General features: G+C 45.0%; 1 long non-coding RNA gene across 3 annotated transcripts; it reads left to right on the forward strand.

Moving 5' to 3' along the window:
- Positions 1-21,778: 21,778 nt before the first annotated feature.
- LOC311598735 lies at positions 21,779-60,424 on the forward strand. 3 transcript variants are annotated; one of them, XR_014779653.1, is made up of 6 exons: positions 21,779-21,885; positions 24,904-25,039; positions 31,369-31,511; positions 45,942-46,051; positions 52,038-52,100; positions 60,355-60,424. It is a non-coding gene; the product is annotated as an uncharacterized lncRNA (long non-coding RNA). The 3 variants fall into 3 exon arrangements; XR_014779654.1 differs by lacking the exons at positions 52,038-52,100; positions 60,355-60,424 and adding exons at positions 49,377-49,441; positions 49,652-50,494; XR_014779655.1 differs by lacking the exons at positions 52,038-52,100; positions 60,355-60,424 and adding an exon at positions 49,652-50,494.
- Positions 60,425-69,359: the final 8,935 nt, after the last annotated feature.

Raw genomic sequence — 69,359 nt, forward strand, 5'->3', positions numbered from 1 at the left:
AATCTGTCTTTTGCTACCTAAGAAATACAGTTCTAAAACAATCATTCCTTTGGAGTAAAACATGGGCAAAAGGGCTGTGACTAAATGAGACCAGGAAGTAAGCAGGCGTCACTAACCTAATGCATGACAAAATAGGCTGTAAACTACAACCAATCAGAAGACACAAAGAGAAACACGTCATCCTAAAAAAGGGAACAGTTAATCAAGAGGCATCACTACCTTTAACATATATGCACCAAACTCTGGAACACCATTTTTATAAAAAGACAAAAAACAAAAACAAAAAACCCTTAAAAACTGGATTTAAAGACAGATTAACATTAACCCATCAACACTAGGTGATTTCAATACCTCACATTCTCCAACTGACAGGTCATTTGCAAACAAACAAACAAACAAACAGAGGAACACCAGAATCAATTGACATTGTACATTAAATGGATTTATTATACATGTGTAGACTATTACATTAAAACACCAAGGGATACACATTTCACTCAGTAGTGTACAGAAGTTTTTCTAAAATACACCACACTCTGGGACACAAAACAAATCTTTACAAATTCAAAAGATTGAAATCACACCTTGTATTCTATCTAAACACTGTGCCATAAAACTTAAAATTGACAGAAAAAGAATTCTAGTAAATACAGAAACTCATAGAGATTAGGCAATTCATTGCTGAATGATGAATGAGTCAAAGAAGAACTCAAGAAGGAAATAAAACATTTACTGAAACTAAAGGAAAATGGATACACAACGCAAAAATACTAAAGATGCCCAAAATATAAGCTGGAGAAAAAAATGCACCTTCAACACATGGTGCTGGGAAAACAGACGTCCACAGACACAGGAAGAGAGTCAGAGCATTTCCATCACCTTGCACTTAAACTAACTCCAAATGGATCAAAGTCCTAAATGTAAAACCTGAAACACTGAAACTGCTACTAAAAGAAATGGCCAGTATCGTATGTGACACAGGCACAGGGAAGCACTGCCTAAATAGGACTCTAACAACTGGCAACTGGAGCCTCACAAAACTAAAAAGCTTCCGCACAGCTTTAAAAAAAAAAAAAAAAAGCTATCAACTGAGAGAAGAAGAAGCCTGCAGAATGGGAAAGAATCCTTCTCAGCTGTACATGTGACAGAAGATTAATACAGAATTATATAAAGAACTCAAAGAACCAAGACAACAAAAGCAAAACAAACGATCTATTCAATAAATGGTCCTGGGACCTGAACAGTAAGTTCTCAAAAGTAGAAAATAAAACAGTTAAGAAATGTCTCAAAAGATGTCCATTATCCCTGGCAATTAGGGATATGCAGCCAGAACAATTCTGAGTTTTCAACCTTTGCCAGTCAGAGTGGTAAAGGTCAACAGAACAAACAACGACACATTCTGCAAGGAGGGTAAGGAAAAAGAACCCCTCACCACTGTGGGTGGTATTAAAAACTGGTGCAGCTATCAAGGAGATAGATGTGTACAATTTTCAAGAAGCTGACACAAATCTAGCATATGAGCTAGCTATTCCACTCCTTGGCATAGAGGTGTAGGTCCTGAGGAGTTTACTTGGGGGAGAGTGGAGTTGGACCTGAAACAGTTTTTTTTCCCCTCTGAGGGTCATCTTCCTGGGACTTGCCCTGTAGACTTGGGGTTTGTTTTGGCTACTCCCGCAATTGTAAAATATAAATTATTACTAACTTAAAAAGAAATTGTGATACATTTAAAATTATCTTTAGTAAAATCCTTACGTATCCATATATCCAACAGTGGACTTACCAAATGATGAAGTGGTTGCTCACCTTCTAAGAAACGGTTTCATCTTCTAAAAGGTTTCTTTCTTTTATTTTTGAGAATACAATATAAATTACATTATTTCTTTCGCATCCTCTTTTTCATTAACTGATATTACAAACATATATGTATATAAATACTTATTCCTAAATGTAACCTGCTCACTCCATAGAACGTTACTCAGACGGATGGTTTCAGGGCTGAGCGTTTGATAGTGGATAACTAGTCGATGTACTCTTCTGTGGAATAGACCGTTTCTGTAGCTCCGAGCACTCCTCAGTTGCCTCTACTTCTTTGTGTACGGCTGAGGCCTCATGGGTGTTCCCTGCCTTCTTTGGCATGTCTGTTGGTGTGGTCCTCGTTCTGTTCATGCTTTGGTGGCCTTGTTGGTTAGACTTTACAGCGGGATGCTAAATCCTGTGCTCTTGATGCTGCAATAACAGAAGTACTCTCAATGCATGGGCTTTTGAGACTGTCTGGACGCAGCCAAAGGAGAAGCTTCGTAATAGGTATGAAATGAGTGGTGGGAAGGAATGTGAAGAGCTGGCAGCCAAGTCCCTGTTGCCTGTGGGGAGACAGGGAGGGAGACCTGTAAAGTTCCTCCCTTTGCCGCAGATTCTGTGGTCCCACCAGTTAGGGATGCTGATACTGCTACAGATGCATCACAAGAGCCTCCCCTGGATAGTCAACTTTTGCTGTGCCCCCTCCCTGGTGCGCCAGGGCAGTTCTTGCCACTGTGAGACCACATAATGACTCACTTCTGTTTTAATTAGTAATAAGCCTGTAGGAATTTTAAAGGCCCACCCGCTCTCTCAAAAGGAGACCTTTGCAAAACTAGGACAGTGAAAACCACACATGCCAATTTGAGATGTTGCTGATTAGTGGGTCACATGACCCAGGAAAAGAGATTGGATCTCACTTCCTGGGCAAAGACGCAGGCAAGTGGTTTGCATGTGCCGGTCTGCAGGGGACGCCAATCAAGGGAGCTCTGCATGAGGACACAGAGTCTCTTCAAACTTCCCAATAGTATATATACCTTTTGCATTGGTCCAGCCCTTTGCTTCCATCAACTACTAGCTGTTCCAATGCCATGTAGGAAATACCTCCAAAGTAGTGATCTGAATGCACCAAAACAGGAACTGGAGAGACAACACAATGCTGTGAAAACATAAGAGCCTAGATGCAAATGGCCAGAGCCTGTTATCATGACGACGTGGGGTTCCTTAAAGGCACCAGAAACAGTCAAGCAAAAGCCACGTGACCTATTAGTAACACAGCCTCCTAAGAAACACTCATCGTTTTTTCCACACCCTCTGGGTGGAATTAGCCAAATACCCCGATCTATGTTCAGGGAGAGAAAAGACACGGGATAGGAGATATATCTTTAAAAGTCTATATTGAGAAATGTGTGCCTCATCTGTTCTTTTCTAACCAAACAACATTTCCTATGCCTTCTGTCAAGACCCAGCTCAAACCTCAACTACTTTGATCAAGTTATGTCCTCTGTGGAGCTCTAACTCAGCCAGTTTCCTTCCCTTGCAGGACTTAGCATCATATGACCATGTTTTCTGTCCCCTGGAGATGGAACGATGAGTTCTGCAAGGTCTATGGTGGTATCTCCCGAGCTGTCACTACCAGGTTCCTGTGCTCCCTTAGATAAAGGTAGACCGAGGCTTCTCCACGCCCCGCACTACTTATGTCAGGATGCCTGGTACTTGTCCAAACACAGACTCTTAGGACTTAAACCTCTTGAGATTGGCTCCCAGGGCATGGGCTTGATAATATGTATTTTAATAAATTATCTAGGTGATCCTAAAGTTCAACAGTTTGAACATGAACCATCTTACCCCTCATCCCTTCATTGGCCTCTTCGCCCTCACTGCAGCTCATGTGCTGGTCCCAACCTGGCAGTGATATTTTGGGTAATTCTAAAACCTCTAGGAGGTGGAACCAGCTTAAACAAAGTCTGTCACCATAGGCATATTGTACTGGTTATTTTTCTGTCGTTGTGACAGAACACCCTGACAGAAAGCAATTGAGAGGAAAAAGATTTATTTTAGCTTACAGTTCCACAGCAATAGTATACATCATAATGGAGAAGGCCAGCCACAATTAGTGGAAACATGGAGATAGAAGCAGAACACTTCTACATACAAGAAGGAAGGAGGGAAGGACACATGCAGGAAGTGGGGTGAGGCTATAAGACCTCAAAGTCTGTTCCCCATAAAATACTTCCTCCAGCAAGGCTCTACCTTATAAAAGTTCCATAATCTTTCCAGTAGCACCACCAAATGGGGCCAAGTATTCAAATCCATGACTGCATGAGGAGAATTTCTCATTCAAACCACTACATGTCACCCCTGGACCCCACGGACTCAAGGCTACCTTATAATGCAAAATGCATTTAGTCCAACTTCAAAAGTCCTACTGTCTTTAACAGTCCTAACACCATTAAAAAATCCAAAGTTTCTTTTGAGTTGAAAGGCAATTTTTTAACTGCATATAACCCCCTGTTAAAAAATAAGTTACATTCTTCCAATATACAATGGTGGAGATCATATATCTCCATTCCAAAGGGAAGAGATGGAGGCATAGCAAGGAAAGACTGGACCAAAACTCAGCAGCTAGATGAATCCTGTCTCTCTACATCAAGCACCTGGGGCTTCAACTTCAAGGAGCTTAGGTAGCCCGGCCCCTCCAGCAGTGCTGTCTGCAACAGACGTTTCTCCCCTTGGCTGACCTTGGTCCCCGTATGCAGCATTCCTCGGCCAATTGTTTCATGCCCAGCGTTGGCATCTTCAACATCTTGAGGTCTGTATCACATCCTGGCTTCACCTTCACAGCTTCCCATGATGGCCTCTGCAGGCCTCATCACTGCGACTCCAACCCTGCCACACGGTGCTCAATTTCAGCAGCTCTCTGAAAACCTTGAAGAAAGAATCCATGACACCTCCCCTTCAATCTTGGATCTTTCCTGTCTCTAAAACCAGTAGCCTGAGGACAACACTGCCCAGTGTGGCCGACAGTTTGAGATGGAGCCCCATATGCCTCTTGTACCACAGTTACAACCATTCCATGTCCACGGAAGCTGATGAAAAACTTCACTAGACCAATGCTTTAGGCAGTAGTTCTCAGCCTGTGGGTTGCAACGCATTTGACAAACATCTATCTCCCAAAAAAAAGATGTATTATGACTCATAATAGTAGCAAAATTACAACTATGAAATAGCAAAAAGAATTATGGTCAGGAGTCACTATAACATGAGGAGCAGTATTAAAGGGTCGCAGCATTAGGAAGGTTGAGGACCAATGATCTAGAGGGACAAACAGTCCCTCAGGCTCTCTCTCACAGGATGGAGACTTAGCTGAGTGGGTCTTCTCAAGGCAGGTTTCCTATTGTTTCAGAGGAGGGCAGGGAGTTTCTCCAAAACAGCACCAATCTTTGTAACAATTACAGCCAGTCTCTCAGCATATGATTTGACTTCAATATTATACTTCTGAGTGTTCTTTCCTCTCTAATCTGCACATTTTTTTCATTTCTTTCCGGCCCATTTAGTGCTCTTATTTTTATAGACCTGTATAGGACTAATCATATGCCATTGACCCAGTGCTATGCTCTCTTAAAATTTCCTCTGCCTCCAAATTAGTCCATTATTTTAAAGTTCAACTTCATGCAAGTTCTCAGGAAACAGACAGAATGAAGCCTGATTCTTTACCAAAGCATTATACAAATACCCTACTAATAGAATCTTAGCTCTCCTCTGAAATCTCATAAGCTGGGCTCTACTATCACGATCTGCACTTCTCTCAGTGTTGTTGTAATTGAAGCTTCCACAAGAACAGGTTGCTAAGCATTGTTTACAGCATTCAAAGGATTTTCCAACCCAAAGATCCAAAGTCTTCCACATAATAGTCCAAAGGCAAAAAAAAGTCAAACGGTCAAGTTTATCATGGCACTACCCCAATCCTGATATCACCTTCTGTAATAGTTAGTTTTCTGTTGTTCTGATAAAATAGCACAGCCAAAAATCAACCTAGGGAAGAAAGGATTTATTTCAGCTCATTGTTTCAGAGAGATGGAGGTCCTCATAGCAGGGAAGACATGGCAGATATCAGGAAAGGCATGGTAGCAGGCACTGGAAGCTGGCTGATCATGTTTTCATCCATATATAAGAAGAGAGGGAGAAAGGGAAGGAGGGAGTGAAAAAGAGAAGTAGAGGGAAGGAGGAAGATAGAAAGAAAGAGAGGGAAAGAGAGACAGAAAGAAAGAGACGAGGCAGAGACAGAGCAGAACATGCAGAGGAAGTAGGCAAAGCTATACCCTCCAAAGCCCATCTCCAATGACCTACTTTCTCCAGCATTTCTCCACCTCCTAAAGGTTCAATAACCTTCTAAACAGCACCAGCAAATGAGGACCACATAGGCAAGTACACTGGCCTGTGGGGGACATTTCTTGTTCAAACCCTGACATAAGCTTTTAAAGGCTTTATTTTGTCCAAAGCCCTTTCTGCACTCTCTCTGCTTCCCTTCTTTCACGAGGTCAACAGTCTACCCTCCCAAATGTGACCATAGCCATGATGCCTAGCCTCACAGTGAGCCCATAATCTTAAAGTCAAAGTTCATGGGATGCAAGTTCTAAACCCATGAGCTAAATGAACGTTCTCTCCACTTAGGTTGTTTTTCCTCATGAAAAGCTAATGCACAGGCGCCTTTGTAAGCTACTGCATCCTCAGTGCCTCCTGCAACACCACTAATATGCTGTGTACCAGTTGAACGAATGGGGATTTTCCCTTTAGCCCCATGTGATGTTCATCTCTGGCCCCAGAGTCACATAAACGTATATCCTTTTAGGTTGCTTAGGTGAGGCTCACTGACCACTTGACTTCCTGGATTGATCCAGGACATGGAAGAGGAGGATGGGATGGTAGAAGAGAAATAATCTGGGCAGCTGAAAAGCTGGTGCATTGCCTCACCCTTCATCAGAAGGCTCCGTTATCACCACCCCAGCCCCAACTCCCTACCCCCAAGCATCCTGTTGCATCCCATATCAGAGCCATTCTGGAAGCAGTGTTTGCTCATCTGACATTTCAAAATAGCGTCAATGAGGCTAAAGATAGCTGAGTGACTAGGGAGGTTAAACATCTTGCGAGGTTGTCCTAAGAAGTCACTATGTGCTTTTTTGATGCTGTAGACTTGTGGCCAAGCACTTTGCTGAGCATTTGATATACACTTCCTCATTTGATCACACAGCAAGCTTAGAGGCAGGTAGCATTGTTTCCTTGGGAGAAGACAAACTGCAGGCCACAGAGGCTCACCTGTCTGCCCCCAACACCTGCTCTCTTCATAGCCACAATCCATCTTCCTTTCTATGGATGGACAGGGCACAGTGTCACGTGCCCAGCTCAGACAGAATGCGTTCTGAGAATCAATGGTTTCAGAGAGGAAGGAGGCATTTCTAGAGAGGGCAGGTCCCAATGGATGGCCTCCAAGCCTAGGAGACTGACCGTGTCGAGCCCTGACTCAGCAGACCAGCCTGCATCTGACCCCTCACTGCCCCATCCCAGACATCTGATGAAAGGGCTATTCCTGCTTGCACCCAGCAGGGTGACTAACAACCAAAGTCTCCAAGGAGAGACTAAATGTCAGAGTTCAAGGGAGTCCCTTTACCTCACTTTCTGCAAATGTGATTATAGCTGCCCACATGGTGATGGCCATGACGTCATAGCCAGGACTCCCTGATGGGGAGGTAGTGAGGGAGCTGTGGCATCAGGATCGTCGTTGCTCTGATAAGATGCAGTAGGCTGGATAAGGTGGTCTAATTCCCACAGCTTTACTTCCGTGTCATTTTCAGCTAAGCGTGGAGGAAGACACCCTTAAAGCTTCCACATTTGGAGTCTTCTGCACTGAAGCCTTCTAAGTTCGCAAGCAGAGTTTCTGTGATGTAGGGTACAAGTGAGTTCACTGGGAGACCTTCCGGATGGGAAGATCTCGGGTCTCCTGGGTACGGCCTAGAGTCTGTGAAGACAGACAATCAAAGATGTAGCCTGCCCACAGCTTGCAGCCCTTGGAAGAGTAAAGACTTCCTGAGGCCTTACAGTAGAGCGAAGAGGACTGTGGGCAGGACAGAAGCCTGGGTATCGTGCAGTGCATCTGCGCTTGGAGACCAAGGGACTCAGTCTAAGACGGTGCTCACTGGAGAAGGTAGAGGGGTGGGAAACAGAGAACACAGCACATGCCAAGGCCAGGGAAGGAGGTAGTGCTCACAGGGGTGGGGCAGAGCAAGGTTAAGGACAAAGGGGCAGATTGTAAAGAAAGAACAGGAGAGCTGAGCAGGTGGCAGGAATGCCAGGTCTGAAATCTAGCCTGAAAGCAACCCTCTTAGAAGTACCAGTCTGTGAGCAGAGGCTACGGGTCTAGGTATCCTTAGAAGCCCAATGGAGAGGAGGCACAGGTTAGGCCAGGAAAGGGGTTAAAACAACAATTTATATAGTCTCTAATGCTGAAAAACATTTTCACTGAAAAATAAATTAACTTATCCCAGACCTCTGTGACTGAGAGATTGCCTTGTAGCTACGTCACTGTTTCTTTGACGGTCTCAGGGCTTACCAGGGGTCTGAGTTCATTCATGCAGGGAAGGAGTAATAGTATGCTAGGCAATGTTAGGATGTGCCTGGGTGAGTAGCTAAACTGGACCCAAGCTTTCTTGGATTCCAGAAATTTCCAAATGTGGAGAGTCTGTTCAGTCAGCAAAGTCTGTTGTTCCCGGCAATTTCAGGGTGAGTTGTCCCCTCACAGTTCTATTGGGACAAGAATCTACCCTCATCAGGCAGAATTGTAGCTGAGAAGGCCTTGGTATTGGGGCAGGGGTGGAGGTGTGATGGGGCATCTTTTACCAACAGATTGAGCTACAAGAACTTGGGAGTGACTGCTCGAGGCCAGCATGCTCCTGAGGCCTGCTATGATGACACAGAGGACGAGGTCCAGCACTTGCTGACCTTCCTAGCTACTTGCTCCCCCCACAGGGGGGTTGCTGGAAATTTAATATTATCAGTTCTTCAGACTTGTAGCATCCTTTCAGAATTCTCCAAGCAAAAAAGCTACGTCTTCCTGTTTAGTGTATGGCATTTTGCAGGGATGCAGAGACCATGGGCCCCAGTGATCTGTGTTCAAATCCTTACCTTTCCCCACCCTGTGGCTGTGGGCTGGTCTGCCTTGCCTTCCCTCTCTAGAAAATAGAAGTAGGTGTTTTGAACGGTTGTTGTAAACATTAGACAGGACTCAAAAACGGTTAATTTCTCTGCTGTGCTTCTTGCCCCTTCCCGTATTGCAAACAAGGAGCTATCCACAGGTGGGAAACAGGAAGTGGTGTCCAGTGTATAAAGGATCTGAAATAAACATTAACTTCTCTTTTCTCTTCTTAAGGCCAGAGAGTCCCAGGCTTCTCCTTACCCAGCCTCAAGAGCCTCCTGGGGAACCGTTTTGATAATGTCATGAGAGCCATAGAGCGCTTCCTATGAAAGCTGCAGATGTGCGGGAGGGGTGTCTATGAATTTTTTCTTACACTATTCCACTTCTAATTTTGAGGAGTTCTGCTCCCAGATTCCATGAAGCTCATCCACGGACTTTAATTTCAGAAGGCGTGATAATACCATAGGACAGGCTGCTTTCTGCAACAAACTGTATTTCTTCAGTTAACTCATTTCCCCTGCTAGATGGAGAGCTATGTGAAGTTGAAAACTTGTTTTCCTGCAAGTCTGTGTTCCATTACTAGAAAGTTAAGATAATCGGTGAATATTAATTGGATTCCTGGGTGGGTATGTATATAAATAGGTGAGTAAGGATAGGGGATGGATGAATGTGTGGTGGAGAAGATAAAAAGGTGATAGATGATAGATAGATAGATAGATAGATAGATAGATAGATAAAAAGGTAGATAAAGAGGTGAGTGAGGAAGCGAGTGATTTGTGCGGGCCGGCGGATAGGTTAATGGGCAAATGGATGGAAGGAGTGATGGAGGGCTTGCCAATAGAAGGATGAAGACAAGCCCGCTGTTGTTCTCATGGGTTGGCGAGTAGTGAAATGACAACCGTGTGACTCTGGAGCTGAAATTCTGAAGGACCTTAATACCTTGCTGGAATACCGATGACTTAGTTCAGCAGGAAATTTGGGATCTGGAGAGATCACGTCAAACATTGCTGGGGAAAACAACATCAAAGCAGGCTGGGTGTAGAGAAGGCCACCCGTAAAGTGGGGCAGTGAGAACATGACTCAGGAAGAAAGCTAGGAAACAGGAATACAGCAGGGGATGATGGGAAACTCCTCATGGGGAACATCCCCGCTACCCAATGGAAAGCGGAAGCTACTAGGCCAATTTTGAAGGAAAAATGAAGACGAACCAATGGGAAGAGATGCGGATCCTGGGGTCAGGGAAGAGCCTAAGTAGTCCTGAGATCCATGGAGTGTGTGAGCTGCTGAGTCACTCATTCGACAACACTTTGCTGGGACTCTCCTGTGTGACAAGGCTGTTTAGGGACAAAATATAAGACTTAGCTTTTGTCCAGAACTAATAAAGATAGAAAGTTAATAAAAAGTAAAGGTAAGGAGTGCTTCAGTATACCAGATACTATTTAAAACATTCAATGTATATTGAACAACAGCCATATGAAAATGATCCATTTTTATTACAATTAAAATGGATGAAGAAACTAAGACAGAGAGGGTGCAACTAGCATCAAGGCCAAAATTTGAACCCAGAGACCGCAGAGCGGTCTAGGAGCTTAGAAGTTGGTCTGGGCAGACTCTTTTTGCAAAGCTAGGATCCTGGAGATGAGTTGCATTTGCATATTTGTATGAAGATTTAGGAAGGCCAGGAAGATGGCCCAGGATGGGGGCGGGGTGCTTGTCATCAAGCCTGAATCTGAGTTTGGTCCTTGGTACCAACACAGTGGAAGAAGAGAATTGACTCCTGATAACGTTGCCTGGCCTCAGTACAAACAGACACACACACACACACACACACACACACACACACACACACACACACACAGAGAGAGAGAGAGAGAGAGAGAGAGAGAGAGAGACAGACAGACAGACAGACAGACAGACAGACAGAGACAGAGACAGAGAGACAGAAACAGAGAGAGACAGAGAGAGAAATGTAATGCAAAATTAAAAAATATTTGTGGTTTTTAATAAATTTGAATAAACCCAACAGGTAAGGAAATCAACTATTAAGACTATTCTTATATGAAGGATAAGAAAACAGATTGGTAATGCTGAAGTCGCTGAAGTCACCACAAGCTTTGGTCACAGGGCATGGAAAAATCGAGTTGTTACTGACCAAGAAGATTCTCAGAAGGTGCCATGCCTACTGAGGGGACAGGGAGAGCGTCGTCAGCAGTCTCACCTAGCTGTGAACCCTGCGAACTGCAGCGATGAGCACCATGGCAAACTATGTTCACAGAGGCAGCAGTGGCACCAGTGTTATGAGGATAACCATCTGCTTTCTCATTGTTTTAAAGGTCCACTCCACAGGAGGATGCACACATGGACTGCACTCTTGCCAATGCCCTAGAGACTTGAGGCACTCACAGCCCAGGGGCACACCTACTGTTTCTATTTGGCTAAATGTCAAACTGACTTGTAAATACCCAAATGACCTAAATGTCAAAACGAACAATCTAAATGTCAAAATGAACTGTAGTTGAGGTAGAAATGTCAGGCAACAGCTAACCTGTGGGCACCGGGTAGGATTTGCATTTTAAATGTGTCTCTCTATAAATCAGACAAAAGAAAGCATCCTTCTCCATATTTTACATATTGATCTTTTTCATTTAATTGGCATTTCATTATGGCATTTCCATATATAATTTGTTTTTGTTGATGCTCTCCTTCTCCACTTTCCTGCTTTTGTACCTTTCTCGCCCAGCATTTCTCTTCCCACTTGCTTTTCCTGCTTTCCATGGCTTCCCCATCTCTGTTTTCTCATGGTCCTTGTTCTAATTTTGTGACATGTACCTGCATTCAAGTTCACACATATAAGAGTTAAAAGCTAGTGTCTGTATACCAGACAGCACATGCAGTATTTGTCTCTCCGAATGTAGGTGCCTTGCCTTAATAGTTTCCAGATCCTGCAAAGCTCACAATTTCATTTTTCTTTAGTACTGAATAAAATTCTATTGTGTATATGTATCACATTTTCATGATCCCATCAACTTTTGATGGACATTTATGCTCTTCCTATTTCCTCTCTACTATGAACAGAGTGGCAGTAAACATAGATCCGCAAGCATCTCTTTGGTACAATATAGAGGCTTTTAATAATGCAGCAGAGCCTTCCCTTAGCTATTAAAAAGGAAAAAATTTAAATTTAAAGAGGAGAAAGGAAACGCTGAGAGAGAAGGGACAAGAAAAGGACTTTCCCCAGAAGGCAGGGCCTATTGTTTCTCTGCCAAGTGTCCTCAAGAACTCAACATAGGCACATGGTCAGTCCTCCTGAACTCAACATAGGCACATGGTCAGTCCTCCTGAACTCAACATAGGCACATGGTCAGTCCTCCTGAACTCAACATAGGCACATGGTCAGTCCTCAAGAACTCAACATAGGCACATGGTCAGTCCTCCTGGACAAAACTAAGAACAAAGGACAAGGGGGACAGGGATGCAGAGAATGAAATGAGAAACATTCCAAGGTTAGAGCTGAGACAAAGTGCAATGGAGAGGCCAGGCCAGGCAGAGAAAGGGCCCACAGACCTGCTGTTCTGGCTTCTGCAAGGGTGTGGCACTGAAAGGGTTGGACCTAGTCATTTGCCCTAGCCACAGCCCATGGAAGTCAGGGTCCCCCTTCTGCCTGTGCCCCCCCCCCCATTGCTGGCACATTCCCTGGGCTCCTGGGACATAGGGAAGAAGCCCCCTAGGCTTCACATAGACATTGCTCTGCCAAGTACTCACTCGTAGGGTGACTTGCAAGGCTCTAACCGCTCCCTGGTGCAAACAGGTCTCCGGAATCTCCCCGAGATCCATGAAGCCCAGCTGCCCAGCCCCTTCCTCACGTCTGATCCAGTTGGATTGGAGTGAGGCCTGAGAACAGATGATGATGACGTGTCCACCATGAAGACCATTCGTTGTGATTCCTGCCTTCCTGGTAGCGATTCACTCCATCACTTTCTTCCGCAATTCCCCAAGTATTTATTCAGCTTCCCCTGGAACCGTTGCCCCTTAGAGTCTGGAAGCTGCATGTGAGCAGAGCTCAGCACCCAGCTGCCACTCTGGGGTGTTTTTCTCACAGAAGCTGCCCCCTCACCTCTCTGAGGAGGCCTTGGTGTGGGTTTCAGAAGGAAGATGAGCCAGCGCTGTAGAAGCTAAGTGGTCTCCCACATGAGACACTCGAGCCTTGCCATGGAAAGGGGACAGAACAGTCATTTGAGAATTCCTGTCAGCTAAACCTGTCCTGGGGTTGGAAATAATGCAGGGAACAACACTGAGACCCTTGTCTTTGGAGGGCACAGATGGGAAAATCAAGAGTAAGGTAATAAAATATTTACAGGGTGAGTTTAAAGGTAATAAAAGCCATGTGGGAAGACAGGGACAAAAGCGTGGAGGAGAAGCTCTCGGTAGGAGTTGTACTTCTAAATGTAGCCAGGTTGGCCACTTGATAAAGGGGCGCAGAACCCAGTTAAGGTAGTTGGCTACCTGAAGCTGCAGCAGGAAGCATTCCAGAAAGCATGAACAGTCGCTGCAAAGGTCCCCAGAGAAGAATGTCACCCTGTTGAGGGTCCCAGAAAAGGTGGTGAGTGTGACTGAGCGAAGGGCGGGGGTAGAGGAAGGAGAGGAGCGAGAGGTAAGGTAAGTGAAGGAAGGGGACAACGGGACTAACTTAGAGACTGGAGGAGACTTTCCAGAAAGGCTTGGATTTTACCCTAACGTCTCTCCATATGTCTTTTTCTCCCTGTTGGATCTTGCTTTATCCATCTTTAAACCATGACTTGATAGGTCTGTTGGGGGCCCCTGATCACAGCTGCAGCTGCGGTTGACTAGACACAAGTCAGTAGGCCTAGACGGCTGAGATTTGGGCATAGTTGCAGATATCCTTTCTGGCCACAGGGAAGACTGAGAGCCCAGTGCGCCCCTAGTGCCTTCCTTCCGTCCCCATCTTCTTCTCACCACCTCCTCACACAAGGCACCCCACCTTCCCGACGAGCATCAGCTTGTACACATGAGCCACGTGTCTGATTTAAAATTGTCTCATACCATAAAGTAATGGGTAAAATTAACTTCAGCAACGTGTTGGATTGATCCTAATATATTCTAACTCTCATTTCACCATGCAACCAATGTAAAAACAATGAGGGATTTTACATTACTTTTTCGGTGCTAATTCTTTAGAGTCCAGTATGAAACTTGGAGCATATGCTAATTTGGTTACAATTCAATTGAGTACTACCCTGTGTGGCTAAGGTCCACTCAGACAGTTCAGACATGGTGCTCCTTCCTCTTGCTTTCAGATGGGTATCTGCATTGATTTATGATTCTCTTATGAGATTTCAGTGAGTTAATTTACCAAGAGTGACTAGTATGGTTTTTAGTATACAGCAAATTACAGAGAAGCATCAGTGCCCATGATAACAGCACTTAACTGTGATTATAGTAAATGGGTTGACTGTCACCCCAAAGCACTGTGAAGAGATAGGACATTCCTGACTCCCCTCTCCCACTGCTCTGCACGTGGGAACCTGTACTGACTATTATACAACATTTAACATGAAATAATGGATGAGTAAATGCATAAGGAAGCCTGTTAAGGCTGATAGTAAACATTTTAATTGAAGTTGCAAGGGGGTTAAAATAATAATCCTTTACGGCAGTGGTGTTACACTAAGGAGGAAGAAATTTGTTTTCAGAATAGAGTAAAACCAGAGTGGTGTGTTGAAAGGGTCTAGGTTTTGAATTCAGATAGATCTTGGTCTGAAGTCCTGTTTTCCTCACTTACTACACAGATGAGGTTTGGAAAAGCTGCTTAACTTTTCCAGTCTTCCATTAGTCCATCTGTAAACTGGGACGTGGACATCTGTTTACAATGTCTATCTAAACTAAACGCAGTCAGTTTCTAAGGTCAAAAAACATTGCCCCTCTGTGGCCTACCCACACCCACCCTAGGCCTACTGTCACTCCTGTGCACTGCGTCCTAGCCACACCCACCCTAGGCCTACTGTCACTCCTGTGCACTGCGTCCTAGCCACACCCACCCTAGGCCTACTGTCACTACTGTGCACTGTGTCCTAGCCACACCCACCCTAGGCCTACTGTCACTCCTGTGCACTGCGTCCTAGCCACACCCACCCTAGGCCTACTGTCACTACTGTGCACTGCATCCTAGCCACACCCACCCTAGGCCTACTGTCACTCCTGTGCACTGCGTCCTAGCCACACCCACCCTAGGTCTACTGTCACTCCTGTGCACTGTGTCCTAGCCACACCCACCCTAGGCCTACTGTCACTACTGTGCACTGCGACCTAGCCACACCCACCCTAGGCCTACTGTCACTACTGTGCACTGTGTCCTAGCCACACCCACCCTAGGCCTACTGTCACTCGTGCACCTGCGTCCTAGCCACACCCACCCTAGGCCTACTGTCACTACTGTGTACCTGCGTCCTAGCCACACCCACCCTAGGCCTACTGTCACTCCTGTGCACTGCGTCCTAGCCACACCCACCCTAGGCCTACTGTCACTCCTGTGCACTGCGTCCTAGCCACACCCACCCTAGGCCTACTGTCACTACTGTGTACCTGCGTCCTAGCCACACCCACCCTAGGCCTACTGTCACTCCTGTGCACTGCGTCCTAGCCACACCCACCCTAGGCCTACTGTCACTACTGTGCACTGCGTCCTAGCCACACCCACCCTAGGCCTACTGTCACTCCTGTGCACTGCATCCTAGCCACACCCACCCTAGGCCTACTGTCACTACTGTGCACTGCAACCTAGCCACACCCACCCTAGGCCTACTGTCACTCCTGTGCACTGTGTCCTAGCCACACCCACCCTAGGCCTACTATCACTAATGTGCACTGCGTCCTAGCCACACCCACCCTAGGCCTACTGTCACTCCTGTGCACTGCGACCTAGCCACACCCACCCTAGGCCTACTGTCACTCCTGTGCACTGCGACCTAGCCACACCCACCCTAGGCCTACTGTCACTACTGTGTACCTGCGTCCTAGCCACACCCACCCTAGGCCTACTGTCACTCCTGTGCACTGCGTCCTAGCCACACCCACCCTAGGCCTACTGTCACTACTGTGCACTGTGTCGTAGCCACACCCACCCTAGGCCTACTGTCACTCCTGTGCACTGCGTCCTAGCCACACCCACCCTAGGCCTACTGTCACTCCTGTGTACTGCGTCCTAGCCACACCCACCCTAGGCCTACTGTCACTCCTGTGCACTGCGTCCTAGCCACACCCACCCTAGGCCTACTGTCACTCCTGTGCACTGCGTCCTAGCCACACCCACCCTAGGCCTACTGTCACTCCTGTGCACTGCGTCCTAGCCACACCCACCCTAGGCCTACTGTCACTCCTGTGCACTGCGTCCTAGCCACACCCACCCTAGGCCTACTGTCACTCCTGTGCACTGCGTCCTAGCCACACCCACCCTAGGCCTACTGTCACTCCTGTGCACTGCGACCTAGCCACACCCACCCTAGGCCTACTGTCACTCCTGTGCACTGTGTCCTAGCCACACCCACCCTAGGCCTACTGTCACTACTGTGCACTGTGTCCTAGCCACACCCACCCTAGGCCTACTGTCACTCCTGTGCACTGTGTCCTAGCCACACCCACCCTAGGCCTACTGTCACTCCTGTGCACTGCGTCCTAGCCACACCCACCCTAGGCCTACTGTCACTCCTGTGCACTGTGTCCTAGCCACACCCACCCTAGGCCTACTGTCACTCCTGTGCACTGCGTCCTAGCCACACCCACCCTAGGCCTACTGTCACTCCTGTGCACTGCGTCCTAGCCACACCCACCCTAGGCCTACTGTCACTCCTGTGCACTGTGTCCTAGCAACACCCACCCTAGGCCTACTGTCACTCCTGTGCACTGCGTCCTAGCCACACCCATCCTAGGCCTACTGTCACTCCTGTGCACTGTGTCCTAGCAACACCCACCCTAGGCCTACTGTCACTCCTGTGCACTGCGTCCTAGCCACACCCACCCTAGGCCTACTGTCACTACTGTGCACTGTGTCCTAGCCACACCCACCCTAGGCCTACTGTCACTCCTGTGCACTGCGTCCTAGCCACACCCACCCTAGGCCTACTGTCACTCCTGTGCACTGCGTCCTAGCCACACCCACCCTAGGCCTACTGTCACTACTGTGCACTGTGTCCTAGCAACACCCACCCTAGGCCTACTGTCACTCCTGTGCACTGTGTCCTAGCCACACCCACCCTAGGTCTACTGTCACTACTGTGCACCTGCACGCACATATGTTCTTCTAGGTTCCATCAAGATAAAATGAAGGCTGGGCACGATAGAAGGGAGGTGTCCATGTTAGCTTTTGTCTTGAATTTTTACCTTTCTTTTCTCCCCTTTCCTTTTCCTGCTGAAATGAAGGAGGAAGCTCAGGGAATTTACTATTCAGGACACAGTATTACCAGAATGATGGTGCATAGCAGGCTCAAGCTTTAAAACAAAAGCCTCAGTGAGCCTTGTTACTTATGACACTTAATATTGCCAACTTGACAGCATCCAGAACAGCGGTTCCTCAGGGGTTGCATGTCAGACATTTATATTATTGTTTCATAACAAAAGCAAAATGACATAAAGTAGCAATAAAATAAGTTTATGATGGGGGGAGGTCACCATAACACAAAGAACCGTATTAAAGGGTCGCAGCGTTAGGAAGGTTGTCCACATCTGTGAGGGAATGTCTAGAACAGGGTCTGTGATGCGGAAAGACATATGGGGCAGCAGCACTTCATGGGCCACAGCTTTGAATAGCATAAGCAGGGGAAAGCTAGCTGAGCAGAGGACGCACCCATGTCCCTCTTCTTCCTGACTGCAGATGCAATGTGACAAGAGCCCCGTTTCCGCCACCTTCCCTTTCCTGTCTGCTGCCATGTCTTCCCTGTCATGACAGACTGTATCTCTTCAAACTGCAAGCCAACCAAACCCTTCCTCCCTGAAATTGTTTCTGGTCAAGGCTTTGGTCACAGCAAAGAGAAAAACCTTTTTGCCTCTTTTGGCCTGCTCTGTCCCTCTGAGAAAGCCTCTCTGTGCCATGCAGGCTGCTGGCATTTCCTTTCTCCTCCGAGCCCTCCTAGCTCAGTGTCCACGCATTCTCTGCAACTAGCTGCTCGATTCAGGGCACTGCCAAGCACACAGGTCGACACCAGCGCTGGCCGTTCTCAGAGGTCCCTGGTATTCTGTTCCCGTGCATTTTCCATAGCTTTCTAAGTGTCTGTTCATCTGCAGGGTGTGGTGCCTCACACCTTTAATCCCATCACTCATCACTCGGGGGAGGCAGAGACAGGCAGATCTTCCTGAGGTCAGCCTGATTTACAGAGTGAGTACAGGCAACCAGGGCTATTACACAGAGAAACTTATCTCAAAATCAAAAAAAAAAAAAAAAAAAAGAAAGAAAGAAAGAAAAGTAGAAAAGAAAGAAAGAAAAAGAAGAACAATGTATTTCCCCCCACCAAGTCCATGAATACTATGGGCAGATCTAGCCTATACCTTTCCAGATCCAAACCCTTAGCAACCATCAGACACACTATAGGTGCTGGATAAAGACAGTGAGTGCATAGTGTCCTAGTGACTGTATCTGCTTGCTTTGTCTTTAGAGTGTACCAGAGACTGACAGGTGTGTTTAGCCCAGCCAGAAGCGGTAATGGCCGGAGGAGGAGGAGGGGCATGGGGGAGGAGGAGGGTGAGGAAAAGGAGGGGGATGGGGGAGGAGGAAGAGGACGAGGAGGGTGGGGGAGGAGGAGGGTGGCAGTTTGTTGAGAAATGAAACTGAATGCTGAGAGCGCCCTCCGGGATCCCTGCAGACTCCTCTGGGGAGGCAGAGGCAGTGGAGAGGAGAGCCAGGAGCCCAGGAGGGCTGACAAGGTGCCCTCTTGAGCAGTGAGTCAGCACCGGCCGACAGTGGACAGGAGAAAGCCCTGCCTGCAGGGGCTGAGTCACACAAATAACTGGAATAGTTGTTTAGATCATAATGAATGCCCAGAAGCCTTCTGATCTGACCAGCAGGCTCAGACACTTTCCCTACCTCAGTGTGTGCCAGCTTTTTATGAGGTAGCCGAAGGGAGGAAACCAGACCTGGGCTGCGGGGGAGGGAGGGCCAGGGTACGAGAATCCTCATCGTCCTGTATCCATCACCAGACTCTGAGGGCTGTTTGTTTCTTGTCCTATCTGTGTTCTCAAGAAGGTGTAGAAAACAAACAAACAGACAGACAGACAACATCAGCAACAAAACAAAACCAAAACACTGGGATCACAGGCACAGACTGCACAGTGGCCATGTCAGCTAGGTGAGGTATGAGCCAGGGTTTCACCTCAGAGAAGAGAGGGTGCTTAGGGAGAGAGTGGCTACTGACTGGCCTGGGAACCCAGCCAACTTATTAGCTCCTGAAAAGTCCTAAGCAATCTGCACATAACAAGATATCTAACATCTTGCACTGAAGGAGACTCTACGGACAAGAAAGAGCTGGCCTATAAAGCATTACAGGCTTGGTAGACGCATTGCATGTTGTATCCACTAAGCCACAAATACAGAGTCCAGTGTCTCTCCATAACGCTGGGTCCTAGCCCCAGTGGATCCTTCAGTGACTTTCTTATCTAAAACATCAGGTCAACTCAGAGCTGCCTCCCAGTGTTTCTTTTCCAAAGATCTAAACCTTACGAGACTTTGTCTCTCTTCTTGACATGACATCCACTGCGGACGCCTCACCATGGCCTGTGACTAGACATTAGCCCTTGTTTATTTTTGCTTCTGTTCTAAGCAGTGGTTAGAAGCCTGAGCGCACAGGAACCACTGGAACTCTTAGGACAGATCTCTGGGCACCAGCCCCAGAGTTTCCGTGGTGAGGCCTAGAAATTGAGATCCTTAGGGACCGCAGAGGTTCTGATGTTGCTGCCTCAGGCAATGCTGTGGGAACTGCTGTTCTTTTTTTTTTTTTTTTTAGATTTATTTATTATCATGTATACAGTATTCTGCCTACATGTAGCCACAGGAGGCCATCAGGTCACATTACAGATGGTTGTGAACCACCATGTGGTTGCTGGGAATTGAACTCAGGACCTTTGGAAGAGCAAGTGGGTGCTCTTAACCACTGAGCCATCTCTCCAGCCCCGGGAACTGCTGTTCTAAGGCAAGGTTCTGAGATCTATTCTTGGAGCAGGGATCTGGTAGAGACTCTGTTGGAAGGCCTTGCCACTGCCTCCCTGCGAAACAGCAATCGTATGCCAGGAAGGCACAGAAACTTGCTATGGTTTCAGGGTTCATTAGACCTGAGTAAACTCATCAATGAACTTCTTGGCTAAAAAACTTCCTGACTCTGCTTCAAACCAGAATTTCAAAGTGGAGAGAGATTTACAAGGTTAAAAAGAATGCAGATTTCATAGCAAACTAGCTGAGCAGCTGCTTCATAAAGCCAGACCTACTTGTTTCAAATCCTGTCAGTACTCCTCAGCACATGAAGAGTAGGTAGGATTAGTAACACAGCACACGGTGGGGCTGAGTTCATGAGCGCAGAACACAGGGTAGAGAAGGGTGCGTGGCATCCACACAGAAGGGCACGTGGCATCCACACAGAAGGGCACATGGCATCCACACAGAAGGGCACGTGGCATCCACACAGAAGGGCACGTGGCATCCACACAGAAGGGCACGTGGCATCCACACAGAAGGGCACGTGGCATCCACACAGAAGGGCACGTGGCATCCATACAGAAGGGCACGTGGCATCCATACAGAAGGGCACGTGGCATCCACACAGAAGGGCATGTGGCATCCACACAGAAGGGCACGTGGCATCCACACAGAAGGGCACGTGGCATCCATACAGAAGGGCACGTGGCAGCCACACAGAAGGGCATGTGGCATCCACACAGAAGGGCACGTGGCATCCATACAGAAGGGCACGTGGCAGCCACACAGAAGGGCATGTGGCAGCCACACAGAAGGGCACGTGGCATCCACACAGAAGGGCACGTGGCATCCATACAGAAGGGCACGTGGCATCCACACAGAAGGGCACGTGGCATCCACACAGAAGGGCACGTGGCAGCCACACAGAAGGGCACGTGGCATCCACACAGAAGGGCACGTGGCATCCACACAGAAGGGCGTGTGGCATCCACACAGAAGGGCGTGTGGCATCCACACAGAAGGGCACGTGGCATCCATACAGAAGGGCACGTGGCAGCCACACAGAAGGGCATGTGGCATCCACACAGAAGGGCATGTGGCATCCATACAGAAGGGCACGTGGCAGCCACACAGAAGGGCACGTGGCATCCACACAGAAGGGCACGTGGCATCCACACAGCAGTAGCTTCCGGTTGCCCTAGGCCAGCTGACCCATTCACCTTCCTGTTGTATTTCAAGCCTCTGCTTTGCATCCCAACACCCATAGTCATTGTGTGGTCCTAGTTATGTCTAGTTTATTATACTGACATTTCCCCCCGACTGCTCTTTATGCCAATCTCTCCTCATTCCAACAGATAGCCTGAAAGTGTTCAGAGTGATTTTTTTTTTCTGGATCAGTCCACTATGTTTTGCTAGAACAAAATATCCAAGGCTGGGAACTTTATAAGGAAAACAAAAAACAAACAAACAAAACAAAACAAAAAAAAAAGAAAGAAAGAAATTCACAGTTCTCCAGATTCAGAACCTGGTTGTAGCATTTGTTTACCTCTGGTGAGTGCCTGATGCCTGCATCACAATAGGATAGATGACATCATAACAGAAGAATATATGAGAGGAACAGAGTACACAGCTAGGCCGGAGACCAGAGAAAAGCAGGAGCCAGACTGGTTCTTTTTATACCAAACTACAAGCCAGGATTCCAAGAGAACAGGTTAATCATCCCTAAGGGTGTCATGCCCAGTATCTTAGTCACTTTTAGTAGCCTTTACTTCTCAAAGTTTCTGCTATCAGCTCATGAACCTTTAGATACACAAACCATATCAAAGCACAGAACTCCCCGAGGCAGCTCCTCCTGATCCCTGTCCCCCACACTTTCCACCCTCTGAAGAGTCCTTCTACCACCGCAGAGAAAGTCAGAACTCTTACACAGGTTCTTATAACAAAGTCTGTTTCATTCTGGGCCCTTCTTTCTCCTAGACTTCCTTGCTCACTCCTTTTTTCATTCTCTGTGTTCCCCAGGAGGAAAGAAAAGCTGAATCTGCCTTATTGTGCTTGCTTGCCTTTGCTACAAATTGCACTCTGTAGTACGCCCTCCAGGCGTTTTTAAGGAAGGCTTACATAGGTAGCCTTCAGACCTTGCAGGAGCATCTTCTCCACACTGTGTCCTGGGGGGGGGGTTCCCATTTTTTGCACCTTACTTGCTCTCATGCTTCTTGGAGCACCTCAGTGGACATCTGTGGTCACCGGTCTGTGTCCAGCAAGGGGGGGGTCCAGTTCAGCCTTAGCATCCGATGCATACCAGCTATAGGCATTGACAGTGCATGAGAGATGGGTTGCTAGGGTGAGGGAATGGTCCTTGTTTAAAAAAAAAAAAGTGGGTATAGTGAGGGACTCATACATTTTAGAAATTATATGAATTCATGCAAATTTTAGGTTTGTCTGCTAATCACTATGAGACCTGAAATAATTCCTTCAGATTCTGTGCTCTTTCTGTTCCCATTTGTAATCTTTGTTAATGCCACACATGTGAGAAAAAAGATCCCTAACCCAAATCATGGGTAAATTAATCAAAGCAAGCAACTTTCCATTTGTTCATACGGGTTTCCACCCACTAATGTGATCATTGGACATGAGAAATACAAGATTTTTATAGCTCAGGGGTGGGAAGTTTCCAAATGGAACAGGTAGTGCAGAGCCATCTGTAGGTAAGGTTACAGGTAGGGCACAGCCCAATCCCTGAGAAACAGATATAATCACAACAGGATTGAATCTAGTTTTTCTTTACTATAAGACGGCTTTTAAGCAAAGATGGAGGCAGGCTGGCTCATTAAAGTTATTACTTATTCCACAGGACTGCTATGGACTGTAAGGGGAAGACAGGAACAATAGAGACCCTGGGCCTGTGTGAGCTGCTGTCTTTCCATAGATCCTTTTCTGCCCCGGCTCTGTGAATGTGCTCTAAACTACCCACTGTTCCTTCTGCTATGGATGCCGTCACTCTAAAGGACTAATTGTTCACTCATTTTCCTCTGAAAGTGAAACACTGAGGTGTCCATGAAGTCTGACTTCTCAAACCATTTGACTGGGCAGCCTTGAGGCAGGAAGGAAGGTTCCCCGAGGTTGTTAAGGCAGAGAGAACAGGAGGTAGGAAGGAGCCATTGTGGGGTGGTTGCTCCTGCCAGCTAAGGAGAGAATGGATACCTTGCCTTTGCTTCTCTGTGTAATCGTGCTGTTTGTCCTCAGCAGTCAGGCTGTTAGCGCTTGAGTCTAAGCCAGTCTTTCTGCAGAACTCCCAGCCTAATGCAACCTGCCCCTCCACATGCCCTTGTTAGGAATTTCTCCGTAAAAAGGAGTAGAGCTTTCCCCTTGCCAGCTGTCCTGGATATATTACAGGTTTTTCCCATAAGATATTGCTATCTTTCATCAGAGGCGAGAAGGGCAAAGGTGTTCGATCTGAAAGGTCTACGCAATGATAGGAAAGCACATACTTAAATTTTTATTTTGAAATTTAAAAAATGATACAGCCCAGGATGGCCTTGAATTTGTGATCTCCCTGCCTCAATATCTTCTGCACTACCTACCACAGCTGGCCATGAATACTTCTAGAAAGTTTATCTGTAAATGGCCCTTAGCAGTTTCCCCTAAGCCAGCTATTGGATTCACCCAGATCAGAGGACTGAGGGATACAGGAGCTAAAAGGCCAGAAGAACTAGCTCCTGGGAGGTTAGTGATGACAACTCATTGACAGGAGCCTCAGTGTCATCAGTCATAGGAACACTTGCAGAGATGTCCCCCAGCACTTGGAGTGAAAGTCAGGGCAAAAATGTAAAAACTGCTCTGGCTGGGCCATGTGCACTGTCTACTGCCATGCGGGCTGGGCATGAAACAGTTAAAGTATTCCATCTGAACTCCTGCAGCCAGTGGGAGCATTTGATGTTCTGCCCAGGAAGCTTATCCCAGAGTGAATAATTCCCTCACAGCAGGGGAGCCTTTTCTCAGGTTGAACTCTGTCTGGAAGCTGCTCATTTCTTGTCAGGGAGCCAGAAGTAGCCTCAACCGCCCCATCCTTACCCAGGCTAAGAGCAGAGAAAGGGCAGCCTGACTCTCAGCCTGCCTCTCAGATCGCAGCAGAGGTGCTGAGAGACAGCCTTTGCTTTCTGCACAAGGCAGGAAAACCAACCGCCTTATCAGCTGCTGAGGATCACCTAGACCTTTACCCCACTGCACAGGGTTCAGGGTGCTCCACTCAAGAGACTCTAAGAATTCTTACAATGCAAGTTCTCTCAAGAATCCCTCTTAGCGTACCGGCTCAGCAACAGTCCTTGGGATGGCTCATTTCTCACGGAAACACTAGGGAAGCCGTTTACCTGGTCCAGCTACAAAGTGAGGTAGGGGGATGTTTACTGAGTTGCTCAGAATGATGCTAGTTACCATGTACAGAGCCATGCGGCATTCCCACCCCCAGCCCCCACCCTCATGAACCTTTGCTCCAACCTCTAAAATGCATGCAGCCACACCCTTTCTTGAGCTCTAGTTTTCAGACTTTCCACACACAGCACAGAAGCCATTCCTGAGGGGAAGGGCTAAGACCTACAACAACAGTAATACAATCAAACAACCCAATAAAAATCAAAAGGACAAAAATCTTTGAACCATCACTTCAACAACCACAAAAATGCAGATAGCAAATTAGCACATGAAAAGATGGCCAATGTTATTTTTGCTTTAGGAAAATACCAGTTAAAACTACAACAACGGTAAAAGGCTCAGCGGTCAAGTGCTCAGTGCACCAGCTTGAGGACCTGATTTTGATGCCCAGGCCTGACACCATGTTTTGCATCCCAACACTGAGAAGCCAGAGACAGGTGGGTCCCATGGCTGCCGCGGCCTGCCTGACTAGCCTAGTTGAAAACTAATAAACAACTTCTCAAGAGGAGCATCAACAAGGTGGCCCTCTGGCTTCTGTGTGCACTTGCACTCTTGTGAGTAAGTGTGCCCCCTTCCCCAATAGCTCCACATGCCCACTTGATGACTAACACCACTGCAGACAAGGAACGACTGAGGCTTCCAAACACAGCCAGTGAGAATGTGCTAGAACACCCACTTTGGAAAGGGATGCGGCAGTTGCTTGTAGATACTATTGCCCCGGCATCACACCTCTAGCTATTGGTCCAAGTTAACATACAGAGCCGAAACCCACATGCATGTGAGTACTCTTGCTACCTTGTTTGAACCTCTATGTGCACTGCGTGTTACGGTTTGACCATGAGATGTTTCTCTCGGCGTGCATGCTGCATGTTTGGACATAGTACTTGGAAAGTCTGTGAAACTTTTAGGAGTGGGGTCTAATTTGTACAGGCAGGTCGTCAAGGGTTCATATCTGTGAGATAGATAAAGCCACTGGTTCCTGTCCCACCCCTCTTGTTTACCACAGCAGTGTGAACAGCCTCTACCATCCAATGCCTTCTGCCATGAACGAGTTGCTCCCTAATGCTTGCCCCACCATGGTGGACCAAAACCCTCTGAATCTGGAGCCAAATAACTCTTTCCTCCCTTAAGTTATTTCTAAAGGCCGGTGGCCCCAGGGACACCAAAATGGCTGGGTACATTGCCACACAAATTCACACATATTCACATAATATGACAACAGACCTAAATAAAAGGAATGAATTGTTGACGCACTCAACACCCTGGACGGCTCTCAGAGTGACGGTGCTGAGTGAGAGGGAAGATGGCAAGGAGCACATGTCACACACACGGCTGTAAATTCCCAAGAGCGCAAAGTGCAGGAGAGAGGGAATCAGAGATCTAAAGAATGGAGGAAGGTCAGGAGAAGGCCTAGATGCCAAAGACAACGTGAAGAAAGCCGCAGGAGAAGATGATGTGCTGCTGTGACCAAATGCTTGAGAAAATAAACCTAAGGAGGACAAGAATGTGTTTTCATCGCATTTTTAGGTTTGGTCTGTGGCTGCTGAACACACGGGCTTGGCAGCGGCAGATGGCAATGGAAGCCATTCTTAACGGTGGACAACAAGCCAGACCAGGGATGACTGGGGATACCTCAAAAAGACATATCTTTCTCCAGTGATCCCTGCTTCCTAACAACATTCCACATTCCCCCAAAATAGTGTGATGGTCAACACCAAGCACAGCCGGTGAGCCTGCCGTATGCACCTCACAGCCAGGGTGGATAAGCTCCTTATCTGAATGTTGGTGATGCTCTCATGACTATAGATGGATTTTAAAACTTGTATTTTTATTGTTGGTTGCTTGTCACCTGCACCCCCAAACAAAAACCACAGCTAGAGTAGATAGAAGAACCAAAACAAACTCCAACCAGGTAAGTGACCAAAAATTAGTACTGTAGGGTGGTTAATAGCCCAGACCAGGGATGCTCACTGCATAGTCATTAAGGTGATTGCAAAGGGCTTGCTGTGTAAGCATGACAATCTCAGTGTGAACCCCCAGCATCAGCATCTTGTAAAGTAGAGGGCAACACAGCATGTGTGTCTAAAACCCTAGTGCTGGGCATGCGAGGAGGGTAGACAGGAGCAGATCCCTGGAGCTCAGCAGGCAGCCTAGCAAGTCAGCGAGCTCCAATTTCAGCAAAAGAACCTGCATCAAAAATATAGCGGAGCTATTGAGGAAGACCCCTGATGTCGACCTCTGACCTCCACATGGACATATAGCCTTATGCACAGGTGTATCATGCACATGTGCATGCACACACATAGACAGATACACACACACACACACACACACACACACACACACACACACACACACACACCATAGTTTCAAATCTTAGTTAAATTTAGGCAGGGCCCTTTATTTCCTTTGTAAAATGTAAATAATACTTCCCACTAATAAATATATGAATACAGAGAATTTAGGAAGTAAATAGATATGTCTGTTGTCTTTTTGCCTTTGTTTACAATCCTTTCTTTTACTTTTGATATTATAATTTTGTCAGAACATCCTTCTCTTCCCTTTGGTCTCTCAAAGACCAACTCTACTTCCTCACGGCCTCTTTTTTCAGTAATCATTATTGCACTCATGCATGCGTGTGTGTGTGTGTGTGTGTGTGTGTGTGTGTGTGTGTGTGTGTGTGTGTGTGTATGTGTATGTGTGTGTGTATGTGTGTGTGTGTGTGTGTATGTGTGTGTGTGTGTGTGTGTGTGTGTGTGTGTACATCTCTCTAAATATAGCCTGTTATGTATAATGTTGACTGTATGTATGTTTTCAGTACCTTTTGGCACAGGACAACCAATTAGTGTGTTCTTCCTGGGGAAGGCCACCTATCCCACTGCCAGTTTTCCTCCACTGTTTACAGTTTTTATGTGTGGGCTTGAGGCATACTGTGAGCTTTTCTCTGTCTACATTGGCATGCCTGTTGGTGTTGTGTTTGTTACTGCCTATTATCTCAATCTATCCTGGCAGCTGTAACAAAACACTTTAGACAGTGTAATTTATAAGCCATAGACATTCAATGTTTGCCATCTTAGAGACTAGGAAATCCAAAGTCAAGGCAGATTTGCTGTGAAACCAACCAGTGAGGCTGGTTTCCTGGTGGGACTGTCTTCCAAGTCACTCATCCTTTCATCGGGGCAGAGCCACGTGACTTAATCTGCTCCATCAAACCCCACCTCTTCATTCCTTGGCTTTGGGAGAAGGTTTCAGCAGATGTGTTAAGGGCAGCACAGGCTCTTGGAGCACAGCATCTGTCCAGATAGAAAGGGAAGTGCCTTTCTGCCCAGAAATTTTATTACATTATGTTTTATTAAAATCCATTAGATTCCTTCAGCGGCCCAAGGAAGAAGAAAAAGAGGTGTTTCACTCTAAGCTAAGTGAGTTGAATCAGATATAAAAATAATATAATGTCTTTCATTTTCACTAACAATAGACACTGCCTATTAGGCCTGGCAAGTGACAGAAGTGGCTAACCAATCATAGGAATTGTTGACAGTTCAGAGGCTCTTTAAGCACCACAGTTTTCACTGCCTCTCCACCCCTGACAAGTATGGCATGTTAGACAGAAATGGTTCTTGCTGCAAATGGCTGATAAAAGCCCAAAACATGGAGAAATTTACTTTCCTGGTCTACTTGGGTGGGAGGCAGGTAGCTCTCAGGTTTAACCCAAATCCCAACATAATCACCAAGCTCCTTGGCATGATGGTTTTCCATGTGGTACCTTTGCTGGTTTTCCATGTGGATGCCTTTGGTCCTAGAAGTTGACTCTAACTCATGGCATCCTCAACAGCAGCAGCAGCAGCAGCAGCAGCATTCACAGTTGGCCTGAGGGGCTCTGCTTGATTCCTGTTCATGGTAGCTTTGAGCTTTCCTGCCTAGTGTCCTTCTGGATCGCGTCTTCAAGGAGCTATGACATAATGGGAAGGGGCCAGCATGCAGGGAGAAGGCAGGAGTAGAATCAGAGGCCTGGTCTTTATGACTCACTGTCTAACCTTGGATTAGACACTGATGCTTCCTGTGTATCAGCGTCCTGGCTTGGAAATGAAAGCAGCTGCCGCTGGTAGTTGTAAAAGTAAATGATATACTATATATAAACACAGTTTGAACCTCCATGTTCTTTAAAGAGGAGGGAATAGCTTTCTACTGCTTCTATCCTACAGCCTAGCACCCCTAGTAGAGAAAGTGAAAGGCCTACACCAAATACAAAACAAAACTCTGAAAAATCATAGGCTTTAGAATTAGGTTCTGTTTCATTACCAGACTCGTTCATTAAGAATCTGACTAAGGCATTTTCCCACCTTAGTCATTCACAGGTATTTACTGTGTTCCTACTGTGGACCAGGCAATGTGCTTCCTGTTAAGGACACAGAAATAAAGTAAGAAAGACCATGTGTTTTCTTATGTTCTATCTCAGTGGCTCTCAACCTTCCTAGCGCTGCGACCCTTTAATACAGCTCCTCATGGTGTGGTGACCCCCAACCATGAAATTATTTTTGTTGCTACTTCATAACTGTAATTCTGCTATTGTTATGAATCATAATGTAAACCCCTGTGTTTTCTGATGGTCTTAGGTGACCCCTATGGTAGGGTTGTTTGAACCCTCTCGAAGGGGGTCATGACCCGCATGTTGAGAGTCACTGCTCTAATTCATCCATTTGTAAATTAAGAATAGTAATAACTTACAGTCTATGTCTACAATAACTTAATAAAACAATTCATGAAAAATGCCTATGAATAAGGAAAGCTAAGTAAATGTTCTTTCCTTTCTTTCCCTTTCTCAGCATTGTGGGTGTTGGAAAAACTTTGGTATGGGTTTCAGGGACACATCCTCAGCCCTGCTGTTAGCTGGCTGTGTGATCTCAGGCAAATGTCATGGCATCTCTGATCTCAGTTTTCCCCTTCAGTAAAACAGTGATCTACTTATATGGATGACATTTTGTATTTCTCAAAATGAGTAATCAATTAATTGATAATTAGTTAATTTGTGGAAAAGTGCGTCTATTAGACTCTGCTTTGATTTTTAAAATAAATGTAAAACAAAGATTTATCAATGCATTACTTGATTCAAGCCCTATACTAAATCACTATATACACAGTAATAACTTAATCCTTCCACTCTATTCAGTGGTCCACACTTCATGTGAAGAAGCTAAAACACAGATGAGTGAACTTGGCCAAAGTCATCAACCCAGACATTGAGAAATACGGTGCTGACACCCAGGTCTGATTATAAAAGCCATTTTCTAGTCCTCTTCTGCTAGGTGGCTGTTCAGAGCTTGTAAGGCCAAATGGTTGCAGGTAGATTTTCTGTCCATTAAACAGTACCTCATACAAAGTGTCGTTCATCCAGGCTTTACAAAGGGAAGCTGCAGATGGTAAGTAAGCCTTGCCTCTGCTGCCTCTCCTGCCTCCACCTCTGAGAATATCTCCTTGTGATTGATGGAAAACTAAACATTATTGTTCATGAGTGATTTTTTTTCCAAATTAGACATCTGCTGCTTGTTTTTCTGGGAGTTTGGCAACTTTTCCAGTTCACTGTGGTGGTCAGATCTAGAGGAAATAATTAGGTGGCCATGGCAACTAGCAGCATCCCAGGCATACCACCATGATGCTTAGGGGCAAGCCTCATGCAGAGAGTCCAAATATCCCCTCTGCCCTCAAAGCTCTGGCCTCAGGCTCCTCAGCAGAGTCTCCATTAGGTCTAAAGTTGCCTGAAAATGATAGAAAAGATACCCGGAAAGGCGTAATGGAGATGAAAACTCATACATAGTAACCAAAGAAAGGCTAAAGAGAGGAAAGGGAAGACAGAAATGAAGCATACTGTGTGGCCTGAAGCTATGTGCTCGGAGAGGCAAAGTGGTCGGCTTATGATGATCACACAAGTGGTCTGCTGATGATCACACAGGTAAAGAATCAGGTGGGTGAGGTTCCACTCTATACCTGCACTGAGCGTTCTTCAAGACCCTCCCCAAGAAGACTGTTGGTGGAGAGGCTGGGAGGGAGGCACTAGTCCTGAACCCAGTGCCCGGTGCCTCTCCCCAGTTGCCCACCTTGGTAGGAATTGTCCTTTCTGGTAGTTCCTAAGCCGTTCTAGCCCACACTACCCCACTGGTCCTCGCCTTTGTCGTACCAAGCCCCTTTTTTCTCAGAAACGTTTCTGCTGTGTCCCAATGTCTTGTTGCATCTGAAACCAACACTCTTTTTATTTATTTTTATTTTTATTTTTATTTTTATTTTTATTTTTGCTGTATTGAAAAGATGGTCACATTTGCATGTATTCTCCAATCCCTGGAGTATGTTTTTCTGGGCTCTGATGCAGATGTTGAACTTGCTGTTACCTTATAGATACCTGGAAATTATTGTTCTTTATAGGCAGGTTCGGAAAAGTCTCAGTCTTAGTGATTTCCTTTTTCTCTCCCACCCCGTATTCCTGCAAAGTGTCTGAAGCCTCATGAGATTATTATTTTTCTTCGGTGACAGAAAGATGCTCAGCATTTTGTGCCTACTATATTCACACCTTCCTTCTAAAAACCAAAATTCAAATTATATTTAAAAGTTTGCGTTGTCCAATCTGCTCCTCATTTCGGAATGGGTGCCGTCGCCTTTCACCTTGATACAAACTTGGCAGGTGTCGTCCCACCCCACAACTTCTCTGGTTTCTGAGCAGGTGCTTGGAGAGTTTGAAGAACACACATGTTTTTTTCTCTTATCTCCTGGTGAGCAGAATTCTGGTTGAAGGTCAAGCAGAGATGTCGATGACGCCCTTGAAGAAAGCAAACATGTGAAAGACGCTGTGAGCACTGCCTGAGTCATGCTGCCTCTGCTATTACAAGATCACATTATGCTTTGGCCACCGTGGATGATGAGGTAAGAGGAAGGGCACACAGCTTGCCTTTGCTCTGTCACTTAAGTAGCTGCATGATCTTGGGCCAGTCACTCATCCTCCACAAGATTCAGGGTCACTTTCTCTTGAACACTAGAACCTTGGCTGTTCTGAGGATCAAAGATGAGGGAGACTAAACAAGGGGGCAATCAAGTCTAGAGATATAAATCTATATAGAAACAGGCAAATTCATATAATTTCTAAGATCTACTCGAAGTTGATGGTGGTCAACTGGTTTTTAATAAGGGAGTCCAAACAATTAAAAATTTTTTAGTATTTAAAAAATTGATGATGTTTAAGCAAGTGGATATTCACCTGTGACAGAGTGAGGTGGCAAGGGTTGGAGAACACTTTGGAAGAGGGGATGGAAAAACTGTATGAGCCAGAGGACCAGGGAATTTGCTTTGATATTGTGTCTCTTGGTAACATCAGAAGCTATATCAGTAAAGTCTCACCAACTGCCTAACTAGGAGCTGGTCAAGAACACCACAAATAGACATGCAAAAGTGATGGGGAAAACCCTCCTGTCCCCAAGATACACAAAGAACTGTAGTCAGCGAAGGGATGCTGAGGGAAAGCTATGGTGGGAGTTAGAAGGAGGGAAGAAAGGAGACAAGGAGAGAGAGAGAGAAAGAGAGGGAGGGAGGGAGGGAGAGAGAGAGAGAGAGAGAGAGAGAGAGAGAGAGAGAGAGAGAGGGAGTGTCATCCCCAGGGAAGAGCACACCAATTGGTTGTCCTATACCAAATGGTCAGCCTTGAAAATATACATATAGGTAACATTATAGACTGAGCCGGCTCTGTGTGTGTGTGTGTGTGTGTGTGTGTGTGTGTGTGTGTGTGTGTGTGTTTGCACATACATGCATGTGTAAACATATACTAACAATTAGTGAAAAAAGAGGCCCTGAATTTGAAAGAGAGCAGGGAGGGGTGGGTATGGAAAGGCATGGAGGGAGGAAAGGGAAAGGAGAAATGTCATTATTCCCAAAAATTAAAATAAAAAGGAATGAGTTGGGACTCCCAACTTTATATTAGGTTAATCAAGAATAGATTAAAACCTAAATGTAAAAACCAAGATTATAAAAGTATATAACAAATCCATAAGCATACATCTTTATGACAAATCAGCACCTATTGCTTAAATATGACACCATGAATATTAGTAACAAAATAAAAAATAGATAACTTAGATTTTTTCTGAGTGAAAATCAGTTTTGATTTAAAGTACATTATGCAAGAAAGAGAAAAGACTTATGCATGGTAGTAACGCTTGTAACCTGAGCATCTGAGAGGCTGGGGTACGGGGCTGGGAGTTGGAGACCAGCCTGAGATACATAGTGAGAACTTGTGAAGGGGGTGAGAGAAGAGACAGAGAAAGACTCATAACTTAGAAGAAACAGTCATTCATGTATATCCATAATAATATATTATATGTGCAATATACAAACAATTGTTATATCTTGAAACAAAGCACAAACAACTCAGTTTTAAAATGGAAAAATGATCTGAAAAGATATTTCTGCAAAAATTATAAGAAAATGAACGACAAAAATCTGGAAATATTCTCTAGATCATTAGTCATCATAGAAAAATAAGTAAAAACCACAAGGAGATGACTCTCCCATCATTCTGAGAGCCATAATGTAAAGGACAGTAATAAGTGTTGAAGGCAGTATAGAGACGTTGGAACAATCACACTTAGGTAGTAGAACATGGCACAGTCTCTATGGAAACTGGTCTAACAGTTCCTCAGACAGCTCAAATAGAGTTACTAGATGACTCAACAAATCTTTTCTGGGACACTTATCCAAGAGCAATGAAAACATATCCACTCTCATATGTGAATACTCTTGTGCACAAATGTTCATAGAAGCCTTATTCATAAAACCTCCAAAGTAGAACTAATGCAAATCTGCCAGCTGGTGCTTGGATAAAGCCAGCGTGATTCAGGAGGCAGGGGGATGATGCTCACAGTCCCACACACAGGGAGCTGGAGATTCTCAAGCCTGAGACAAGCCTGGCTATATGATGACCTTGGCTTAAGCAAACACAACGGAACAGGCAGTTTCTCCACACAGTGCAATACAACAACGGAACAGGCAGTTTCTCGATACAGTGCAATAAAACAAAATGAAGTGCTGATGTATGCTACAGCACGGATAAGCCTCAAAAATACTGAGTCGGGGAAAGCCAGGTATAAAAGATTACATATTTCTTGATTCTATCTCCATGAGGTGTTCATGGAGATAGCATTTGAGCACAGGAAGCAGAGGAGTGATTGCCTGGGGCTGAAAGCTGAAGTTATCACATGTGACAGGTGTAAGGTGCAGGTTTTCTCTTCTTGTTGAGACTAAAATATAATAATGATGTTTCTCCTAACCCTTTCTTCCCTCCAAGCCCTCTCATTGCCTCATGTGTGTGTATGTATGTGTGTGTGTGTGTGTGTGTGTGTGTACATGTTTGTGCATATGTATATGCATATATTCCTAAAGATAACCAGTACACGATTTATTTGGGGGTGATGGTATATCCTAAAATTGTGGTGATGGTCACACAACTCTGAATATTCTAAAAAAAAAAAAAAAACTCTGCCCTAAAAAATAGCTCTGTTTGTCTTTAATTGTAAAATCTTAATTTTTCCATTTCGATTCCTGTCATCTAGTACAGCCTCTGAATCTTTGTTTGTTACTACATCATATCCTGTGCTCATTGCTCTGACCTCAGCATCCCATCCACCATGTCCTTCCATATAATCCAAGGTTGGGAGCTCTTGATTAGTCTTACCCAATAACGTTATTTCATTTTTCTTCCTAGCGGTAGATTTGAAATGAGCATACACTGAAACTCTTGGCATAATGCCTAAGAGGAGATCTCTTGGGTGAATCCCCCAATGTGAACATTGCTAGAAAAAGCCAATATGGAGGCTTCGTGAATTGAGCACACTTTAAGCCCTGAGTTTCTTGAACTTGAGCATATGTCAGAATAAAATAGAGGGCTTGTTAAGCAAGGGATTACCAAACTCCACCTAAGTGTTCTGGCTTCCTTCTATGGTAGTGTAAGCTGAATAAATCCTTTCCTCCCCGGTTTGCTTTGTCATCGTGTGCTTCCTCATGCCAGTGGAAACCCCAACTTAGACAGCGTACATTGTCACTGTGTACACCATTATTCCCCCTTTTGTATATATTTGAAATTTCCTAACATAATGTAAAGAGAAATAAACAGTCAGGGAGCAGTAGATTTATCATAAAGATCACTACCGATGGAGATGCATCACAGAGCCAAGATTTAGAAACCAATACAAGCACTTCTGAGTCTCGTTTCCTTTCAGTTCTGCTAAACTCTCTCCATAGATGTTGGTGAGTTTTTTCCATCCCAATCCCAGAGGGGAACAGGGACAACTGCACACACGCCTGAGGAGAAGTAGCCACTGACTGGTGCTCTCTTTATCTCTTCATGACATTTCAGTGACTTACTCTGAACAGCTTTCCACATAAAAGATTTATCTTCATCCGTTCTTCTTACCTAGTGATACTTGTCAAGACCCAGATTTTGGAAAACTCTACTAAGCTGGCCATGACCCACATCGTCCCTTTCTCCTGCACCCAGTGGCCATCTCTCCAACCAGGAAATGTTGTTGCCCAGAGAGTCAGACAGAGGGTGGGTAGGTGGCAGCGGTTTGGAAGACGAGCGACAATGTCCCGTTCCTTAATATCTGTCTTACTTAGGATTTTACTGCTGTGAAGAGACACCATGACCAAGGCAACACTTATAAAGGCAAACGTTTCACTGGGGCTGGCTTACAGTTCAGACATTAGGTCCATTATCATTGTGCGAAGCACGGCAGGCTGCTGAGTGACGTGGCACTGGATGAGCCAAGAGTTCTACATCTTGGTCCAAAGGCAGCCAGGATGGGGCTTGTTCCACATTGGTTGGAGCTGGAGCACTAGGAGCCATCCAGCCCACCCCCACAGTGACACACTTCCTCCAACAAGGCAACACCCACCTCAATAAGGCCACACCTAATAGTGCCACCAGCCATGAGCCAAGTATTTTAATAGGTGAGTCAATGGGGTCCAAATCTATTCAAACCCCCACAGATTATTTGACTATAAAATGGACAAGAGTACACTCAGGGATTGCGAAGAATAAGCACATTGCTGGAGGTTCAGTCTTCCCTGGTGCTTGGCACAGATGTCTGGCTCAGGGACTTTAGCTGTTCTAAAGTTCAGGGCTTAGTTTGCCCAAGTTGTCTGTGTGCAGGCGCATTCTTGCTACCTTCTGAGTCCTAGCGGGACAGCATCTCCCAGACAAAAAAAACCAGAGGTACTGCCTATTGGGAGTAATTACCAAGTGTCTGTGGAAGAATGGCAGGGGTGCTTTGCTGGGATTTTTGAGAGGCCTCTGAAATGTTGCAAGGCTGGGAAGGAGAGGGACAGGGCTGTTGCCTGTCAGCCCTCGGTTAAAGTGGATTGCAGTGTGTCTCCCAGTTATCTGAGTGATTTAAGGAGGTGAGACCTTGAGCAAAGATGGAGGCAGGAAGAACCCTGGCTGGCTGTAAAAGAAGAGAGGCAATGAAAAATTAGTTATTAAGTAAATGAAGTCCAGGAAGTGATCCAACATCATGGGAGTGGTTAATCACAGATGGGGAATGGGAGGGGGAGGGGTGCTTCTAACCTTGTGGAAACAGAAAGTCAGAGCCATTCGGACAGCACTGTTTTATGGCTAGGTAGAGGCATGGCAGGGGATTATCAGAAGGCTAAAAACAAAGAGCTTTTTATGTTCTCCTGGAGTTCCTCTTTCTTACAATGCCCCAGTCTTACTGTTTGCCTATTTTTATTTGTTTGTTTGTTTTTGTTTCTAATTCTCGACTACTTAGTAGGGTTTCCTTTGCTGACATTGTCTGTTATAAACATAGACCTTTGTCAATTCCTATACATGCGGTAAACACCTCATTTTATTTAGTCCTTAATTGAGTCTATAGTGCAGTGTTGATTTTATCCCTATCATAGATCATGAGGCAGGATCAGCATTGAAAATTAGGTAGGCCCAAAAGTAAGTAGAAGTGATGTCAGCCTGAATTTAAGTGGTGTGTTTACTTTCTAAATGACTTGTATCTGTAGTGTTTTCGTGTTGTTGTCCTCTGAGCTTCAGGTGAGTGTTAGCATCCAAGTTTCACAGCTACAGAATTATAGACAGACACACAGCATGGGTGACAATGGCCAGAGGAACTTGGCTGAGGGTCAGCCTTAGGACTTGCTTTCTCTCCACCACTACTTACAGCTGCTGGAAATCACCGAGGACTGTGCTTGGAGGTAATTTGTATTATAAACATGCTTCTTTGTCACGTCCTCCCGCCGGCAGGAACGATGCAGACACCAGGATCCTTCTCAATCACGCTTTATTGGGAGCATCCTTTGAAGCTGAAGCGAAAGACCCCGAATGCCTGTGAGCACGCCGCTTAAATACTGTCTGGATGTGGCGTGTCAATGTCTCATTGGTTACATTCGGATGCCTCATTAGCATGTCTCATTAGCATGTCCCATTAGCATGCCCGCATTAGCATGCCCGCAGATGAGAGGCTGTGTTGGAGTACTTCATTTGCATACCCCTGTCGGGAGGGGTGCATTGAGAGGGCTTATGTCTGCACATGTGCGGGAGCTGTAGCAACTGTAACAGTTGCCACCAAGTGGTAACGGTCGCCGCCATTATCGGGTGTGGCCGCGCCTTACACTTCTTGTCATCCAACAAGAAGCAGATGAGTTTCTGATGTCCTTCTTACCTGTTTCCCTCTCTCTGTTTCTACTTCTCCATTTCCGGTCCCTTCCATTTCCAAGGTAAGTTTGACCTCTTGCCAGCTGGTCCCTCCTGAGACTCCTCTGCCCAGCGCTGCTCCAGAGAACATGAGAGTCTAGGGATAAAACACTCTTCCTCCTTCTGTGACAGGCTTATTTCATCTAGCATAACGCCCTCAAGATTCACCTATCAGCCTGTGTCTTAGAGAAACCATGATGCCAGTAACTTTTATAAAGGACAATATTTAATTGAGGCTGGCTTACAGGTTCAGAGGTTTATCACGATGGCGGCATGAAGGCAGACATGGTGCTGCAGATAGCTGAGAGTTCTACATCTAGATCAGCAGGCAGTAGCAAGGGAAAGAGAGACTCTAGGCTTGGGCATTGGAAACCCCACAACCCACCCCCAGTGACACACTTCCTCCATCAAGGCCACACCCACTCCAACAAGGCCACACCTCCTAATGCCACTCATGACAGTCTCTTAACTGTAATCACCTGTACAATCAAAATTTTTAAAATGCAGATTGCATGCTTCCAACATGCAATGGCACAGGATATAAATCGCCATTCCAAAAGGGAGGAAATGGAGCTGAGTGAGGAAATACTGGACCAAAGCAAGACCAAAAACTAGCTGGGCAAAGTCCAAACTCTGCATCTCCATGTTGATGTCACAGCACTCTACGGATCTCCAACTCCTTCCATCTTTGTTGACTGCAACACCTTCTTCCTCTTGGACTGCTTCCACTCCCTGTTAGCAACTTTCCTCAGCAGGTATCACTTCTCCAATATCTTTGGGCTTCCAAGGCAAGCCAGGCTTCACCCCCACATCGTCACTCTGTGGCCTGTCTGTGCCTCTATTCAGGGACACCCCTGACACATGCCTGGCCTCAGAGGCTTTCCTTCATTTTGGAGGGAGATTCCACAACTTCCTTCTTGTAGTGTGGACTCTAAAGCCAGACCACATGGCCTGGGCTGCCACATTCTCTTGCTTGCTTGAGATGGAGCTTAGTGCCTGGTTCCATTACACTTGGGTTGACTTTCTGCTTTCGGTGGTTTCCTTTACCATCCAAGCTTGGCTGTTCTGGAACTTGCTCTGTAGAATGTAGAGTGGCTCAAAGATTCACCTGCCTCTGAATCTCAAGCGCTAGGATTAAAGGCGTGTGCCATCAACCTTTTCTTTAATTCCTTTTCACAAGTTGGAAGTTTCCCTGAGTAGGGTCTTGCCCTGAGATCATCACTCCCTTTATTCCACTTAGGAGCAGGCTTTTCCTTAAACTTTTTTTTTCCTGGTGCCCCTTTTCTCCTCAGACTGTACGCTTTATATTTTCCCTTGCTCATCTTGCTCCTTTTTCTTTAGAGATCTGCATAATCCTGGCCACCAAATAACCACAAGCCACAATGAATAAATACTATGCTGTCTGGAAATTTCCTCTGCCAGTGCCATTATTTGAAAACTCTTCAATTTAGCCTCTGCAGACTTTTCAGACAAGGGCTAAAGGCAGCCATATTCTTCACCAAAATGTCACAAGAATGATCTCTAGGCCACATACTAATATTTTTTTCCCTTTGAAACCTCTTGAGTCAGGGCCCCACAGTTCAAAAAACCCCTCATCACCGGTGTCTTCATTGTTCCTTTAGGATGGCTCATTAACCCCTGCTTAAAGCGTTCACTGCTTTCCTAATCCAAAGCCCTAAAGTCCACATTCCTGCAAACAAAGGCACAGTCAGGCCTAGCACAGCAATACGGGAGTCCCTGTTATCAACTTCTGTCTTAGTTAGGGTTTCTATTACTGTGAACAAACACCATGACCCCAGCAACACTCATAAAGGAAAACATTGAATTGGGCCTGGCTTAGAGTTCAGAGGTTTAATCCATTGTCATTAGGGCAAGAAACATGGCTGCATGAGGCAGACAGAAAAGAGAGGGAAACAGTGAGTCTGATTCAGGTATTTGAACCCCAAAGTGACACGCCCCCTCCACAAGGACACACCTCTGAATGCCACTCTCCGGACATTCAAATATTAGTCTATGGGCACCATTCTTACTCGAAACACCACAGCATGTGTCAGAATTTCTTTCCTTTGAAGGCTGAATAATATTCCATTTTATAAAACCACGTTTTGCATATGTAACACACACACATATTATGTACTATGGATGTCAGAGTATAAGTATCTATTGGAGGCCTACTTTCAATTCTTTCACATATGTGGTTTGATGTGAGATTATTGCTAATTCTGTTTATTATTTTAAAAATTATCCATCAGACTGTTGTGACAGCAGCTCCATCATTTCCTTTCTTACCAGGGCTCTAATGTCTCCAAATTGTCACCAAAGGTTTTTCTACTCGTTTATTTGATCAGTTGGGTAGTTGTTTAAAGCTTTGATGTTTTTTTGACTGTCCCAGCTTTTACACTGGTATCAGTAGTCCATTCTGAGTTAACTCTGTGCATGCTGGAAAGGGGGGCCCCACTAAATTTTTCTGCATGTATACAGCCAGTTTCCTCAGTGCTACTTATTGAACATACTGTGCCTTCTCCCACTGAGTCACCTTAGTAGCTGTGGAGGTTTGAATGGGGTGCCTCCCACAGTGTGAGCCATGTGAACACGTGGCTCCATGTTGAGTGGGGTGCCTCCCACAGTGTGAGCCATGTGAACACGTGGCTCCATGTTGAATGGGGTGCCTCCCACAGTGCGAGCCATGTGAACATGTGGCTCCATGTTGAATGGGATGTCTCCCACAGTGTGAGCCATGTGAACACGTGGCTCCATGTTGAATGATGTCTCCCACAGTGCGAGCCATGTGAACACGTGGGTCCATGTTGAATGGGATGCCTCCCACAGTGTGAGCCATGTGAACACGTGGCTCCATGTTGAATGGGATGTCTCCCACAGTGCCAGCCATGTGAACCCGTGGCTCCATGTTGAATGGGGTGCCTCCCACAGTGCGAGCCATGTGAACATGTGGCTCCATGTTGAATGGGGTGCCTCCCACAGTGTGAGCCATGTGAACACGTGGCTCCATGTTGAATGGGATGCCTCCCACAGTGTGAGCCATGTGAACACGTGGGTCCATGTTGAATGGGATGCCTCCCACAGTGCCAGCCATGTGAACCCGTGGCTCCATGTTGAATGGGATGCCTCCCACAGTGTGAGACTTTTGAACACTTGGCTCCATGTTGAATGGGATGCCTCCCACAGTGCCAGCCATGTGAACCCGTGGCTCCATGTTGAATGGGATGCCTCCCACAGTGTGAGACTTTTGAACACTTGGCTCCATGTGGGAAGCACAGAGATTCTGGTGTTAGAGAATCCAGCTATGTTATAGACACAGTGTTGTCTCTTCAGGGAGAGAAATGTATAACCTGTTTTTCACCCAGAAGGCTAAGAGTGGATGTGGTTAACACAGCCTGGTGACCTTTGCCCTATCTGTATAGCTGAGACAACACCAGATCCTCCATAATTGTGTGCCTCCCCCCTCAATCTATAGAACATATCTGTATGAAAGATGTCACATGTATTTACAAAGAGTTTTTTTTTAATGTTGTCACGTCTTAAGCTTTGTTCTGCACACAGGATTGAATTAATTGTCAATTGGAAAAATTTCACCAAATTGTGTTGTGTTTAAGTATGCCCAAAATAAACCACTCAGGGTTAGACTTCCAAAGTTTGAACTTACAAGGGCTTCTAAGATGTGTTGAACCAAACTGCCTTCTTGCTTCCCAGAGACTATGGCAGTCTCCAGATAGTGGTGTTGTCTGGGAAGGCTTAGGAGACAGGGCTTGGTGGAAGAAAAATGTCACTAGAGTCAGACTTTAAGGAAAAAAGCCTCACCTACTGCTAGTGTGCTTTCCCGGCTTTGATGTTAGCCCTCAGCTTCTGATCCAGCCACCAGGATTCTCCCAACTGCCTCCACTCCACCATGATGGATGCTAACACTCTGGAGTCATAAGCCCAAACAGACCCTTCATTTCTAAGGTGCCTCGGTCATAGTGTCTTTTCACAGCAACAGAAGAGGCACTAGTACAGAACCCTTCTCAAAAATCCTTTGAATATATATATATATATATATATATATATATATATATATATATATAGTGTGTGTGTGTGTGTGTGTGTGTGTGTGTGTGTGTGTGTGTATACACAAGTGTAATATGAGGTTCTCTCTTCTACCCGACTCCTCTGTGTTTGTCTTTACACCCCATCTCAGTGTTCTTGTTTATGCTGGTGGTTGAGTCCAGGGCCTTATGTAAACCAGGGAAGTGCTTTGTTACTGAAGCTGTATCATTATTTTTTTCAGTCTTTCATTGACTCACCCACATATATGAATTTGATCACCACTCTATACAAACACTGTCAAGACTTCCTGACTTTATTGTTAGAGTTGCTATCGCATTACTCCAAGTTCTAAGTCAGGTAGGTGAGATATTAAATTCTGTTCTTTGCAAGTTTTTGTTATCAAGTTGGGTTCCTTGAGATGCCATAGGAATCGTTTAAATTATTTTATTTTTGTACATATACATTTGTATTATTACACATATATACAATAGATTACCTATGGCAAGAAGAAACATGACACAATCAGAAATTATATAAATGTTACATTCTTAGTATTTTGGCTATTTGTATTTGACAGCCTTGAAGAAGACATCTTTCCTAACTTGCTGCATCTAAATTTCTGAATGTAAATCAATCTCCTCCACATATTGTCACTATAAATCTAGAACACCTATCTAGACCTAAAAACATCTTAACCTCTAAACAATTAAGTTTCATTTTAAAATTAAGCTTTTATCATAAAAATATACATCTTAGGTAGAGCAGATAGATATGACTCTATAGAAAGACAAGGTCTTCAAAAACCCCAGAGACATACAGAATATGGCATTTTAAAATGTTTTTTTTTATTACTTTAAAGATTCATTGACAAAGAGACAGGTTAACTCCTGGCAACACCCAGCCTACCAAAGAAGATGATGAGCACCAAAGAGCCTCCTTATGGAGATGGCTTCAAATGTGGCAAACAAGCCACTGGGCAAGAAGTCCTCAAGCCACTGGACAGAATTCTGCCTAAAAAAGGGCAAGCTTGGATGCAGGCAGAGTTGACTACAAAACTCTGCCAAGACAGGGTAAACAAGTCCTCAATAGTTTCTGCCTCATAAATATGTCTGTCAGATATATTGGGCCAGAAGGCTAAAGAAGATGCTCCAATATTATAAAGAATTTTGGATGACTATTCAGGTAGAAAACTGTCTCTGTTATCTTTTCACTTGGAAAGCTACTAACCTGCACTCCTGGCATACTCAGATAATCAAGTTTACTCCTTCTCAAGTCTCTGAGGGAGTTGAAGGCCATAGGAATTTTAAGATGGAATTCTAAAGAAAACATTTTTAATTCTGAAAAAAAACTTATTAATCTTTTTAATAGAAATTATATGGGAGCCGGGCATGGTGGTGGGGAGAAACTTTAATCCGAGCAGGTAGATTGCTGTGAGTTTGAGGTGTACCTGGTCTACAAAGGGAGTCCAGGACAGCTAAGCCTACACAGAGAAACCCTGCCCCCAAAAAAACCAGAAAGAAATTATTTAGGTTCTTTAGGTTGCTTAAGGTAATATCCATTCTTGCCCAGTATTAAGTCTTCTCATTCAGCAAAACAGGACGGCAGTCCACTGATTTGTGTCTTCTTTATAACCATTTGTATTGTATTACTTGGTGTTTGTTTGTTTGTTTGTTTGCTGTATGTGTGCGTGCATGAGTGAGTGAGTAAGGTGTGTGTGTATATGTGTGTGAGTGTGTGTGTGAGTGTGTGTGTGAGTGTGTGTGTGAGTATGTGTGTGAGTGAGTATGTTGTGTGTGAGTGGATGTGTGTTTGAGTCGATGTGTATGTGAGTATGTGAGTGTTTGTGTGAGTGTATGTGTGTGTGTGTGCATGTGTGTGTGTCCATGAGTCAGGGGACAATATACAAAGGTCAGTTGTCTCCTGCCCTCTTGATTCTAGTGATTGAATTTAGGTGCTTAGGCGTGGTGACAATCTCCTTTGCCTTCTGGGCCATCCTGCCCACCCTATTTGTTTCTTCTTTAACTTCTTTCAAGAACATTTTATAGTTTTAATTGCACAAGTACAACTTATCTTATTTATTAAAATAGCGAATTAATTTTGGATATGGGGTCTTATTATGTATCCCTGGCTGTCCTGGAATGTGCTATGTAGACCAGGCTGACCTTGAATTCACAGAGATCCACCTGTTTCTGCATCCTAAGTGCTGGCATTAAAGAAAGGTTTACACTACTAATCCCAGACCAGTACACCTGACTTTTATGTATTAATTTTGTACTGGGCAACTTTGCTTACTCATTGATTGGCTCTAGCAGTTTGGGGATGGCATCGCTGGAATTTTCTGCATATAACAATGCCACCTTCACACAGGTTTCATTTTACTTCTTACAATCCACTTTTTTGTTTTATTTTTTCCCATTTGACTAAGAATCACACTATCATATCAAATAGAAAAAGTAAAAGCAGCACCCTTCCCTCACCTGTTACTACAAAGGGAAAGCTTTCAGTTTCTTCTCAGCACTAGGTCAGCTTTGAGCTTTTAATATATGACCTTAACTATATCAAGTTGGTTTCCTTCTATTTCTAGCCATTTGACTGTGGAATTTTACTTTTAAAAATAATCTATTGACTTCTAAGTGTAGAATGAGTTAGATTAAAATGAACTAATAGCAGAGAGGCCCATTTTGGATACTGTCATGACGTGGCTCTGCATGTGGGTAGTATAAATAAAAATAAAGAAGATGAAATAGTAAGGAATTCTAGGAAGGACCAGAGATTTTAGAAATGTAGGAGTCATTCAGATAAGAGCCAGTCCCCTGAAAGCCCTAACAAGACAGATTTACCCACCTGCCCTCAATAAGTTTCATGAAGAAGTATTTGCAGAAAAATGAGATTGATTCAATGTGTCAGCACTGGCAAGATCCACTGAGCCCCAAGTCATCTTCGGTGTCCAAGATAAGGTTTAGGTTTATACAGAAGGCAAGGGGTGTGTACGTGTAATTTAGCAATCCAGTCAAGGAGTGGTTCCCAGGCCACCACTGTCTTAGCTCCATCTATCCTGCAAGGTCATCTAACAGGTTGTTCATCCAGGAGGCAGGTCCCATTCTGGCTTCAATGCCCTCCTTTTTTTTTCTACCACAAGATTTCTGGGGAAATTCCAATTAGTTGGTCTCATAACTAAAAGGAGGAACATATGTGTCTCTTGAGCTCTGTTTCTCAGCCTGTGCGTTATGACCCTTTGGAACGGGAAGGAATTAAACAATCCTTTCACAGGAGTCACATAATACCATCAGAAAACACAGATATTTACGTTATGATTCATAAGAGTAGCAACATTACAGTTATGAATTAGCAATGAAAATAATCTTATGGTTGGGGGTCACCACAACACGAGGAGCTGCGGTATTAGGAAGGTTGGGGGAGGCACTGCTACAGAATGTCTTCAATCCTCTCAGGGTGGTACAGTGACAGAATGAATCTTCTAGAACGGGAAAGGTTGGAAATGCTTCCAGGTTTCAGACTTAGGAAAGCAGAGGGAGGGAATCCTGGAGGGAGAAACTTCTCTGAGAAGTGCTAACAGGCTCGTTGAGATGAGACGCCGGGGACCACATGCCTAGAAGAAGCATAAGCTCGGCGAGAAAGGCATGGACTGGAAGTAGACGTCCGGAAGGATTCTATCCACGTGACTGATCAAAAATCAAACCGGCGAGTCAAGAAAAGTTAAACAGTAATGAACGTCCAGAGAGCGGAGCCAGGTAGGAAGCGCGGTGAATGGCGCCTGGTGCAGCTGTTGAAGGGAACGCTGGGCCTTCGCGGAGTGAAGTCAAACAGGGCTGTTGGTTTGTCTCCTAACTCTCCCCACTCCTTTTTTCTCCTATAAACCTATGTAACAGGTTTATAATCTCAGTGAACTTTCCAAGGGCTTGTTAGATCAGTGGGTAGGTAATTGGAGACAGGAAAGGCCCCCTCTCAGAACATAGCTGACATCACTCTACAAAGCAGATGTGGCTCCAGCTGTGGTTGATTCTATTCTTTGCTCTTGTTCCTTAGCAGCTTGCTCAGTGCAGCTTAGTCCAGGAGTTACAGTCTGGGAGCCTGGGGCCCCTACTATGGAAGAGCCAAGAGATCCCAAAGCCAAGACGAGTAGGCCTGGCTCCTGCATCCAGGCCTAGAAGCACAGCCTTTCAACATGTTAATGACCTGCTGAAGGCTTGGCTTCCTATGCATGGGACGTTTGGAAGGAAACTGTGATTTTTGTTGTTTTTACTACCTAAATAATACAATCTGACTTTTTAGCACTGTAGAGATCTCTGGGCAGATGGACTAAGAAGACCCCCCAATGGGATGAATTTCAGAAGCCATTTCTCACATGAACCTGAAATTCCAGGAGTTTTTGGGCCTGAGAATGCAGAGGTCAGCTTTTCAGTTGCTGTTTTTCCAGTGACTAGCAGGCCAATTAGGGCAATGGGACATATTAACTCTCATGAGTTGGGGCTATTTGTCTGCCTTGCCCCATTAAATAAATTTAGCCATCTTGTGATCCTGCCCTTTTACTGCTTTTATAGATCAGGTAAAGGATTATAGGAAGTGCATTCCAGTGTCACAAACAATTGGCTTCATTAAGCAACAAGCAAGAAAGTAATCGAATTCATCAAAGCCTGGCTCAGACGTCACAGTAAGTGTCCAAATCTTTGTCTCCCTCTTTTCTTTGGGTCTTTAAAATGTTTACTTCTGTTATGTATCTGAAGGGATCATACTTTGAGCTTCTCAAAGGCAAAGTGAGGGGCACCCGGATTCTACCTGGCTTAGGGCCAAAGCAGTTGTCACATATACTTTGTGTTTGAATAAATTATTGCAAACTTTAATTCTTTAATTAATGCAATGCCTTCACACAATACTCTTTGTATACATTTCCTGGGGCTTCCCTAACAATGTACCACAAACTAAATCTTAAACAGTAGGAAATTGTATATAGTGCTGATGTCAGTAAATCTGAGATCAAGATCCATAGGGTTGATTTCTTCTAACGGACCCCTGTTTTTTGGTGGTTCTGGGCAATCCTTGGATTCTGTGTCCTGAGGATGCAATGTCCTCTTCTGTCTTCACACTTACATGGACATGCCCTGTGTGCACGCTGGAAATGTCTCTTTTACTAAGGACGTCAGGCTATCGGTCTGGGACACATCTTAACCTAGCCTGTTCTCATGAGCTCATTGCGTCTTCACTGGCCTTACTTCCTAAGAAGGTAAATTCCGAGGTGTGGGTTAGGACCTGCAGTCATGAGACTGAAAAGGGGATGGCTTCTCTCCTGACAGCTCAGTTTTACACTTAATAATTTCTGTGGAGATCTTCATTCATCTCATAAGAGTTTTTCAGACCAGAAATAGTATTCTGTTCTGCCTACATGCATAGTTTAGAAAGGGCTCTGCTCCACTAAAAAGAGTCTTTCATAGTTCCTGAGCTCAGATCTCTCAGACACAATCTGCATCTCTTAGCTCTGAGGCTCTTGGAAAGTTCTGGGAACCAATACCTCTAGGCTTGCTCTTTTCCAGGATTTCTATAACCTCTCATTGACAGCAGGCCTGGCCATTAAGGCAACTTTTCTCTCCCTTTTTGCTAACGTCAGCTCCCTTACTTTGAATTTCACATTGCCCAACATTTCTCAACGTAGTTAATGAGTTTATATCCATTGTCATTGTCACTGATGGTTGTGTTACCTTTCTGTCCCTATGGCAGAATATCTGAGGCAAGGGCTTCTAAAAAGGAAAGATTTATTTTGACTCACAGCCAGGCTCAGTATGTGGCCCACTCTAGGCGGTGCACAGCAAGGCCTAACCTCACGGCCAGAAACATTTAGTAGAGTGAAGCACTTACCTCATGGTGACTAGAAAGCAAAGAGAGAAGACCAGATTGAGATCCCAATATCCCTTTGAAAGAAACAAGCTGATGACTTCATTTCTTCCAACTGTCTGCCGCCTTCAAGGGCCCCACCATTTCTTTCTCAACAGTGACCAAGCTTTAACACATGAGCTTTTAAGAGGCATCTATGATCAAATCCTAACAAGGATATTTCTCATCTGTTGTTCAAATATTTTTTTTTACTCCACTTTTTGTTTTTTGGTTTTTGGTTTTTGTTTTTGTTTTTTGTTTTTTGGCTATGTCAAAGTGCTCTCATTACTTAGTTTTGAATGACATTGAGGAGGAAATTACGTAAACATACTGAAAACTGGAGTGTAGGAGCATCAAAATGATGCTCTAGCATTCTCGGACTCAGTTGCATTAAAGAACTAGTAATTCAAATATTTATGTGGGCCACATTCATTTTTCTCATTCTCTTCATTTTTTATATATGTTCCTCTAGGCACATTATATGTCTGTGTGTCATTATTAAATCCATGCCTACTTTCCTTTTTCTATCTTTGTTTTCTGCCCCTGGATGAAATACACACACACACACACACACACGCACACACGCACACACACACACGAGAGAGAGAGAGAGAGAGAGAGAGAGAGAGAATTTTTATCTCCCAAGCTAAGGAGCTCACTGTATCCTTAACACCGTCATGGTGCTGTATCTGCAATTACGCCTGGAACTTTACCCCTAGTTTGCATGAGAGCAGCAAGCGTCATTGCTTTTCAGATCCAATTCTATGTCAGTTAGACCATCAAGTCTCTCTGTACTCACCTGACAAGTGGAATGATCCAGAGCAGTTATAACCTTCAGTTTTCCATAATCCCAATACATAACTGTCTCCTACAGCTGCCCGGCTGTTAGCCTACCCATTATGCACGTGTTTTTTTTTTTTTTCTAAAGGGATCAATTCACACTAACAAATGAAAATGCATTGGCCAATGGACAGTAGCTCAATAGATAATTGGGCCCACAAATGAGAGTCCAATCTGTAGGAAGAATTTCTAAGGGACTGAACATCACCTTCATAATCTTTTTATATTTTTTTGCCCTATAAACTTAGGGAATAGGGATTAGTTTTATTCACATTTTTTCAGAAAAACTAGGTCACCAACAAGTAGCTTATCAACATTAACAAGAGGAGTAGATGTCTGAATATTCATCATCCATGGTACCCTGGAGAGGAGGGTTGCAGCAACTTGCAGTTGGACAAAAGGGCTTCTAAAGATTTTTTTTTTTTTTGATGCAGAGGAACACATTCTAAAAGAAGGTAAAATTGGTAAAATTGTGTGGAGACTGAAATAACTCTACTTTCAATCACCCTAGCCTTCTCCTCCTTGTCAGACTCTTGTGGAGTTGAAGTGTCCAGGCAGCCAGACTTTGTCATTTAAATCACATTGTAATAAAGCTACATGGCCGTGGGTAGGACACGCCCATCCCCTTTGGTGCCTCATAACAAACATGTGAGATTTCTCCCTGCTTGTCACAAATGGAAACATTAAGATACACAGAGGCCAGGCAACTTGCCCATAGTGCATAGACAACAAGTGAGATCAGCCTAGTCACATCCCCTACATCTTAGCTGGCAGTTCTGAAGTTCCTGATTAAATCTCAGTTACTACAGTCCTTAATCCAAAGCCCCCAAATTTGGAATGCTCCCAAATTGGATTTTGGAGCACTTCTGGATTACAGATTTCCTGGTTAGGAATGCCCAACCAGTGAATGGTAAAATCCAAGTAATTTGAAACACGTTCATGCCAGTAGATTCTCAATAAGGATACTCAACTGTATTGACTACTGTTTTGAATAGCAGATGGAAATGTCAACTAAATTCTGCTAACTCTAAGTTCAGGCTTGCACTTTCCCTCTTATACTCCTCTGTACCAGCCTTTGCCCGGGTTAGCCTACCCAGGGATGCTGGAGAACAGTCCACGATTTCTGTGTCCATGCCCTCTAACTGCTCGGGTGTCACCCACAGCAGCTGCTCTGAGTGCCTGAAGTTTAGCGCACCAAGAGAAGCCTAGTGATGTTCCTCGCCTCTCCCCTCCTTTTATCCCATCTCCACCGCGGCGTCTCCACTTGACAGATAACAAGCAAGGGGCACAAAAGACTGAAGCAGCTTTTCAAGGCCGTACTGCTAACATGCATCAGGTAGGGTTAGAACCCAGGGCGGCCTTGGAAATCTTCCCTCTCAGCCACCATGATGCTCTACGTCTCTCCACTCACCCATGGAGAGGGCCCTGTTCCACTCACCACAGGCATCGGTGCACCTATGACCCCTGAGTGTTTAAAGTGCTTAGTCCCAGGTCATACACTGTTAATTCTCTAGTTTCCGTTGATACATGCCGCTTGGCTCCACAGCTCCCTACGTGCTGAACTTTGTCTCTGAAAATGTGCTGGAATTCACGTCAGGGACAGCTGCCTGGACCTCTTGCTCTTGCCCAGCCCAAGCTTTCTGGAACCCTGCTTTGCCTGCCTCACTGGACACCAGGTCACCACCCTCCAGGCCTCCCCAGTGACCTCCCCACCCTCTGCATGCAGCTTGTTTCTGGAGGAGCTGTACTCAGGCCCAGCCCCGAATGCCTGTTGTGACATCCTGAAAGAATCTGACTTGGGCCCTTTGGGTGTTTGTTAGCCCTGTCTGCAAACTTGAAGGCTAAGTGGTCTAGAAGAAAGAGCCAGCTAAGTCGCTACGTAATGGATATGTGCGCTCTAAGCAGGTTACTCTGCCTCCTTGAGGCTTCTCAGCTGAAAAATAAAGGCAGGTGGTGATGCACACCTCACAGCGCTGCCTTCAGCAGAATCCTGCATGTGATGTAGGAGCTTGGGCACAATTTGGGGAAGATCTTTCTTCTACATGCACATGCTCTAAAACCTGACACTTTATACTTTTATTTTATTTTATTTTATTACTTTGGAAAGAGAAAAATATTGAACTTTTTACTTTGTTGAGAGAGAACCTATAGAAAATACCCTTCTCAGGGAAAAGTCCTCTGCAATCATACACATCTCTTCTTTAATGGAAAATTTTAAAAATTCATTAGCTGTCATTTTTATGCTCTCATTCTCAAAGCTATAATTCAAATAGAGTTAACACTAAAGTAGTAAACCAACATATCACAGGCAGCTTCTCAAAAAAGAAGAGTTTTAGAGTCCCTAAATCCAAGTTCTGTGTGTTATTTTGCTTTTTGAGAAGCGGTCTTACTGTCAGGCTCCAGCTGATCTCACTCAGAATCATCCGGCCTCCATCCTACTGGTTTTACTGAGAAGACTGACCTTCAGGCTTGGGACCCAAGGTGCTCTGTGTGCAAAGAGAGAATTTGCACCATCAGGTTGGAGACGTTTCTAAATTTCAAGTGATTTTCCTATTTTGTGCTAGTTGTGTGGCCTGAGGAAAGGTACTTAGCCTCTCTGCACTATTCTCTGTAGCAGCAGAAATAACACTGCTTTGCACAGGTACTTTGAGGCCTCAGTGGAGTGGCTGAACCATGACAAAACTCTCAATCAGTTCGCTCCTTTCCAATCCTCTACTCCGTTCCTGTGCTCGTGCTAACAACAGGACTGAAAGGCGACTGAGGATGTAGCTCACATGCAGGAGGCCCTGAGTCCAGTCCCTAGCATGGAGAGGGATCAGGATACGTTCAGGTATTCTGTGTTACCATGGTAGCTTCCGGCTTCAGGAGGCTCACAAAAGCAAAGAAAGGGGCTCTTTCCTGACTGTGGCACTGCAGAGTTGGTCACCTCCTGCCAGCAGCAGATGGCCTGGGGACAGAAAACGGTGACGTGGCATTCCATGTGCTCTCCCATTGCTTTCTTCTATCCCACCTCCACAGCAGAAAGGAAGACTGGCCAGTCAGAGGTCAAGCATGTTTCCTTCACTTAGCCTCACAGGAGCCCTGTCCAGTGTGTGATGCTAGCCGGCTCCACTGTACATTGGAAACCCAGGCTTCAAGGGGTTGCCAGGGGTTGCCAAAGACGTGTAGCTCATGAATATGACCTAGCTCTCAGTCTCCAGAGTGTGACTAACTCGACCTGAGTACATACAGCTCTGTGAGTGAGGCCTGTATGTATTTAGCAGAGACCCCAGGAACACCCCCTCCTTTTTGTGCGTAGCCCCTGCATGTGACAACTGGTATACTTTGTTAAATGATCCCCCATTGTTGCTATAGGGGGAAACACTGGTACAACAATCCAAAGCAAGGATGTCACACAAACAAACATTTCAAAAACGTTTAGAGCATTCATTCTAAATAAGAACCATATTTCCAGGAGTGCTGTAGAGTGACCTGGACTTTCTTCAGGAAGTAAGGACAGTGATACAGCTCAGTCATTCCGTGAGCGGCAACTTAGCTCTCAGCACCTGGACCTCCCTGTGCACGGCTGCCACCAACTCGGCGACGGCCCCTCATGCCCCTCTCGTAGGCAGACACTCCGCAGCCACCATTTCTCTTTCCAATGCAGTGGATCCTGAAGTTTCTGTGAGGTCACCAGAGCCCCGGGGCTTGACCTGAATTCAATTTAATCAACTTTATTCCAGCCCCTGGGGCTAGGGTGGGTTTGGAGGGTGAGCAGTTTTCCTGAATTCTGGCTCAGACTGTTTCAACATCTGTTGAAAACAAGGGAGTTTACCACACAGCCCTCTCACAACGAAGCACTTGATTAATGCTTGGCTCCCTGAAGCAACCTTTATAAAGAAAAATTTATACCATTGCAAATACTGTTGCTTTCCTTTCTCCCCATCTTTCAGGCACAAAGGTCAGTCACAGAGAGAGGAGTTGCTTCCCCCTGCAGACTATTGTTTCACCACCAGGTATGAAAGCAGGGACAACGGACTCTCTTTCTCACTATACTCCAGTATGACCTCCACGCTGTCTATGTGCAGGCTGAAAGGGACCAAGGCAAAGGACAGACAAGAGAGCAATGTTTGTTAGGTCCATCATGGGGCCCCCTAACTGGCAGGACTGATGACAATGTCCCAAGCAGAAGGACTTTGGCTAGATAAATGAAGGAATGCTGTTGGGTAAACAGAGCTCTAACGGCAGGTTTTGTGAGGGCTAAAGTTACGTTTTAAGTTTTAAATTACTGTGCTTAAGAGATCTGTAAAACAAATGTCTCTAACCTGTAAGCCCCACTTGCCCAAGGACAGATAAACCTGTAAGCACCACTTGCCCAAGGACAGATAACTTCCTGGAATGCTGGGAGCTGTTTGCGTAAGAAAGCCAGCCAGGTGTTTTCACTTTTATAAACAAGGTTCGTTGTCCCATCTGCACAGGATGTATTTAATTACACATAGGCAGGAGGGACACAGGCAGGAAGTACGTCACAATGTATGCTCCTCCTAGACTGGAGGAAGGCAGGAAGCATGTAGCCTTGTTGGTTTTGCCGTCATCAGTGCCCGACTAACATAATTCACAGTCACTCTCTGGGAATCCTGGGTATGGGTCTGGCCAGTGTCCATCTTCCTGGCCACTATTTAATAAAGCTTGCTTTAATTTTGGTTCAAAAATCATGGCAGTGGTCTTATTCTCACCCAGGGGTGGGACTAACAGTTTTTGTTTACAGGGCCCTCACATGTCAACTATCAAGATCCGAGTCAGTCCAAAGGTCAGCTCAAAGACTTTCCACTCCACTGACTGTCAGAGAAAATCTTCATCTTCTCACATTTTGCTCTTCTCTCTGCCCCGCAAAACAGCCTTGGCTATTTGATCTCCAAGAAACCTTTCTTTCTGTCCGAGGACCAGTCAATTTGCTGTTTACTGTACCCTCACTTACAAGGGCATAATACAACCACTGAGCCAGCCTGGTCCATGGGTGGGAGAAGGTTTTATTCTAGATATGAGAGAGAGAATAGCCAGAGGCATCTTAGGGAACCCAAAGCTGCCTTGTCAGAGTGACCTCTGGGGGTGGCTCTTGGGTTATAAAGGCAACAGGGAAGGGGGGCTGTGAACTGGAACAGCCTGAGTTTAGGGGAGCCAGGGTGTGGGCTTGTAGGCCAAAAGAGGCCGCTGGCTTTGGTATGCACAATAGGTACATCTGAATAGGAGATGCCTCATCACACACAGGCAAGGGGCGACAGGGAAGTGGCTCCTCTTGGCAGACAGAAACCTATTTCACAGGTTTCTGAGGAATGCTGAGAGGCAGTTTCTGCTCCCCACTTTTACCTCTTTGGGGAGTACTTTCAAGAGAGAATCTATTGAGTTGTTTTCCCAATGTGCATGCATCTCTTTCATGTTTCATACCACTGGAAGCAGTTCCAGAGAGGTGGGGCTCTGCTCTGTGTCTTCTTTAGAGGAGCCAAGCGAAAGGAGCTGTCAACATTTGAAATGAAATTCTTCATGGCTAAAGCTTGGACAAGCTCCTCATATGTCTGCTTACACTTGGACACAACCACTCCCACTCAGGTTCTGCTGGCTAAAGTGAGCCATACGTTCTTATCTGTGGCTTTGTCTTCTATGTTTTCAGTTAACAAGGTCAATTAAAGTCTATCCAGAAGCAAATAATTCATAAGGTTAAATTGCAATTAATTTTGAGCAGGATAAGGAGATTTGTCCTGGCAGAATATGAACCATTTTTCTTTCAGCATATCCCCATCAGCTGTATGTCTGTGAATGCCCACCTTTTGGTTACTAATATTAGATTGACAGCCAGAGTATTGTAGGGCCTGTGTATAAGCAACATTCCTTTTACTTAGTGCCCAGAGCCTAAAAGCAGCAGGGGTGGGAATTTGACTGTGCCAAAGAGACAACATAAGGTGCTTTTTAAAAGTATCATCTCAAATCCAATGATAAGTCTAAAGCAATAGGTATTAGGGAGGGGATACTACATTAACATAACTTTTATTGCAATATTTGCTATAATTCTATTTATTATTAACTACAGTTTTTAGGCTTGTTTCGTACCTAAATTGCAAATTAAACATTATTGTAGGTGTGCATACATAAGAAAAATTAGTGATATAGAGTTGGGCCTTATCCTCCTATCTTCAGTTATAAGCATTCACAGCAAGTCTGGAAATATTCTCAGAGAATAAAGGGGGGAATATATATATACATACATTCCTCCTCTAGAGAAACTTCAAAAACCTGGGGCATTTTTTGGAGCTGTAGAAATGTCTTATCAGGAGGAGAAATGGGGGAGGTCTCTAGTAATATAACTTACAATGCTGAGGTTACCTGTAAAGGCCAGTTAGAAGGATGCTGTCACATCTACTTTCTGTGAGTGCTCACAAAAGTTGGTCTGAGTGCAGGGACCAGAGCCCCATGGAAGAGAATATCTATCTGAGAGAATCTGCCTCGGCCACTTGAGTGTTTGAAATGCTTAAGAAAAGATTCTTTACAACCTATGTTTCCACTAGATGCCCCTCAGCCACCTGGGACTTTTCTATACAGAACTGGGTTCCCTGTGGCAGTGTCTGTACACTGTGCCCTGCTATGTTTGACTGGACTAGGGAAGATTGGTCTTCCGAGAGTTCCCTCTGTGATTATGGGGAATCCAAACAGGATGGGCAGAAAATCAGTCTCTCCTGTGGTAAACCTGATAAGACGTGGAACTGGAAGCTCTGGAGGCTTCGCTTCCTTCTCTATTACCTAAGAGTTCATAAAGTCAGTCTGAAGAGAGAAAAGATCAAGACATCACTTCAGCAAGCAGAGAAAAGATGGGGCGCAGCGTTCCTGCAGGGCCTCCTCTGCAGTCCCATTATTCCTAAACCCCTGCCCCCCATGGAGCTCACTTGAGAGCTTGGGGGCCCTAAGTCAGCCCTGCATTTTATGACAGGCTGGTTAACTTAGCTACATGTCTAGCTTTGGGCCACTTCAGTTACCTATATCCAACAGAAGCTGGGACCACTCACATTTGCCCTCCTGAGCCTGTTTGATTAGCCATGAATCAAGATAGCAGTGCAGAAACAGGGTTATTGCAAGGACCAAATGGCTTGAAAATGGAAATAAAAATAACAATTAAGTCAGTGCAGAGAGATATGCCATGGACAAAGCAAAATGGCATAGAGGAAATTTTTTTCTGAGTTTTCAGAGTACTGATTTTTAAAATAAAAAAGGATGGGGAAACCTTATGAGTGTCTATACAATATACACGGTATGGTAAGAAATCGTCTATCTCATAAAAATATTCATAAATCATCTTGTATTAGAAAAAAATGGAATTATGTAAAGATAAACTTCAAATAAATACAAGGCCATTATGTTTACAAAGCAGGAACCAGATTCATGAATCTCATTAACTCACCTCTGTGATGGAGTTGGTAACCAAGAGTGTTCCTCTGGAAGTATATTCCAAAGCAGCTTCAGGAAAACAGCTCTCTGGGCCTTTCCTTTCAGGGTGATTGTCTTTGGGTTTATCGCTGTGAAGAGACACCATGACTACAGCAACTTTTTTTTAAATTTTATTTTATTAGTTTATTCATATTACATCTCAATTGTTAGCCCATCCCTTGTATCCTCCCATTCCTCCCTCCCTCCTGCTTCCCCCCTACTCCCCTCCCCTCTGTCTGTGACTGAGGGGACCTCCTCCACCTATATATGCTCTTAGGTTACAGAGTCTCTTCTTGGTAACCTGCTATCCTTCCTCTGAGTGCCACCAGGCCTCCCCATGACCACAGCAACTTTTAAAAGGGTAACGTTTAACTGGGGCTGGCTTACAGTTCAGAGGTTTAGTCCACTATTGTCATGGCGGGAAGCTTGGTGGCATGCAGGCAGGCAGGCAGACATGGTGCTAGAAGTAGCTAAGAGTTCCACATCTGGATCCGATCAGCAGGCAGCAGGAAGAGAATGCCACACTGGGCGTGGCTTGGGCATCTGAGACCTCAAAGCCCACCCTCTTAGTGATGCAGTTCCTCTAAAAAGCGTCACCTACTCCAACAAGGCTACACTTCCTAACCGTGGACCAAGTATTCCAACACATGATTCTAAGGGGTCATTCCTATTCAAACCACCACAACAATCAAAGCCTCATTTTATGGTACTGGGCGACAATAGAAACCTGTTTCTTGAGAAGGTCATGTTTCAGTTGAATAGGAAAACGGTGGGATGTGAGGAAATCATAGGCAGAATTATATATTAACATGCCCTACTGGCATGGTCTCATGGGACAGATTAAAAATCAGAAGGCCAAACAGTTAAGTACAAGCCTTCCATGCAACAACTTCTAAGTGGAAGGGCAGATGTCAAGTCTCTCGACCCCAGAGTCTCCCCTGTCTTCCTCCCGCACCTTGAGACACCTCACAGCTTTGGACTGGATTGATGCTTAATAAATGACCTGAAGCAGAGGACAGAAGAGGAGATGTTGCCCACATGGTGCTAATTATCAGGCTAAAAGGAGGGGGTTTGCTGGTAATCTATTGTACATTATGGTGTTATAACTAACAACGGTGTACTGCGTAAGTCAAAACAGTTGAAAGGATTTTAAATGCTCCCACACAACAAAAAGTGAGATAATAAACACACTACTTTGTTTTATTTCATCATTCTTTACTGCATTTTATTAAAAAATCACATCACACCCCTAAATGTGTATATTGTCAATTAAAAGCAAAATATATATATTTAAAACTTGATAACATTGATTATCTTTCTATTGCAGTGAGTCAGGTATTTCAAGGCAGCTCTCTGGCTTGTGCATCTCATGAAGCTAAAGAGGTCAACCAAACACGTTTTCACCTCAAGACTTAATTGTATCTGGATGGTCGGCTTCCAGTAGCTTCCAGTCGCCGACACACTGGTGCTGGCTTTAGGGGGAGGCGCTTGTTCCCCTCGTGTGGACCTTTGCACGCTTGCTTGAGTACCTCCCCAGTATGGGATCTGGCTTTCCCTGGAGATTCCCAAGAGATTGTGCTGTGTGGATGCTAGCTGCCTCAAAGCCTGGCCTCAGAAGTCACAGTGAGTTACTTCCCTCAGATTTTATAAATTATAATTCTGACCCATATCCAGAGGATGGCGATAAAGCTTGACTTTATAAAGGGGTGGAGGGCATTGCAGGGCTCTTTGAAGGGGACCTCACTTTGTAACATGGAGGAACATTCAACTCTATGAGTCTTACAGCCTCTGCTTTCAAGACAGAAGCTTCTGGTGCCTTTCGGGTAAAGATCGGCATGCGCAAGCCAGGTGTGGTGGTGCACACCTTTAATCTCAGGACTTGGGAGGCAGAGGCAGATGGATTGCTGTGAGTACAAGGCCAGCCTGGTCTACAAAGCGAGTCCAGGACAGCCAAGGCTAACCCAGAGACACCGTGTCTTGAAAAACCAGGGGGGAAAAAAAAGATCGGCATGCACATCACAGCCGCTAATGCTTTGCACCACGAATGTTTCCCACCTGGACCCAGGCCTTTCTTCAGTTTATTTCACACACCTGGGCCACTTTTATTTTTTCTTAAAGCCGTGACTCTCACCCTTCCTAATGCTACAACCCTTTAATACAGTTCCTCATGTTCTGGTGACCCCCAATCATAAAATTGTAGTAGTTGCAACTTCATAACTATAATTTTGCTATATTTAAAAATCTGTTAAAATTAATTTGTTAACTTTATATTTTGGTGGCAGCCTCCCTGCCCTCCTCTCTTCCCAGTCTCAATCCCTGTACCTGCCCCGCCCCATCCTCCTGTCCTCCCCCTCTCCTCAGAAAAGGCTCAGGAAAAGCTCCCTTGGATATCAACCCACCCGCGCACATCAACTTACAGTAAGGCTAGTCCCACCCTCTCCCGCCATGGCTAGGCACGAAAGCCCAGCCAGAGGAGAGGGGTCCAAAGGCAGACAACAGAGTCATACACCGCTCCCTTCCCACTGTTAGGAGTTCCCACGAAGAATGAGCAGCGCAGCTGTTTGTGTTACATACGTACTGAGGGCCTGGGTCTGCTCTCTAGTGATTCAGTCTCCGTGGGCCCAGGTCAGTTGATTCTGTGTGCTTTCTTGTAGTGTCCCTTGCCTCTCGGGCTTTTTCAATCCTTCATCCCCTTCTCCCATAGAATTCTCCTAGCTCAGGCTGTGGGTCTCCGCATCTGTTTCCAACACATCTTTACCCCTGCACATCTTGCTGGCAGGACAAACTGTGGCTCTAAGGTTTTGTGGCTGGTCTGGTGTCCTAGCTCCTCCATGGAGGTCTTTTCTGGCCACAGGAGATGGTCATTTCAAGCTCCGTATCTCTCATAACTAGGAGTCCCAGCCAGGATCACCCTCATAGATTCCTGGGAGCCTCCATGGTTTCTAGCTCATCCCAGAAATGTCACCCCCCGCCCCACTGATTCTAGTCCCCCCATACTCTTTCTGCGTCCACCTCTTGGTCCCTCCTGCGCCCCTCCCCCACCCCATCTCTTCTGTCCTTTTGCTCCTGAGGCCTTCTCTATTTTCCCCCTTAGGATCTCCTTGTTGCTTGGCTTCTTTGGGTCTGTGGATTGTAGACTGCCTGTCTGTACTCTTTATGGCTACTCTCCACTTATAAGTGAGTACATGCCATGTTTGTCTTTGTCTGTCTGGGTTACCTCACTCAGAGTGGTCTTTTTTAGTTCCACCCATTTGCCTCCAAATACCAAGATTTCCATGGTTTTAATAGCTGAGTAGTATTCCATTGTGTAAATGTACCACAGTTTCTTTACCTGTTCTTCGGTTGAGGGGCATTTAGGTTGTTTCTAGTTTCTGGCTATTATGAATAAAACAAGTGTCCTTGTGGTACAGTGAAGTCTTTTGGGTACATGCCCAGGAATTAAATAGCTAGGTTTTGAGGTAAGCTATTCCCAATTTTCTGAGAAACTGCCAAATTGATTTCCAAAATTTGCACTCACACCAGCAATGGAGGAATGTTCCCCTTTCTCCACATCCTTGCCAGCATGTGCTGTCACTTTAATTATCGACCTTGACCATTGTGACCAAGATGTAAGATGGAATCTCATAGTCATTTTGATTTGTATTCCCTTGATGCCTAAGGATGGTGAACATTTCGTTTAAGTGTTTCTCTGCCATTAGAAATTTCTCTGTTGAGAATTCTCTGTTTAGCTCTATACTTTATTTGGTTTGTTGATGATGAGTTTCTTAGGTTATGTATTTTGGATATCAGCCCTTTGTGGGATATAGGGTTGGTGAAGATCTTCTCTCATTCTGTAGCCTGCTGCTTTGTCTTTTTGACAGTGTTCTTTTAATATTACTTCTCTGTTCTATAAATGTAGTGTTTTGATTTTTATGTGGTGGGGGATTTTTTTTCTAGTCCAATCTATTTGTTTTACTGCAATCTTCTTGTATGTTTATAGGCGTCTTTTTCTTTATATTGGAGAGATTTTCTTCTATGTTCTTGTTCAAAATACTTTCTGGGCCTTGGAGCTAGGAATCTTCTATTTCTATTATTCTTAGGTTACCTCTTTTCATAGTGTCCCAGATTTCTTGCATGTTTTGTGTCAGGAACTTCTCAAATTTAACCTTTCCTTAAGACAATGTGTCAATTTCTTCTATTGTATCTTCTCTACCTGAGATTTTCTCTTCCATCTCTTGTATTCTGTTGGGGATTCTACGTGTGTAGTTCCTGGTCTCTTCCCTAGGCTTTCCATCTTTAAGAGTCTCCCATTTTGTGTTTTCTTTATTGCTTCTATTTCCATTTTCATGTCTTGAGGAGTTTTGTTCATTTTGTTCACCTGTTGGATTGTATTTTCCTATGTTTCTGTAAGGTATTTATTCATTTCCTCTTTAAAGGCCTCTATTATCTTTATAAGGTTGGATTTAGGGTCATCTTCTTGTGCTTTGGTTGTGTTAGAATGCCCTGTTACACTTCCTATCTAAAAAACCTGCAGAGAGGCTTCCTTGGTTCTCGCTCTGTGCCCCTCCCTCTCTAATCTCCTCTTCCTTATTACTACTGTACACCCTTAGGATCAGGTAAAGAACACCTCTTCACCAGCCTCCCCTTCATCTTGGTCCACAATAGATTCTGTCAGAAGCTCTTGGCCTTGGGTAGCTCAGTGACACTTTTCTATTGTCGTTATGTGAAGTTCAGCCTGTGATCCATGTGTCTCTTCCACTGACATCAGCTCTACTGAGACTGCGTCTGCTTTTCTTCATCCATGTCCCCTTTGCACAGCAATATGGAGCAAACAATGTGTACTCATCCAGGTAGAACGTGCCAGAAGAATAAAGGACGAGCTGAGGACCTCAGAATCGAAGGTATTTGAGCATATCTTTCTCCTGTCTTTTTCTTTCTCTGCCTTCTTTACAGGTGTGTTGGGGGTGGATGTTAATGTATCAGGCCAGAGTGGCTGGCCATTTGTAAAGATCCTGTACTGCCTTAGCATCTTTGAGACTCGGTGGAGCACTGCAAAGTGAACTCTGCCCCTCTGGGTAACTCCCCAACAGCTTATTTCCTCAGGCTAGCAGGGCACCTCTGAGGAAGCAGCCTGTCCCTCAGCTAGCCTCCTGACATATGTATATGCAGCACAAAGAAAGACTGTTGGAATCTCTGAGAAGCACTGCCTGGGTCTGCAAGGGAGTCTCCAGTGGCTTCTTTAAGAAGCCTTATGAGGAGAAGGCTTTCTCCAAATACAAGCCCACAAGGCTTTTAAAAGCACTTCTAAAATGGTGTGTTCTCAGCAGCCATTTTTGATGGCCCTGAGGGCTTTTAAAAGCTTCAAAGACCACTGCTCAGCCTGTCCCCCTTATGGAGCAAGTTCGATATATGGTAACTTTCAAGACAGAGCTACTTTGAGTTTTGCTGTTATCTGTACCTGGGCCCCTCTGCTCCTGTCCAAGGAGTTGAAAACGGAGGGTACAGTGTGATGACGTACGGCGCTCTTCACCCCAGATGCCACAAGCTCCCCAACAGTGAGCAGCTGTCCCAAATAACCACAGACCTGCAAGTGTCCCACAAGGGGCTTGGTGCAAGTCTGTCTTCCTTGTTCACACTCCCTTCCATGGCTTCCTCATACTCTAGCATGCTGTAGATCACTACACATGCCTACACACTCACGCCCTCAAGTATGCAGTCATGTGTCTGCATACACATGGAACATGGTGCACCCAGGAAACTGTTCGCCCGGGTGTTCGGCTTAGCAGAAGGCCAGCAGTGAGTAAGGACAAGTGTCTGCCTATGAAGTATTCTTCATGTTGTCTTTCTTTGCTTTTACTTCCTCCATCCCTTCTCCCTTTCTTCATTCTCTTTTCTTTTCTTCCCTCCTTGCTCAGACATTTCCCTTTGTTATCACATGACATATACAGGATGTCTGTTTCCATGGGAAGAATAGGTTTGGAAGTGGTGGGTCATGGAGGATTTCTCAGAGTCTGAAATAGATTCTCCAAAGACCTTCTACAATTTGTACATGAGCATGAGGTACAGTATACCACAATTCATTCTCTCCAAGCCCAGGAAAGAATCATTTTTTACATAAATGAGAGAACTGGGGCCCAAAGAGACTCTGTCAGTCTCAGTGCACAGATATTTCACCGCCTCTCTAGCGATGTGTGAATGGCTCAGTGCGGATACCAATGTAAGGTGCTGTGGGAGTGCAGAGCAAAGAGAGATTCACGTTCAGCTAGGCAGATCCTCTGGAGATCTTGCTAGAGCAGGATGTTTGGCCTGCAGTTAAGGATGGGCCTGAGAGTGTGCCTACCAAGATGCTGGGGCCATAGTAAGGCAGACTCTTAAACCAATCTCCTTCTGCACAAATGAAATAGCTCTAGTGTATGTACAAGCATCAAAGTCTACACAGGGTTGGGCCAGGTCAAGTGACTGGTGATTTGAAAGGATCCTGTACTGCCACAGCATTGTTGAGACTCTGTCATCTTGTGGTGCTGTGGTCATCACTCACTACCAAGTGAACTCTGTCCCAATTCAAAGCACCATAGAGAGAAGGTCCCTGTCAATCTCCCTCCTATGACATCTGTTCTACTGCTTAGCCCTTACTGCCCACAGGGCAGGAAGTTCTCAACAACTGACAAAGTGGTTGAAAGCTATTGTTTATGTTGAGCCACAGTCTGTGTCTCTGTGGTTTCCACCTACTGGCCCTGTGTTCTTGGTGCATCATCAGACTGATGGGCTCCATGGGCATTTGTGACTCACAGCTTGCAAATATCTGGGTAATGCATCTCACTTGACAGAGCATCACTTTCCTTGTTTGCCTGATAAAGATAACTGCAGAGGTGAGTTATGCTAACCCATGCGGAAGTAGGACCAGTATGCCTAAAAAATATTGCAAGCATATAGATGTTGTAAATCTAAGATGGAAATCCTAAGCGACCAATTGCTTTCTTCTCGGGCAGTGAGCAGGGAGCTCGTTTTGAAAGACCGTGGGCTGGACAAGGTTTTAGGAGCCTGAGACATTTACGGGTACATGCAAGCTCTCAACGGCATTCAGCCTCTCCACCTAGAGCAGAGATGCCTGAACGTTAGTAATGTACCAGAATCCTCTGGAGATCTTGCTAGAGCAGGATGCTTGGCCTGCAGTTAGGGATGCTGGGATGGGCCTGAGAGTGTGCCTACCATCATGCCCCAGGAGGGAAATGATGCTGCTGGGTCACATGCCGAGAAATCTGGTCCTGAAACTAAGGCTGTGTGTCTGTGGTAACACCTTCTGCGGTTCTGAGCACCCACACTTCCTGCCGTTCCACTCAGTTATTCCGGCAGTTCTTCAATGCAGCCATGCGGTTGCGTCCTACTTATTTGTTGATTTGAGGCAGGGTCTTACTATATGGTCTAGTCTGCTTCCCAAGCGCTGGGAAAACAGGCTCGGGACTGCATCAGGGACAAAGACATCAACACTGGATGTGCATTAGCTTTCCTTTTCATAGTAGCAGAACTAGAGAGGGTGTCCAGCTCTGACGTCACCAGGTCCACACTCTCGCTTTTGAAGTTCTTGTAAATGGAGGCACAGGGTGGGCATGTGTGGCAGAGCTCACACACGAAATGGGTACTTGAGTTTATCTTCAGATCCAGATCGACCTGACCCCTATGCATCTCACTCCATCCAGTATGAAGAACTTGTTGAAGAATAAGTCCATTCTAGCCGGAAGCCAGGCACCTGCCCGAATTTCATCCCTGCTCTCCCTTTTTGCTTGACTTCTCCAGGTAATGTGCGCCTTTCTACACTCACTGGACAGAATAGAGCTGGCTTTGTGGAAATCAAAAGAGCGCAGGAGATGTGGTTAAAGCAGCCATTTCTGCATTCCACCTTAGGTAGTGTTTTCCTTTCAGAGCTTGGAGAGAAATGAGGCCTCTGAGCGTGGGGAACCGGCCTGTCAGCTGCAAGGGCCTTGCCTTGCAGTGTTCATTAGGGCTGGGCGGGCCTCAGGAGAGCACCTGGGCTGAGAAAAGTAAACTTGCCTCACTCAGTGCTTTAGTCGCTGACTCCCTTCTAGAATGGAGACCCAGTGCAGCTGCCAGGCACTAATGCGATCAATTATTTCTGTCCTCAGTTACTAGGTAATAAATCCAGTCCTGGCACCGAGTCTGCTGGGTTGGTCTGAGGATCAGCTGCAGCTCCTCACTCTGGGGTAGTGGTCTGGAATCTCAGACTTGAAGTGAGAGTGTTGCTACAGGGCCTCATTGTGTCCCTGTTAGCCACTGCCTATGTGTGACAACCATGGACTCACTCTCCTCTTCAGTAGAAGATGGATGTAGAATCCCCTGCCTGGGTTAAGTGACACTGTGTTGAGATGAGCTTAGGTTTCGGTGAGAGGTTTGGGCACCTACACGGACAGCACACAGTCAGTCAAGCCTGGCTCTTCCCCGCTCTTGGTCTTTGCAAATGCCATCCCATCTCCCTGTATGGAACTTCTGCCTTGATTATTTGCACACCTGTAGCATCTGCACTCTTCCGTTACACCCAATACATGACCTCTTAAAAGGCTTTCCCCACACCCCACCTAGAACTTCTTTGTTCTCTGAAACATCATCCTATTTCTATCTCTTTTATCCTAAAGAGCAATCTGTCATTTATCTTAGTATTTTTGAGGCGGAAAGGGGGATGTGTCTGTGTGTAAAACTGTCATATGTTGTAGGTGGCATCTGAGCAGCCTTCTGAGTAAGCACCTGGCATCCTACTCTGCAAACTATACTCCCCCAAGACTGTGAGGCTTGGCCTCACCAGTCACATCTTCAACTCTGTGACAATTCAAACTACAAAACTAAAAAACTAAGCAAAGCGCAGAAGTAAGTTGAACATAATGCAGAGCTGAAATGCTTCTTATTCATAAGTCTAACTTTGTTATTTTCAGTGACAATTATTGCATGCTGTAAATCTGATTTAAAAATAATAAAATAAAAACAGCAACCAAAATGTAAAAGGACAGTCCTTTGTTTTGAACTCAGTAGCAAGGGTAAGGAGCACAAAGTAAAAAGTTTACTGGAAAGAAAGAAAGCAGCCACATGATAAAGAACATGACAAGGTGTAACCTATGCGCAGGCAGTGGTGAGATGTGCGAAGGCAAGCCAGTAGCTTACAGACAGGTGTTGGCTGAGCACAGTTGAAATGAACACAAATGTGTACATCTCCACAAAGCATTAGGATTCAGTTCTCATCCCCACCCCAGCCCCCACTGACTGCCTTTTTTGTCCCAATGGGGAGATGATGGCTTCTTTTTGGCCTAAGCTATAGGTCTCTCTGTCATCTGGGTCTTAGATTCTGAGTTCTTGGTACCAAGTACTGTGCTACAGAAAGTCAGTATTCAGCCACTGTTTAATGAATGAGTTCTCAGGGCTTAAGGCACAGCACAATAGAGGTCACGGATGACAGAGGTAGACATCTGACAGAATAAGGAAGCCTGGGAGAAACAAAAGAATTGTACACTTTGGTTGGTATTTCACAGTGCCTTGGCCAAGAAATTTAGACAAAGCAGTGTTCAAATGCAGAAAAAGTGCTTCCTAGCCTTACAGCTGTACTACGTACAACTAGAACACATAGTAACTATTTCTCAGTAGGGAATATTAGAGCTATTAAAATTTCCTCAAATTGTGTAATTCATAAGTTGAATTGTCTACATCAGCAGAGTATCTTCACTAATAAATGAAAAGAAGAGGGTGGCTTGGCCAAGAAGATAAAGAGTCAAATAGATTCAACTTGAGGAGAGAGCTTTGCCTCTTTCTGTAGGACTTTCGACAACCCAACTTTTCGGAGCTTCAGGTGTCCTTTTCATAAAACAAACTAAGACTTCAATATCACTAGGGTAATTAAATTGTGTTTCTATTCTCATAGGACTGCCTGAAATGCAGAACCCAGTGTGTTTCCTGACTCAACTGGGCAATGCTTCAGGCCCTGTTAGTTGGCCTGGAATCATCTCAAGTATTAATTGAGCTTATCACCCAAGAAGGCTTCTACAGTTGATGTTGTCACTGTCAGTTCAGGACACTTGCACATGCATTTATCACATGGCATGAGCATCCTACAGCCCATTGTTAGAGTCCAAAATGGACTATGCAAGGGTCAGCATGGAAAACAGCTCTAAGGACCTCCATGAATACCAAAATATCCAGATGTTCAAGTCTTCCTATAAAATGGTATAGCAATGTTTAGTAACCTATAGATTCTCTCCTGTAAAGTTAAAGCTATCTGTAGATTACCTATACTAACTATAAAATAAGTTCTGTGTAATTAGTTGTAACGCACTATGAAACAATAATAACAAGGTCATGTATATCCACTATATGTGCAATTTTAAAGATAATTTTACACATGGCTGACTGATGCATTGAACACATACTAAAGGGGCAAAGGAACTGGAGCCCGAGATCACTAGAGACCATCAACTCCACAGCTCCTGGCATGCCATAGGTCTCTACACAATGAGCACCTGTTTAACGCATTGTTCCCATTCCCACATTAGCTCATGAACTTTGAGGGGTTTCTCTAACATACAGTTTTAGAGAACTGGAGCTGAGGGAGATGGCTTTTAAAGGTGCTAAAGCAAGCCCCTTCCTATCCTGTAGCTGGGAATACCAGAGTCTGAAAGAGTGAAATACTGAGCCCATGGCCTCCACCAGCAGTCTGCATCCTATGGTCTCGGTGTAGTAGGATCCCACTGTGTGCTCCTGAAGCATGGTTTTTCTGCATTGCTTTGCCACTTATGCGAGGCAGTGGGGCATTCCCAGGTGTGAATGAGTAATTCTGCCACAGTTCCAGCTCTTCTACATTATGATTTTAGACAAGTTTCTTTTAACTTCTCTGGCCTTCAGTTCTCTCATTTTAAAAAAAGTGATGATGATGATGATGATGATGATGATGATGATAACAAAGGTTTGCCACTGTGAGTGCAGAGGTCATTAAAGTCAAATAGCAGACATAAGTCAGGTATTCAAATTATATATGGAATTCACTTTATTTCTTATTAAAATTCACCTCAACCCTATGAAATGGGCATTGGAGTTTCTTCATGGGCTGATAAACTAAGCCTCAGAAAGATTAAGTAGTTTTCCTAGGATTGAGAGTTGAAAATTTAAATTTAAATGTATATGGAAAAAAGAAAAGAAAAGAAAAAAGAATGGCAATAAAATCAATACACAAATTAAAAAGAAAAAGAAAGAAAATTGAAAAATTGCTTCTACCAGACAAGCACATTTCCACCCATGACCTCATGACCCTTCCTCCCTACACACATTCCTTGAGGTCCACTGTGAAAAGCCGCACAGAGGATCTGTGCAATAGTAAGTACAAGTTGACTACTGAGAGTTGTTGTGGTTGTTGTTGTTTTTCCAGAAGAAGGAGGGTAATTGTCAAAATTTGTCTGCCCAGTGATCTGGAAGTTTGTTGACTTTTCAAAGTCTGTGAGTTTCGTTGATCTCAATAGTACTTGAGAGAGGAGCAAACAATGGTAGTGCAATGATAAAGATGAGAAAAATCAAGGCCTACCTTCAGTAAAATCAACATGGCTGCACTTCACACTCTACTGAGAGCATCCCCACTGTAGTATTTACTAATAGAGAGGAGCAAGAAATATTACAGAGATCCCAGAAGATAGTGAGCCTTGGATCTCATTAGGCTTAATGTCATTATGACCTTTTGCTAAGCCAACTATAAATCTATCTATCTATCTATCTATCTATCATTTATCTATCTACCTATCATCTATGTAATCATAGCATCCCTAAAATGGCATAATCAACAGTGGATAATCAGAACAATAGTAAAGCAAAGGCCATGAGGGAAGGAAGGAAACCAGCTCTCCAATTAACAGACTTTGGCAAGACCCCAAAGGAGACTTCTTTTCTCTGTCCACTAGACAGAAGAAGTTAGACTATTTTCCCCATACTCTGGCTTGTTCCTTTTAATATCTATGCCTGTTTTCCTTCAGATGCTCAGTGATAGAAGTCTTCAGAAGAAAGCAACTCTCATTGTCATGTGGCACTTTTTTTTAAGAAAGGCTATTTGGGAGATGTGCTAAGATCTAAAAAGGGAATGACTTACAATTAAATGATTGGGGGTTTTGTTTGTTTGTTTGGTGTTTGTTTTTGTTGGTCTCTCCTCAAACTTCCCTACCCTACAACAAAGATGCTCATGGGAATTTTCCATCTTGTTAGAGTTTGAAGGTGGAATCTACACTCCCACACTATATGCCTGATCCACCCACTCTCCAGGCTCATGTGTTTGAAAACTTGGTCTCAGCTAATGTTGTTTAGAAAAGTTGTAAAAATCTTGGTAATGTGGTCTTGTGGCCCAGCTAACAGAAGAGGGTCACTGGGGTGAGCCTTGAAGGTGAGTCAAGCTCTAAGATTTGTTTTATCTTTTGGCAAGTTGCTAAACAGCCTAAAACCTAGGCTCTTGCCTCATGGATGGAGCTGCCCACCACCAGGGCTTCTCTGCCGTGATCAAGTGTACCTTGACCTGTGTGAAGGAATAAAGCAAAACCTTCCTTCGTCTCCCCTTTTCGCTGTGTGGGGTCAATATTTCCAGCACATTCTAACACTGATGGAGGGAGGGAGGGAAGGAAGAGAGAGAGAGAGTCAGAGAGACAGACAAACAGGCGGAGACAGAGAGAGGGGCAGAGACAGAGAAACACAGACAGAATGAAAGAGAACGAGAGACAGAGACAGAGATAGACAGAGAGACAGACAGACAGACAGAAGAGAGACTGAAGGAGGAGCTCTCTACCCTGAATGGAAACCCAGATTCTTCAGAGTGTGTCACCAGGCTTCCAGAAACCAGAGACAGGCTCAACCCCCTTACAAATAGTTCCATTGAATAAATGTCACACTATCTTTGACCATTGTCTCCTGTGAAATGGAGCTGCTCCCCAGAAGAAGGTATTCCTGAGCTGCGGCCAGTCAGCAAGTTGTCAGGTGTCACAGGAGGTGGCAGCACAGGTGCTTAGACGCTGGCAGTTCTCCATTTCCTGCTGCCTCTGTCCACCCGTGGAAGATGTCTACCAGGCCCAAAGATAACAGCATTTCATTGTAGAGCAAGTGGCCACCTTTTTCTTGTATTTTAAAGTGTAGGTTTCACTGGGACAACCATTTGGCAACACTGGCCTTGTTAGGAAGTGACCTTGGGCAAAATACTATTCTCTCTGAACCTAACTCTTCTAAGACAAATCTAGACCCAAGTGCCTAAAATATAGTGCTGTGTAAGACAGCAACCTCTAGACCAAGAAGACGGGGCTGCAAAGTGCTGCTGTGTGGCTGAGGACCTGGACCTCTTCTGAGCGCATGCATGTTGTTTGTACATGTGCAGGCAAACACTCAAGAATGTGAACTTGTATGTGGATTCTAGAGGAGGACACGTGTCCTCTTTTTGTTTTTTGTTTTAACGAAAGGGCCTCTAACTGTCTTAGAATTTGCCAAGTGGGCTAGGCTGATTGGCCAGTGAGGCCTGGGAATCTGCCTGCCTTTCCATCCACAGCACTGGGATTACAAACATTGGCTAGACACAGGGTGGTTGTTGTTGTTGTTGTTGCTGCTGCTGCTGCTGATGATGATGATGATGATGATGATAATGATGATGATGTTGTTGTTTTAATGTAGTTCTGGAGAATCAAATTCAGATGAAGGAGCCACCTCCCCCAGCCTTATAATAAGTATTTAATAATAGGAAGTCATTACTGCAGTGTGAAGACTGTCATTATCATTATTGTTGTCATGCTGAAATGACTTGGACTCCAAAAAAGCAA

The sequence above is a fragment of the Acomys minous genome, assembly GCF_964271855.1.
Source record: "Acomys minous genome assembly, chromosome: 1".
NCBI lineage: Eukaryota > Metazoa > Chordata > Mammalia > Rodentia > Muridae > Acomys > Acomys minous.